Source organism: Myotis nattereri, assembly GCF_964212035.1.
Source record: "Myotis nattereri genome assembly, chromosome: 20".
Lineage (NCBI taxonomy): Eukaryota > Metazoa > Chordata > Mammalia > Chiroptera > Vespertilionidae > Myotis > Myotis nattereri.
This window is the reverse complement of record NC_138096.1, coordinates 15696256-15767198: the sequence shown is the minus strand read 5'-3', so window position 1 is coordinate 15767198 and position 70943 is coordinate 15696256. Positions and strand designations below refer to the sequence as shown.

The window sequence follows — 70943 nt, the reverse complement described above, 5'->3', positions numbered from 1 at the left end:
ACCCAGACCACCCTGTGGTGCCCGCGCAACCCGAGAGGCAGGTGAGACGAGGTGGGGAGCCTGCCAGGTGTCCCCAGATGGGAGACCTCGGGGTTAGTCACCGTCCCAGGCCCGAGACGACTGGGAATACAAGCCAACCCCCCCCCCCTCTCTCCTCACCTCCCCCCCCCCCCCCCCAGCCTCAGCAGGTCAGGGACCGGGAGTGGGGACGGATGCCGGGCCCTCGCTGGCCGCGCTGGGGACAGGAGGCTCCAACAGGGGCCAGAGAGCAAACTGGAAACCTCGGGGGCACCGGGCGGGGGTGGCACACAACAGGGCGGGGTGGCAGACAGCGGGCGGGGCTCAGCCAGGGGCCCAGCCAGGGCTCAGCATCCAGCACGCAGGCGGCCTGTGCAGAGCCGCCTCCTGACCCCGGAGGTCTGGGTCAGACCAGCCCCAGTCACCCCCGTGGAAACAGGATCTGGCCGGGCGGAGCCGCCCACCCAGGGCCGGGGATTGTGTAAGGACGCATCGCTGTGACCATGACAACTGCGGGAGTGACACACCCAGCGCCGGAGGCGGGCGTGCTGCCTCGGCCTCGGATTGAGATAGGAGAGGACGGAGCAGCTGGGCCCCTCAGGCCGCCCCGCAGGCTGGGCGGACCCGGCAATGCCATCCCTGCGGGGCCCAGGAGGCGGCTGGGGACCGGGCAGGAGACACCCCCTGCCGCTGACTCAAACCGCCACGCTGCAGATGCTGCATCTGTAATGAGATGTTTCAAAATTGAGGTAAATGTACTTTTAAAACTGACCACCAGGTGGTGCTGGGAGCCACACCAGGTCCTGGGCCTGTGGTTCCTTTCCTGCCCCACCCCCCAGCCCCCACACCCAGCCACCTCGGGGGACCTGGGCAGGGTCCCAGGGCAGGCTCCACCCCCTGAGACTAAAGAGCAAAGGCACCCACGTGGGCCCCTGGGACCTGGGACGTGGCCACGGAGGTTCAGAGGAGGGAGGGGTTCAGAGGACTGAAGACCCACGGGAAGAGGGGTCACCCAGCAAGGCCACGGCAAAGGGCTGGCCCTGGGCTCCAGAATCTCTTGGGGGACTTGAGGGCGATGAACGCCAACGCCCTCCTGGGGTGCCCCCTAGACCAGCAGATGCTGCTGAGGGGCTCAGATTGGGACTAGAAACAGGCAGGTGTCCCTTCTGCAGAGGCCAGGCCACAGAGGGGCTTAGAGGATCAGGCCTGGGGCCCACGGGCTCGGGAGGCCACATGTCCCAGGATGGAGGCCTGTGCCACCACAGCCAGCAGCACCAGGGGGTGGAGCAGGAGGGAGGGGGCTGGAGGCGAGGCACACAGGCCTCCCTGCACCTGGGCCTCCCTGCACCTGGGCCTCCCTGCACCTGGGCTCACCTGGGCCTCCCTGCACCTGGGCCTCCCTGCACCTGGGCCTCCCTGCACCTGGGCTCACCTGGGTCTCTCTGCACCTGGGCCTCCCTGCACCTGGGCTCACCTGGGTCTCTCTGCACCTGGGCCTCCCTGCACCTGGGCCTCCCTGCACCTGGGCCTCCCTGCACCTGGGCTCACCTGGGCCTCCCTGCATCTGCTCCAAGTCCTGCTGGGCAGACAGAACTGAAGCTGCATTGCAGATGGGCCGGCCTCGGGAGGGGAATCACCCAGGTCTCCCTCACCAGGATGTGCGACTCCAGGCAGGATTAGCGGGGACAGCGCCTGCCCAGGCGGAGGGGAAGGGAGATGGCCAGGGAGAGGCTAGAAGGAGGGTCCAGGTGAAGCGAGGCTGGGCCCTCCTTTCCGATGTCCCCAGGGTCAGTGAGCACAATTCAAACCCAGAGTCCCAGGGTCGGCAGCAGTGGGAGCCAATTCCCAACTGGGGATCACCCACCGGCCCCAGGAGGCCCAAAGGCCCCACAGTCACCCCTACAGAGATTGGGGGCAATTGATCAACCAGAGGCCTTCACAATGGGTTTGGATTCCAAAATGGGCCTGGACAGCAGGCTGAGGCGGCCGTGCCCTGCCAAGGAGCCTCAAGACAGAGCCGGACAGGGTCCTGTCCACCAGCCGGGCAAGGCCTCCCAGGCGCCCCAGCCCTGCACACACCCACAGACTCCCTGGGGCCTGCCTCGAGCCACGGGCCATCATGGGATTCCACGGTCCCCGGGCGGGAGGGAGAGGATGGGGGCTACGCTTACTGCTCTGGGTTTAGTTGTTACAGCCACAGTGTCACCGTGCCCATCAAAACCCCCGCTGGAGCCCCTTTCCCCAGCTGCCGGTAAGGTGCTCGGTTCTTCTGAGGAAGCTAAGGGGTGAGGCCCTCACTTCATCCGGCGACTAGCACCACTCCCGGCCGTGCTCGCCCAGGCGCGTTCGCCCAGCACTCACCCTCACCACGTCCTCCTCTCGGAGCTCAGAGCTCGTCCACATCTGCTCGGCCCTTATCCTGCACGAGGATGAAATGAGGTGCCGGAGGATAAGATCAACGCCCTCATTAAAGCAGCTGGTGCAAATGTTGAACCTTCCTGGCCAGCCTTGTTTGCAAAGGCTCGGGCCAATGTCAACATGGGGAGTCTCATCTGCCATGTGGGGGCCGGCGGACCTGCCCCTGCAGCCAGTGCTGCACCAGCAGGAGGTCCCACCCCCTCCACCACTGCTGCCCCAGCTGAGGAGAAGAAAGTGGAAGCAAAGAAAGAAGAATCTGAGGAGTCTGATCATGACATGGGCTTTGACTAAACTAGCTTTGTAACACATTCAATAAAAGCTGACCCGTTGCAAAAACAAAAAACCCCCGCTGGAGCCGAGCGGGCCCTGCCCTCTGCCCGCAGTGGCACCACCCCTGGATTTTGAATGGGGCCCCATCACCATGGGTATGGTGGTACCACAGCGGTACAGCCCAAAGCACAAACCCTCAGGGCCGCAGACACAGTGAGCACCCCCCTCAGCGTCCCCCACAGGGGCCTGTCCCGCCAGCTCCAGGGACTGTGAAACCCATGGTCCCCATGCGGACAGGCCCACCAGACACCTGGGCCAGGGCCTCCCGCAGGGCAGGGCCTCCGACCACACACAGGAGCTTTTTGCCAAGGCCCCTCCCACCGTGTGACCACAGCTACCACAGTGACAGACCTGCTACTATAAACCCAGCCACACTGCCAGGACCTCAGGCTGCCAGGGGCTGCTCCCAGGGTCCTAGCCCTGACCCTACGCCTCCAGGTCTACTTCCAGCAGCTCAGCCCATGAGCCCGGCACCCACTTGCTGCCAGGGCCTCAGGGGGGCTCTGAGTGGCTTCCCAGACCCCACAGGCAGGTGCCTGGCAAGTTCAACACCAGCAGGAAGGTCAGAGCCACACTGGGCAGACCGTCTGAGCTCAGGCTCCAACAGGCAGGGACCCAGGCACCCTCAGGGAGGCTGAGGGAGAGCTGAGCCTGCATTCGACTCTGTGGCAGGCAGCTCACCCCTGAGCCAGGAGACAGGGCTCTGGGTGGGAGCACCTCCCAGACTCTGGGATCCTGAGCAGCGGGTCTCCTCTTGGCGTGGCCTGAGGGGTCCCAGGGCCTCTCCCCCAGGAGCAGGGCTGCCTGCCAGGTTCTTGGCCTCCATGTGACTCAGGCACCAGGTTGAAGTCCAACTACAGGGACTGGCCTCCAGGGAAAGCTCTTCCCCTGGGAGGAGCTGGCCACCCCACCCAGCGGCAGGGCACCCACTGGGCCCGTCTGAGCTGGGCTGCAGGTTCCTGGTGGAGGACACCGTCCGGGGCCTGGCCGTGTCCTCAGCCCCAGGGCCGCCCCCACTCTGGCTGCACAGCTCGGGCTCCTGGCTGCCCATGCTCTCTCTGCACACTCGGACCCTGTCCACATCCAGGTTTCTGGCCCAGGGGCCGCCCACCAGTGGGCCTTCCTGGGAGGGTGGCTTTGGACAGTAAGATGTGACCAAGGGCTTATCATCATGTCCACTCCATGCCGTACAGATGTGGCAGCAGAGCTGAAGCTAAAACCTTTCAGAAGGGCAGCCTGGGTCAGACACAGCACCCCCTCGAAGGCCCAGCTGCTGGCCCCAGGGCAGCAGCTCAGGACAGGGGCCGTGGGAATAGCTCCCCCGGCCAGGCCCGTCTGGGAGCTGAGACCTTCCTGCCCAGCCTCTGCCTCCCTCCTCCCCAGCCATTGCCCCACCCTGGTCCCCTGCTCTAGACTGAAACCTGCCCTCCAGTGCTCCCCACTGGGGCAGACAGGGGCCCAGGCAAGTTCTTGGGGTAGTCTAGCTCCTCATGTAACAGGCAGAGGGTCCCCCATCCAAAGACCCACAGACCCTGGACCCTGAACCCTACACCCTGGACATCAGGGACAGACTAGATGCCCACCTGAGCCCCGAGCTCAGCCCAGAACCCCATAGGCAGGTCTCAGCAGCCAGGCCTGGTCACTAGTCACCATCCCCACCCTGGGTTAGCAGCATGAGCCTCGCCAGTGCAGCACACCCCGAATCTCCACATTTAGTCTGCCCATTTCCCCAGGATCGAGGCCTGAGTAGACCCAGGCGTCCTGAGCACTCCTCCCCCGTCCCAGCCCACCCCAGGGTCTGCAGACCTGTCCCAGTTACTGGGAACCCATCTGGGTCCCAGGGCAGCTCCCACCTCCGCAGCAGCCCTGGTGGCACCTGGCATGTTGGCCTCACCTCCGGGCCCCGGTTATTGTCACAGGGTCACAGGGTGCCAGACAGCGGACTCAACAGTTACCACTCAGCAACAACCAGGGCCAGCTCAGCGCTGCCCAGGTACCCCAGCACCCTCAGGCCCACTCTGATCCCAGGCCTGGCAGCTCACCCCTTTGAGTCTGGGGCCCTGAGGCCACGGTCCTCTGACATCTGGTCCTTGGAGGGATGGGCTCCCTCAAACCAGAGGTCTCTGCTCCAGTGGGGGACCCAGGGCTGACTCGTCTAAATGGCCCCACAGAAATCACCAGCTGCTGGGGCCAGGCACTGTCCAGTGTGGCAGAGGGGCAGTGCCGGGCGGGGCGGGGCGTACGAAACGGGGCGGGGGGCACAGACCTGGCTCACGCAGGTGAAGGCTGAGGGGCCAGCATCTGCCAGCTCAGGGCAGGGCGCAGGGTCAGCGCGGCCTGATCCTGACCACGGAGGGAGCCCAGGGATGGTGCTGGGCTCAGGCCTCTTGCAAATTAACCACTGTCCTTCTGTCAGCCCACCCTCACAGTGGAGACATGGAGGCACAGAGCAGGCCAGCAGAGGCTGGGAGCCTAGGCAGCAGCCCCAAACCCTCTGCCTGCTCAGCACCCTGCCCACCAGGCCCCAGGGACACTTTGTCTGACCAGGTACCCTGCCCACCAGGCCCCAGGGACCCTCTGTCTGCCAAGGCACCCTTGACCACCAGGCCTCGGGGACCGTCTGCCTGCCAGGCACACTGCCTACTGGGCTCCAGGGACATGCTGCCTGCCCAGAACCCTACCCATCAGGCCCCAGGGACACTTTGTCTGCCCAGACACCCTGCCCACTGGGCCCAGGGATCCTCTGTCTGCCCAGGTGCCTGCCCAGCAGGCCCCAGGGACCCACTGCCCAGCACCAAGCCCACCAGGAGCCAAAGATACTCTGTCTGCCCAGAAACCCTGCCCACCAGGATCCAGGGAACCTCTGCCTGCCCAGGCACCCTGTCCACCAGGCTCCAGAGGCACCCTGCCCACCAGGCCACAGAGACCCTCTGTCTGCCCAGCACCCTACCCACCAGGCCCCAGGGATCCTCTGCCTGCCCAGGGACCCTGCCCATCAGGCCCTAGGCACCCTATACCTGCCCAGGCACTCTGTACCCCAGGCCCCAGAGGCACCCTACCCACCAGGCCTCAGGGACCCTCTGCCTACAGAGCACCATGCCCACCAGGGCCCAGGGACCCTCTGTCTGCCCAGACACCAGGCCTACCAGGCCCAGGGACCCTTCTGTCTCCCTTGACATCCTGCACACCAGGGCCAGGGACCCTCTGTCTTCCCAGCACCCTTCCCTCCATGCTCTAGGGACACTCTCTCTGCCCAGACACCATGCCCACCAGGGCCCTTCTACCTGCCCAGGCACCATGTCCACAAGGTCCCAGAGAATTCTGCCCAACAGGCCCCAGGGACACACTGCCTGCCTGGGCACCCTGCCCACCATGCCCCAGGGACCATCTGCCTGCCCAGGCACCCTGCCCAACAGGCCTCAGGGACCCTCTGCCTATCGGACACCCTGCCCACCAAGCCCAGGGACCCTCTGTATGCCCAGGCACCCTGCCCATTAGGCCCAAGGGACACTCTGTCGGCCCAGAGCCATGCCCACCAGGCCCCAGGGAACCCCTGTCTCCACAGACGCCATGCCCACCAGCCCCAGAGACCCTCTGTCTGCCCAGCACCCTGCCCACCAGGCCCCAGGAACCCTCTGCCTGCCCCGCACTTTGCCCACCAGGCCCTAAGGACTCTCTGCCTGCCCAGGCATCCTGACCATTGGGCCCCAGGGACACTCTGTCTGCCAGGCATCTGCCCACCAGGCCCCAGGGACCCTCTGTCTGCCCAGGCACCCTGCCCACCAGGCCCCAGGGAACCTCTGTCTGTCCAGCACCCTGCCCACCAAGCCACAGCGACACTCTACCCAGGAACCCTACCCACCAGGCCTCAAGAACCCTCTGCCTGGTGGGCAGCCTGCCCACCTGGTCCCAGGGACACTCTGTCTTCCCAGGCACCCTAACCATTGGACTCTGGGACCCTCTGTCTGCCCAGGCTCTCTGTCCACCAGGCCCCAAGGACACTCTGCCTCGCTGGGCACCCTGCCTGCCAGGCCCTATGGACCCTCTGTCTGCCTAACACCCTGCCCTCCAGGCCCCAGGAAGCCTCTTCCTGCCCAGCACCATGCCCACCGTCCCAGGGACCATCTGTCTGCCCAGGCACCCTGCCCCCAGGACCCTAGGGACCTTCTTCTGAAGTTGAGTTTGCTAATGAAGCTCAGGGCCTCGGGGCACCCAGAGGCCCCTCAGCACAGCCCACCCCCAGCCCTCTCTGCAGCTCAGCTCGCAGAGGCACCGCTTACCTTGGCTTGTCCCTGGGAGGACGGCTGGAGGGGTCGTGACCTCAGCCAGAACCTGGAGGCAGCTGTGAGGTATGTGCCTCTAGCCGAGGCCCTGGGACAGGCCATATTGTCCAGGCCTCTGTCACTGTGGGTATTGGAGTAGCTCCCACAGTGACTCAGCCTGTGCTCAGAACCCACCCACCGCCCGCCGGCACACTGCCCTGCTCGGGGCCAGGCCGCCCCTCCTGCCGTCCTCCCACCTGTCATAGGAGGCTGGTGACCTCCCAGTGGGCTCTGAGCCAACACAGGGAAGCTGCAGGGAGAGAGGCCACCGCCACCTCCCTGGTGTCCAGTACCAGTGCCCTGGGCAGGCTGACCGGGCCTCAATGTGCCCACCCCTCCCAGGCCCTGCCCGGGAGGCCCCCCTCAAAGCCCACTCCCAATCCAGAGGCCAGGGCACAGGACGAAGCTCGGCCCCATGGGAGGCCCTCACGGCCCTCGGCTTCAGGCCTGGACTCATGGACAGGGAGCCCTCCCCAGAGCCCAGTCTCGCCTCCTTCCCCCCACCACCCACCCCTCCTCTTTCCACTGGACAGGGACGGGGACGTTCCAGACCCCTCAGTGGGAAGGGGGTGCAGAGGGTCTGGAGCTGAGCTGGTCCCCCAAGAGCACCATAACCTCACCCACTTTCCCACCAACCTCGGGGCACTGTCCCGGCTCTCAAGTCCCAGCTCCCTCCCGTGCAACTCCGGCAGCAGGGCAGGCTCAGTGTGGACTGTGCCCAGGTGCAGGGCAGGGGCTGGGTGCTGCAGGAGGAGGGAGCTCAGCTGACGACGCCATGCCCTGCCCTGCCCTGCCCTCCCAGAGGGAGGCAGATTCTGCAGGGGACCCTCTCATGGTGTGAATAACCCCACAGTGGCTCAGGCCAGACCTAAAAGCTCCTCAGGGGCCCCCTCCCTCCCACAGCGCCCCCAGGGACGCCCCAGCACCAGGCCTGGGCTCAGGCTGCCCCTCGGATCCAGGGCGTCTCTGCCACAGAGCTCATGTGCCATGGGGCTCCTTCCAACACGGTCTGGGCTGGAAACCCCACAAAAGCCACAAGCTCGGGGGACCCCGGGGCTCAGGAGATGCATCCAGGGAGCAAGGACCCCGCTCCACCTTCCAGGCTGAAGAGCACAGGGGTGTGCTGAACGCCCCCCCACAGGTCAGGAGGTTTCTGGCCCTGCCTGTGTCACCGTGGTACAGTAGCGGGTGGTACCACAGTGACACTCGCCCGGCCTGAAACCCTCGCCGGAACGCGGCCCACCAGCTGAGCCCTGGGGCTCTGAGGTACAGCGCCGCCCTTCAGGCCAGGAGATGCCCTTGCACTCACCCCTCCTCCCCAGGGGACGGCCACAGCCTGAGGCTTCTCCTGAGCCAGGACGTGGGCCACCGCATCCAGGCGGGGTCCCTACACCGCCCTGGGCCCTGACAGAATTTGTGCGGGCCTCAGACAGTGTGGGTATAACTACGGGGGCTCACAGTGCCACAGGCCACTCATAAAACCTGCCCATGGCTACCCGGAGCCCACCTCTGCTGGCCCAGCCCTGCCCACCAGGAGGCCCTGCCCAGAAGCCCACCCTTAGGGAATAGGCCAGGCCGGGACCGACTAGAGGATTCTGAGCAGCCCTGAGTCACTGTGGGGGTACGGGAACTACCACTGTGATACAGGCCGTGGCTGAAACTGTCCCATGGCCTCGGGGAACCAGCCTGGGTCAGAGGGCGAGCCCGACTCCAGGCCAGGCAGTCCCAGGCTCCACAGGCAGCTCCCACAGCCTGGGCACCCCTCAGTGTCCTGCTCCATGGTGAGCATGGGGGGCTGGGCCGGTCAGTGGAGGGAGGGTCCTGTCCTCACCCTCTGGACGCCGCTCAGGGGACCCTGGCCAGAGCTGACCTTTGAGGTGCCAACAGGCATGACCCCCCACCTACATCATCCAGAGCCAACAGCAGGAGCAAAGACACCCCAGGCTCAGGACTCACACACTGGAGGCCCGGAGCTCCGCTGGCCCCAGGCGCCCACCAGGACCGCAGACCTTCCCCCTCTTCAGGCTATGACCTTTCTAGTACCAACCGGGCAGGTGCTCACCGGGTCTCTGCTCTTTCAGAAAGCCAGGCCAGGTGGCCAGGGCAGAAGCTGACGGTCAGCGGTCAGCAGAGTCCACTGCCCTCCCCTCATGGGGGACAGTCACCCAGGGGCATCCTCCATGAAGCCCTCATGACACGCAGCCCTTCCCTCGAACTCACAGGGCCTCTGTCCCAGCTCTGGAACTTGGCCGCACCGGGCAGCGGTGCCCCAGCCCACAGCTGGGCCGCAGAAGCCTGTACCCATCGCTCTACAGGTGAGTCTCCTATGAGCAGTCTGTCCCCAGAGGGTCCGGGCCCCAGGCCGGAGCTCAGGGCTGCACTCACCAGTTCCTTTTTTAGCCACAGGCACCTCACGCCCAGGTCCCAGCGGGCAGCATGGGCAGCCCCAGACAGCTGTTCTCCAGCGGTGACCTGGGCACTGAGAGAGGGGTGGCCCATCAGGCAGGAAGCAGATAAGCTCCCTGCCGGCTCAGTCTCCAAACCACTAACCCTGGAGCCCCTTCCTGCCCCCACCGCTCCCCACACGCAGCCTGGGAGGTTTTCACACTCTTGTCGCATGGAGCTGCCGTTGCTCTGGGTGGATTTCTCTGCAGTTTGTTTGCATCTTCTGGTCAATAATGTTTCTTCATCCCCTCCCAATGCTGCAAAGCTTCGTTCACCCACGTACTCATTCATCAGAGGGCCTGAGCCGGGCCCTGCGTGTGACCACGTAAGGCCCTGAGGGAGCCGCAGGGCAGGCAGGTCACCTGGTTCAATCCAGTCTGGGTCAGTCAGGGTGGCTTCCTGGAGGAGGCGTCACTTTAGCTGCAGTTGGAACGAAGGAGCCCCCAGGGCTTGTGATGCCCTGGGTCTGTGGGGACCATAGACTCAGCTGGAAGAACTGAAGGTCTGAGGTGCCTGGAGACCTGCCCTGGCATGCAGGAACCAGCTGAAGCGGGTAAAGGGTGTGGCAGGGCCCTGGGTCACCAGCAAGGCAGTGAGACACAAGCCCCCCTCCAGGTCCCTAAGCTCAGCGCGTTGCACTTCAATGCCCAGTGTCACTGAGGAATCTCCTCAAGTCACAGATGCAGCAGGTCTGGGGGCATCCCAGGCCTACTGAATGGCAGGATGGGGGTGGGGGACCCCAGGGAGTCCCTCGCACAGCCCAGCACAGCCCCAGCTGGGCCTGGGCAAGGATATCGCCGCCGCCAGGACACTCTGCTCAGACAAGACAGCATGGCCGGAGGAGGCTGCATGGGCACCACTCCCCACTCCCCACCACCATCGGCCAGGCCACCTTACCATCTGCCCACGTGTCTCTTGCAGTGACCCCATAGCCACCCCGAGGGCCTCAGCGGACTTTCTGCTGCCTCTTCCCTCCCACATCAGAGCCCAGCTTCCCTGGGAGCCTCAGCCTCAGAGTGACACAGGCACACTCACACTCCTCACACTCACACTCCTCACACTCACACTCCTCACACTCACATTCCTCACATTCACACCTCTCACACTCACACTCCTCATCCTCCTCACACTCATACTCCTCACACTCACACTCCTCATTCTCCTCACACTCACACTCCTCACACTCACACTCCTCACACTCACATTCCTCACATTCACACCTCTCACACTCACACTCCTCATCCTCCTCACACTCATACTCCTCACACTCACACTCCTCATTCTCCTCACACTCATACTCCTCACACTCACACTCCTCATTCTCCTCACACTCACACTCCTAATGCTCCTCGCACTCACACTCACACTCCTCATGCTCCTCACACTCACACTCACACTCCTCATGCTCCTCACACTCACACTCACACTCCTCAGACTCCTCACACTCACACTCCTCATGCTACTAACACTCACACTCACATTCACACCCCTCACACTCACACTCCTCATCCTCCTCACACTCATACTCCTCATTCTCCTCACACTCACACTCCTCATGCTCCTCACACTCACACACCACACAGCAAGCGCCTGCCTTCCTCCCAGTCCCACCCTTATCTATGGAAGGTGCATCCTCTCCCCAATGCATGTCACCTGATGGACACCCTCAGGTCCTTGGGCCTCTCCCTCCAGCCCCTTCTCCCAGGCCAATATCTGGGCTCCTCTGCACCCACCGCTCCCCTACAAAATTGCAGTTTGCAGCATCACACCTCCGCCCACCCTCCTCTCTTCCCAGATCACTTCCTTCAGCACCCATGCCCCTTGACCTGCACCTTTGCCCTCCTCCAGCCTTTCCTCAGGCCCTCACTTCTCTCCCTGCCATTTTGAATTGGCGGCCACAGGCTGAAGTGGACTGTGGGCCCTCAAGGCCACTGTTACAGCTCCTGCTCCAACTCTCTCTAACAGGCCATCCAAGTGCCCCAGCACCCACGGTCCTCACACCCTTCACACACAGCCCAGGGTGCCCTGGGACCAACGTCTGCCCAGTGAGATGTGAGCGGGGTTAGCAGGTGGGGCGTCCAGAGTGTGGCTCACTGTTTGCTGCCTGCCCATCCTGTACCCACCTATGAAGGACAGCAGACCACACATACAGACGGGCCTTCACTGCTCATCGCTGGCCAGTCGCAGGGAGAGGCAACCAGGGACCCAGAACCAATGTTCCCAGATCTGGCTCAAAACAATATCCCAGAAATTTCTTTAAATTCCCAGGGGGGAAAAAAAAAACCCAGAGCAGTCAATAGCAAATATATTTTATTTGAGTCACTGGACTTCAAAACAAGCAGATGGGCACTTAAGCAAGGAATCCAGCCCATTTACAAGATAAGAATGAATCTGGTCTGATTCTAAAAACAAAAACAAAACCTTTACCAATGTCTATAAAACAGGGTTGAAGACAAAATGTGATTCATGCCCTGCACAGTGGCATTCAAATATACCACTCATGTGAACACGGGGATTGGCGCCATGTGCTTCCTACAGAGCCAAGGTCGATACACTCACATATATTAATATTTCATTATAAGTTTACCTTTAATAGCCTATATATACATATTGAATATTGAACATGGGTGTATATGTGTGCATGTGTATATATACATATTCAGTATAATACAAACCAATGGAAATAGAAGTACTTATTTGAATAGAGATACACGTTATGCAACAAAGATAGAAATAAAAATATTCCAACACAAAGACACACCACTTAGGATAAAACTTGGAGCCCAAACTGTGGGGAATATGAGAGTGCCTACAGACAGATGTGAGCTCGAGGCAGATGGTATCTGGGGCTGGGTTATAGGAGCTGGGGGTGGAGGCTAAGGGAGCAGGCTAAGGATGGGAGCTAAGGAAGGGGCCTGAGGATGAGGGCTAAGGATAAGGGATGGGGCTAAGGATGAGGGATGGGGCTAAGGATGAGGGATGGGAGCTAAGGATGAGGGATGGGGCTAAGGATGAGGGATGGGGCTAAGGATGAGGGATGGGGGCTAAGGATGAGGGATGGTGCTAAGGATGAGGGATGGGGATAAGGATGAGGGATGGGGCTAAGGATGAGGGATGGAAGCTAAGGATGAGGAATGGGGCGAAGGATGAGGGATGGGGGCTAAGGATGAGGGATGGGGCTAAGGATGAGGGATGGGGCTAAAGATGAGGGATGGAAGCTAAGGATGAGGAATGGGGCTAAGGATGAATGATGGGGCTAAGGATGAGGGATGGGGCTAAGGATGAGGGATGGGGCTAAGGATGAGGGATGGGGGCTAAGGATGAGGGATGGGGCTAAGGATGAGGGATGGGGGCTAAGGATGAGGGATGGGGCTAAGGATGAGGGATGGGGGCTAAGGATGAGGGATGGGGGCTAAGAATGAGGAATGGGGCTAAGGATGAGGGATGGGGCTAAGGATGAGGGATGGGGGCTAAGGATGAGGGATGGGGGCTAAGGATGAGGGATGGGGCTAAGGATGAGGGATGGGGCTAAGGATGAGGGATTGGGGCTAAGGATGAGGGATGGAAGCAAGGATGAGGGATGGGGGCTAAGGATGAGGGATGGGGCTAAGGATGAGGGATGGAAGCTAAGGATGAGGAATGGGGCTAAGGATGAGGGATGGGGATAAGGATGAGGGATGGGGGCTAAGGATGAGGGATGGGGGCTAAGGATGAGGGATGGGGATAAAGATGAGAGATAGGGGCTAAGGATGAGGGATGGGGGATAAGGATGAGGGATGGGGGCTAAGGATGAGGGATGGAAGCTAAGGATGAGGGATGGGGCTAAGGATGAGGGATGGGGGCTAAGGATGAGGGATGGGGCTAAGGATGAGGGATGGGGCTAAGGATGAGGGATGGGGGGAAGGATGAGGGATGGGGCTAAGGATGAGGGATGGGGCAAAGGATGAGGGATGGGGCTAAGGATGAGGGATTGGGGCTAAGGATGAGGGATGGGGCTAAGGATGAGGGATGGTGCTAAGGATGAGGGATGGGGGCTAAGGATGAGGGATGGGGGATAAGGATGAGGGATGAGGGCTAAGGATGAGGGATGGGGGCTAAGGATGAGGGATGGGGCTAAGGATGAGGGATGGGGGCTAAGGATGAGGGATGGGGCTAAGGATGAGGGATGGGGATAAGGATGAGGGATGGGGGCTAAGGATGAGGGATGGGGGCTAAGGATGAGGGATGGGGCTAAGGATGAGGGATGGGGCTAAGGATGAGGGATGGGGGCTAAGGATGAGGGATGGGGGATAAGGATGAGGGATGGGGGCTAAGGATGAGGGATGGGGGCTAAGGATGAGGGATGGGGCTAAGGATGAGGGATGGGGGCTAAGGATGAGGGATGGGGCTAAGGATGAGGGATGGGGCTAAGGATGAGGGATGGGAGCTAAGGATGAAGGATGGGGCTAAGGATGAGGGATGGGGGCTAAGGATGAGGGATGGTGCTAAGGATGAGGGATGGGGATAAGGATGAGGGATGGGGCTAAGGAAGAGGGATGGAAGCTAAGGATGAGGAATGGGGCTAAGGATGAGGGATGGGGGCTAAGGATGAGGGATGGAGCTAAGGATGAGGGATGGGACTAAGGATGAGGGATGGAAGCTAAGGATGAGGAATGGGGCTAAGGATGAATGATGGGGCTAAGGATGAGGGATGGGGCTAAGGATGAGGGATGGGGCTAAGGATGAGGGATGGGGGCTAAGGATGAGGGATGGATATAAGGATTAGTGATGGGGCTAAGGATGAGGGATGGGGATAAGGATGAGGGATGGGGGCTAAGGATGAGGGATGGGGGCTAAGGATAAGGGATGGGGATAAAGATGAGGGATGGGTGCTAAGGATGAGGGAAGAGGCTTAGGATGAGGGATGGGGATAAAGATGAGGGATGGGGGCTAAGGATGAGGGATGGGGGCTAAGGATGAGGGATGGGGGCTAAGGATGAGGGATGGGGCTAAGGATGAGGGATGGGGCTAAGGATGAGGGATGGGGCTAAGGATGAGGAATGGGGCTAAGGATGAGGGATGGGGCTAAGGATGAGGGATGGGGGCTAAGGATGAGGGATGGGTGCTAAGGATGAGGGGTGGGGATAAAGATGAGGGATGGGGGCTAAGGATGAGGAATGGGGGCTAAGGATGAGGGATGGGGGCTAAGGATGAGGGATGGACGCTAAGGATGAGGGATGGGCTAAGGATGAGGGTTGGGGGCTAAGGATGAGGGATGGGGGCTAAGGATGAGGGATGGGGCTAAGGATGAGGGATGGGGCAAAGGATGAGGGATGGGGCTAAGGATGAGGGATGGGGCTAAGGATGAGGGATGGGGGCTAAGGATGAGGGATGGTGCTAAGGATGAGGGATGGGGCTAAGGATGAGGGATGGGGCTAAGGATGAGGGATGGGGCGAAGGATGAGGGATGGAGCTAAGGATGAGCGATGGGGGCTAAGGATGAGGGATGGGGCTAAGGATGAGGGATGGGGCTAAGGATGAGGGATGGGGGCTAAGGATGAGGGATGGGGCTAAGGATGAGGGATGTGGCTAAGGATGAGGCATGGGGCTAAGGATGAGGGATGGGGGCTAAGGATGAGGGAGGGGGGCTAAGGATGAGGGAGGGGGGCTAAGGATGAGGGATGGGGCTAAGGATGAGGGATGGGGGCTAAGTATGAGGGATGGGGCTAAGGATGAGGGATGGGGATAAGGATGAGGGATGGGGCTAAGGATGAGGGATGGGGGCTAAGGATGAGGCATGGGGATAAGGATGAGGGATGGGGGCTAAGGATGAGGGAAGGGGATAAGGATGAGGGATGGGGGCTAAGGATGAGGGATGGGGGCTAAGGATGAGGGATGGGGATAAGGATGAGGGATGGGGGCTAAGGATGAGGGATAAGGGCTAAGGATGAGGGATGGGGCTAAGGATGAGCGATGGGGGCTAAGGATGAGGGATGGGGCTAAGGATGAGGGATGGGGGCTAAGGATGAGGGATGGGGCTAAGGATGAGGGATGGGGCTAAGGATGAGGGATGGGGCTAAGGATGAGGGATGGGGGATAAGGATGAGGGATGGGGCTAAGGATGAGGGATGGGGCTAAGGATTAGGGATGGGGCTAAGTATGAGGGATGGGGCTAAGGATGAGGGATGGAAGCTAAGGATGAGGGATGGGGCTAAGGATGAGGGATGGAGGCTAAGGATGAGGGATGGGGCTAAGGATGAGGGATGGGGATAAGGATGAGGGATGGACGCTAAGGATGAGGGATGGGGCTAAGGATGAGGGATGGGGGCTAAGGATGAGGGATGGGGACTAAGGATGAGGGATGGGGCTAAGGATGAGGGATGGGGCTAAGGATGAGGAATGGGGGCTAAGGATGAGGGATGGGGCTAAGGATGAGGGATGGGGCTAAGGATGAGTGATGGGGCTAAGGATGAGGGATGGAGATAAGGATGAGGGATGGGGCTAAGGATGAGGGATGGAAGCTAAGGATGAGGGATGGGGCTAAGGATGAGGGATGGGGGCTAAGGATGAGGGATGGGGCTAAGGATTAGTGATGGGGCTAAGGATGAGGGATGGGTCTAAGGATGAGGGATGGGGGCTAAGGATGAGGGATGCGGCTAAGGATGAGGGATGGGGCTAAGGATGAGGGATGGGGGCTAAGGATGAGGGATGGGGCTAAGAATGAGGGATGGGGCTAAGGATGAGGGATGGAAGCTAAGGATGAGGGATGGGGCTAAGGATGAGGGATTGGGGCTAAGGATGAGGGATGGGGGCTAAGGATGAGGGATGGGGCTAAGGATGAGGGATGGGGCTAAGGATGAAGAATGGGGGCTAAGGATGAGGGATGGGGCTAAGGATGAGGGATGGGGCTAAGGATGAGGGATGGGGCTAAGGATGAGGGATGGGGATAAGGATGAGGGATGGGGATAAGGATGAGGAATGGGGATAAGGATGAGGGATGGGGCTAAGCATGAGGGATGGAAGCTAAGGATGAGGATTGGGGCTAAGGATGAGGGATGGGGCTAAGGATGAGGGATGGGGGCTAAGAATGAGGGATGGGGCTAATGATGAGGGATGGGCCTAAGGATGAGGGACGGGGAAAAGGATGAGGGTTGGGGCTAAGGATGAGGGATGGAAACTAACTATGAGGGATGGGGCTACGGATGAGGGATGTGGCTGAACCTGGAGGCTAGGCCTGGGGCCTGGGCTGAGCTGGAGGAAAGAGGCCAGCAGGGCAGGGTGAGCACCTCCCCTCCCCCATCATGCACTGGAGGCCTGGGGAGCCCGACAGGTGCTTCCTGAAGGGCTGGGGAGGCCCTACCCCTTGTTCTTGAGAGGGACACAGGAGGCCCCAGAGCAGGGGCTGCAGCAGGAAGAGCCTGCAGAGAGGGGCTGAGGGGCTGAGGAAGCCTCCCGTGCACTGTGAGCCACCCTTTAGGAGCCCTGGAGGGTAGGACTCCCGCCCCCAAGGACAGCACAGGCTGTACCTCCCCTGTCACCCCCCCCCAAGGCTCAGAGACCAGAACCCACACCTCAGCCTAGTCCCCGACCCTGCCTGTGCCCCTCGTTGCATCTGCAGCCCCACCTCAAGGGCCCCTCCATCTCTCCAGACCCAGAATCCTGGGACACTGCTCTGCCTGAGTCCTGGGAGTACTGCCCACAGACCCTGCTCTCCCTGCCCCCGTGGGAGCCCCGTGGTCCTGATCACCATCCCATGAGCTCCCTAACCCTCTCTCAGCCCCAGGCCTCCTGCCCCACACACCCCAGCCCAACCCAAATCTGTTCACACTGGACCAGACTTCTAGAGCGAGACTTTAAGCAAAGCCCCTGACATGTTCAGCCCCTTCGCTGGGCCCTAAGGTCACCTGTAAATGCAGTTCATCCAGCCACCTGAGCCCTCCAGGCACAAGGCCAGTCTCTGGGCCTCCACTCGGCGTTTTTTCTGCTTGAAGTGACACACATGTAAAGTCACATACCCGCTCATGTACACAGGCACATACGCAGATGTACACACATGTACACTCACATGCCCACTCATGTACACGTGCACATATGCACACACAGGTGTACACACATGTATGCTCACATAGCCACTCAGGTACACACGCCCATATACAAGCAGGTGTACACACACGTACATTCACATACCCACACGTGCACATATGCACACACATGTACCCTTACATGCCCACTCGTGTGCACACTCACATGTGTACAAATGCATAGATGTACATGCATGTACATTTACATACTCAGGCACAAATGTACACTCATGCTCGTGCGTGCACACACACACACACACACACACACGCACGGGCTTCTCAACACACTGGGCTCTCACCTTCTCCCAGCCAGCGGTCAGGGCACCATTGCGCCCTCCCAGACCTCAGGGTTGTGAGGCTGTGAGGCTGTATCCATGCCCCTGTCTCCCCCCAGCAGAGCCTGCCCCTGAGCACACCTGCAGGCTGGCACCTGGCCCCAGGCAGCCTGTGCCCTACCTCCCCACACCTGGGCCCTCTGAGTCCTGGTACCAGCCCCAGTCTGAACAGGAGCTGATGCCATCCTTCCTCCTCTCCCTGTGGCCGGGAGTTGGGGGACAGCAGCCTGCCAGGTGTGGAAGAGGGACCCTCTCCCTGCACTACTTTCCTAAGACCCTCCCCAAGGACCAGCCGCCCCAGGGGACTGGGCAGGAACCACCTTGTGGGACACTGTGACTCAGCAGTCACCCCCAGGATCCCACACCTGTGGGAGCAGCAAACAGTTACAATTAACAAGATATGACCAGAGAGAGAAAGCAGCCTCTCCGCTGAGACACTGACAGACCCCAGGAGGCCCCCCACAGATCAGCGATGGACTAAGGGTTCCATCAGCCTCCGAGTCCCCCAGTGCTAGGCCTTTCTCCACTGAGAACAAACCAAATGCGTGTGTGGGGAGGGGGGCATGAGAGAGCCTCAGCACAGCCTTGAAACTGCTTTTATTTCTAAAGAAAAGGGAAAAGCAGGACTGGGTGCTGGGGTCTCTGCTGTATGGCCTCCCACCCCAGCCTGGCCCTCAGGGGGAGACCCACCTCCACCCACCTGCCCCAACTCCAGCCTGGAGGTTTTGGCTAAGCCAGGAACCACAGTGCCAACTGGGGCACAGTGATTGACAACTCTACAAAAACCTGGCAGCTGCCCCAGGGCTCAGGGCCAGGGGCTCTAGGGGCTGGGTAGGAGCACAAGATGGGGATGCCGTCCCAGCCAAGGGGCGCAGCTGGGCGCTGGGAGCAGCCTGGGCAGGGGTCGGCAGGGGTGAGCCAGGTGTCAGGAAGGACATCCAACCTCAGCCCTGGGGACTGGGGGCAGGAGGGAGCCTGCTGGGGGCACCAGTGGGTGTGTCTGTGAGCAGAGAGCAGCCTTTGCAGCTTCTGGGGCTCCCTGGGGATTTCTGAGGCCTCAGCTCAGGGCCCACTCACTGAGGCTTCGAGCACTGGGGCCAGGGCACCCTGGTCACCATCTCCCCAGGTGAGTCTGGCATCTACTGTCCGACCTGGGACGGGGGTCAGGTGTGCTGAAGCCAGGTGTCCTGGTCTCAGACGTGGGACAGGAGGGAGGGGTGCGTTATTGTGAAGCAGGAGGCTGCACTACTCGGCCCGTCTCCCTCCCAGCCGTGGGTCCATGTGGCCCTGGGCAGGGCAGTAGCCTGGCCGTCCGGGGGCCTGGGCAGGTTTATGTCCGGGGGGACCGGGAACTGTGTCCCTGTGCGCTGCTCTGCATGTGTGGGGCCCAGGCACCCTGGTCACCGTCTCCTCAGGTAAGCCGGCTTCCTCTCCCCTCTGTCCCGGGGTTGGGAAAGGAATTTCCAGAGATTTTTTTTTTTATGCTATATGTGGGGCCCTGTGGAGTCCCCAGGGGACTGCCCCTGAGGCCCCTGGGGTCTCCGCTCTGCAGACGGACTCTCATAGGGGACGGGGCCTTTGCAGGGGAGGCACAGTGGTCTGAGTGTCTGGAGGCGAGGAGACTTGAGGAGACGGGGTTTTCTGGGGTGGCCAGTGCCGGGAGGCGGGGGGGGGGGGTGCAGTTTCTGCACACGGCCTAAGGGAGCCCGCGGCAATGTGCTGACTTTGCTTACTGGGGCCAGGGCACCCTGGTCACCGTCTCCTCAGGTAAGCCGGCTTCCTCTCTCCTCCTCTCTCCCGGGGCGGGAAAGGACTTTCCAGAGGTTGGTTTTTGCTCTGTGTGGGGCCCGGCGGGGTCCCCAACGGGCAGCCTCTTGTGGGGGACAGGGTGGTGGAAGGCAGAGAGGGCTGCATTCTCGGGGTGCGGAGTCCTGAGGAGAGGGGTTTGCGGAGATGGCTGGTGCCAGGGGGGCCGGGTTTTTGTACGTGGCCTCAGGGAGCCCGGGGCAATGTGACTACTTTGACTACTGGGGCCAGGGCACCATGGTCACCGTCTCCTCAGGTGAGTCCTCCCAACCCCTCTCTCCTCTCTCTCCTGGAGGGTTTTTGGTGCTTTTGGGGGAAAATGAGTGTGTTTCTGGGTCTCCGATCCAGGAGGATGGGGGCAGCCTGGGGACTCAGGAAGGAGCCGGGGGCACCGTGGCTCCCTGGGTGCAGAGGATGATTCAGAGTCTCTCCTCCGGGCTCTGCAGCCAGGGTCTTTCTGGGTCTCGGCCACGCTTGGCCTCCGGGCCCTGTGGTCCCCTCTGCCCTCCTGGGCGCAACCTGAGGTGGACGTGAGGCCCGAGCTGGGCACCGGTTCTTGCCCAGAACCCAGGCGCGGTTGTCATAATGTGACAACTGGTTCGAATACTGGGGCCAGGGCACCCTGGTCACCGTCTCCTCAGGTGAGTCCTCACGCCGTCCCACTGCAGCTGCACTTGGGGAGGTTGGGGGTTGGGTCTGGATATCAGAGATGCCGAGGAATTTGGGGGATCAGGAAAGGGAGCGGGGGAGAGGGTCCCCCAAGTGGGGCTGGAGACCGACCTCCCGTCCCCAAGGACAGCGACATGAGACTGCAGGGGCAACATGACAGCCCTGCCCGGCTCCATGGGCTCCGCCGTGCCCGCTTTGGGCAGGTGGCCGGCTGTGTTGCTTGGACTTCTGAGTCCCAGTCAGGGCTGTCGGCTCATGGCCAGGGGCCCGGGCAGCCTCCAGCGATGCCGGGCCACCCCCCCCCCCTGTTTTTGTGGGGTGAGGATGGAGATTGAGCCATTGTGATTACTACGGTATGGACCACTGGGGCCAGGGGGCCCTGGTCACCGTCTCCTCAGGTAAGAACGCTGGCCCTTCTCGGGCCTTTCTTTTCTGCTCCTCCCGGTGGGTCTTTCTGGGCACCAGTGGCTGGGCCTCGGGACGTGTCCCCCAGGCCGGGGGCCGGGGCAGGCTGACCAGGGAGGACAGGGGCCGGGGCGCAGGGACTTCAGAGCCGCTTGATTTTCGGGCGCCTTTTGGAGACTGAAATAACGCAGCTTGTCTGGGAGTCACTGAGCCCCTGAAAGAGGCTGCCGGCCTGAAGGGCCCGCCGGGGCGGGAGGTCGGACCGGCTGAGGGCCAGCGGGGCCGCGGGACATTTTCGCGGTCAGAATTGAGTGTTTGCAGAACCAGGAGCAGGCAGCTCAGGGAAACACTGCCCTCAGAACGAGGAGTCAAGTCCGGGCTAGATTGGATTTCTTTTCAAGTCCATTACTTTTCTATAATTTAATTTAAAAATTGCTAGATTGTATTTAGACGGAGGGCACCGTCCCGGCAAGGAGGGGCGAGTGGCCGGGATGGGGCCGAGGCCCGAGGGCTCAGCTCAGGGAGGCAGCTTCTCCGAGGAAACGCTTTGCTTGCCGAGTTGAAAGACAGAGTTCAGAAAAGTGTGACTTTATTTTACTTTATTTTTAGGAATATATTTTTATTGATTTCAGAGAGGAAGGGAGAGGGAGAGAGAGACAAAAACATCAATGATAAGAGAGAATCATTGATCGGCTGCCTCCTGCACTCCCCCACTGGGGATCGAGCCCACAACCGGGGCCTGTGCCCTTGACCGGAATTAAACCTGGGACCCTTCAGTCCGCAGGCTGATGCTCTATCCACTGGGCCAAACAGGCCAGGGCAAGAAAAGTGTGACTTTAAATTGTGAGAAATTTTCAAGGACACTAAATTTTTAAAAATCTTATTATTTAATTAACAATCAGGAATCATGTCTTTCTGGAGTAGATAGTGGTGCCAGTTTGGCCAGAAACGGTGACAGGGAACCGCGGGCTGAGTTTTGACAAAGATTGATGATTTTTCACTGAGCTGAGGGCTGTTCGGACAGAGCGGAGCCGGTGGCGGCGGTGGCTGGGGCCGCGCACCTGCAGCCGGCGGCCGGAAGCGGGCCGGCCAGAGTCTATTTTCGGAAGCAAGAAAACACTGTTGACACATTTATAGCTTCTGGTGCTGAGACGTGGTTTCGGGGGTTTTGCCCACAAATCTAAACCTGTCGCTGGAGCAAAACAACACCTGGCGGCTGAGCTCTGAGATAAGGTGGAGGCGCGGGAACCGGGAGTTCCTCTTTTAGCATCTGGGTTTCGTTTCTCGGACTTCGCTTCCCAGCTTCTCATTTATATTCATTTTCAAAGTAACATGTGTGAGACATGAAACCGCGTCAGGGCCGTTTCCCGGGGCCCATGTACCCGTTTTCAATCTGCTGGCCCTGCCAGCGGTCATTCGCCGCACCCGCCCGTCCCCACAGCCCGGTTTCACCGGGACTGTCCTGTTTTTTTTTAAGTTAGTGTTTTCTCTCCGTGAGGAAGAGGCTCTTGGCGATTTCTGATAAAGTCACCTTTGTTTCAAGACCGATTTCCAAGTGTGCCCCTGAGGACAGACTGCAGGGGAACCGTGTGGGATGGTCCCAGCTTAGCACAGCGAGGCCTCCGTGCACTGAGAGGAAACCCGTCAGGTCTCCAGGCAGAAAGGAGCCGGGCGCGTTCGCACTTGAACTTGCCCCCGCGGCGGTGGAGGGTCTGAGAGCGGCCGAGCCCGGGTAGGAGGTGCAGCCCCGGCTTCCACCGCCAGCCGGCCGCTCTCCTGAGTCCCCAGTGACCGAGTCCGAGTCCCGAGTGAGTGAGTGAGTGAGTGAGTGAGCAGTGGAGGTGGAGGAATTGCTGCAGGACAAAGGCCTCCCCTCCCGCCACCCAGGACGTGCGAGTGACCGGCAGGTGTGGTGAGAGAAGCCACCGCTGCCAGCCCTCAGGGCAGTGGGTTTCACAGCTTTGCCTCCACTTGAAGGGGGATCTTGGACCCTTGGTGCCCAGTGGAGGCGGAGAGGCCTGTGTGTGGCCCCTTGAGCTGCCCTGTGTGGGTCCCATTTAACTTTCCCTAGAAAACCTTCCAGGGATAAGTGGCCAGGGCTGCCCCAGGGCTGCCCGGCTGCGGACGGTGTGGCTCGGACAAGCCCGCGCGTTTGTCTTTCCCTAAGTTGTGAGCACAGCTTCGGTCTTCAGGTCACTGTCGGGCATGAGAAAGTGCCCAGCCTTGTGCTACAGAGCAGGGTTTAGGTGGCGAGATGCGAAAAATGCATTTCCTGGCCATTTCGAGTGATGATTTTTCTCTGGCGGGAACGTGGTTAAAGGCAGAGGCTGACAGTGGGGCACGTGGCGGGGGAGCCACTCTCCCGATCCAGTGCTCCCCGAGCCCCACCGATGTTTACTGAATTAAAGCGGACGGGGGTGCTTTCACCAGGCTGCTGAGGGGCAGTGACTGGCACTGCTTGGGGGCCGAACACCAGAGGGAGCAGGGCCCGGGCTGGGAGCGGGTGCATCAGGGGTGAAAGGCAGGAAGAGGCCCCGGGAAGGAACTGACAGGTCCGGTGGTCTGAGCCTTTCTGACCAGAACCACGGGGCTAAGCAGGGCTGCACTGGGCTGCTCCGGGAGGCCCGAGCTGAGCCGGGTGAGCTGGGCTGAGCTGGGCTGAGCTGGGTGAGCTGAGCTGGGCTGGGCTGAGCTGAGCTGTTCTGAGCTGGGCTGAGCTGGGCTGAGCTGGGTGAGCTGAGCTGGGTGAGCTGGGCTGAGCTGGGCTGAGCAGGGTGAGCTGGGCTGAGCTGAGCTGAGCTGGGTGAGCTGAGCTGGGTGAGCTGGGCTGAGCTGGGCTGAGCAGGGTGAGCTGGGCTGAGCTGAGCTGAGCTGAGCTGGGCTGAGCTAGCTGGGTGAGCTGGGTGAGCTGGGCTGAGCTGGGTGAGCTGAGCTGGGTGAGCTGGGCTGAGCTGGGCTGAGCAGGGTGAGCTGGGCTGAGCTGGGCTGAGCAGGGTGAGCTGGGCTGAGCTGAGCTGAGCTGAGCTGGGCTGAGCTAGCTGGGTGAGCTGGGTGAGCTGGGCTGAGCTGAGCTGAGCTGGGTGAGCTGAGCTGGGTGAGCTGAGCTGAGCTGGGTGAGCTGGACTGAGCTAGGCTGAGCTGAGCTGAGCTGAGCTGGGTGAGCTGGGCTGAGCTGAGCTGAACTGGGCTCAGCTAGCTGGGTGAGCTGGGCTGAGCTGGGCTGAACTGAGCTGGGTGAGCTGAGCTGAGCTGGGTGAGCTGAGCTGGGTGAGCTGAGCTGGGCTGAGCTGAGCTGCGTGAGCTGAGCTGGGTGAGCTGAGCTGGGTGAGCTGAGCTGGGCTGAGCTGAGCTGGACTGAGCTGAGCTGGGTGAGCTGAGCTGGGCTGAGCTGAGTTGGGTGAGCTGAGCTGGGCTGAGCTGGGCTGAGCTGAGTTGGTCTGGCTGAGCTGGGTGAGCTGAGCTGAGTGAGCTGAGCTGGGTGAGCTGGGCTGAGCTGGGTGAGCTGAGCTGAGCTGGGTGAGCTGAGCTGGGTGAGCTGGGCTGAGCTGGGCTGAGCTAGCTGGGTGAGCTGGGTGAGCTGGGCTGAGCTGAGCTGAGCTGGGTGAGCTGGGCTGAGCTGAGCTGAGCTGGGCTGAGCTGAGCTGAGCTGGGTGAGCTGGGCTGAGCTGGGCTGAGCTAGCTGGGTGAGCTGGGTGAGCTGGGCTGAGCTGAGCTGAGCTGGGTGAGCTGGGCTGAGCTGAGCTGAGCTGGGTGAGCTGAGCTGAGTGAGCTGAGCTGAGCTGGGTGAGCTGGGCTGAGCTGGGCTGAGCTGAGCTGAGCTGGGGTGAGCTGAGCTGGGTGAGCTGAGCTGAGCTGGGTGAGCTGAGCTGAGCTGGGTGAGCTGAGCTGGGTGAGCTGAGCTGGGCTGAGCTGAGCTGGGTGAGCTGAGCTGAGCTGAGCTGGGCTGAACTGAGCTGGACTGAGCTGAGTTGGGTGAGCTGAGCTGGGCTGAGCTGAGTTGGGTGAGCTGAGCTGGGCTGAGCTGGGCTGAGCTGAGTTGGTCTGGCTGAGCTGGGTGAGCTGAGCTGAGTGAGCTGAGCTGGGTGAGCTGGGTGAGCTGAGCTGAGCTGGGTGAGCTGAGCTGGGTGAGCTGGGCTGAGCTGGGCTGAGCTAGCTGGGTGAGCTGAGCTGGGTGAGCTGAGCTGGGTGAGCTGAGCTGGGCTGAGCTGAGCTGGGTAAGCTGAGCTGAGTGAGCTGAGCTGGGTGAGCTGAGCTGAGCTGGGCTGGGTGAGCTGAGCTGGGTGAGCTGTTCTGAGCTGGGTGAGCTGAGCTGGGTGAGCTGGGCTGAACTGGGCTGAGCTGGGTGAGCTGGGCTGAGCTGAGCTGAGCTGGGCTGAGCTAGCTGGGTGAGCTGGGTGAGCTGGGCTGAGCTGAGCTGAGCTGGGTGAGCTGGGCTGAGCTGAGCTGAGCTGGGCTGAGCTAGCTGGGTGAGCTGGGTGAGCTGGGCTGAGCTGAGCTGAGCTGGGTGAGCTGGGCTGAGCTGAGCTGAGCTGGGTGAGCTGAGCTGAGTGAGCTGAGCTGGGTGAGCTGAGCTAAGCTGGGCTGAACTGAGTTGGGTGAGCTGGGTGGGTTGAGCTGAGCTGAGCTGGGTGAGCTGAGCTGAGCTGGGCTGAGCTGAGTTGGATGAGCTGGGTGGGTTGAGCTGAGCTGAGCGGGTGAGCTGAGCTGAGCTGGGCTAAGCTGAGTTGGGTGAGCTGAGCTGGGCTAAGCTGAGTTGGGTGAGCTGAGCTGGGTGAGCTGAGCTGATCTGGGTGAGCTGAGCTGGGCTGAGCTGAGCTGGGCTGAGCTGAGCTGGGTGAGCTGAGCTGGGTGAGCTGAGCTTGGTGAGCTGGGTGGGTTGAGCTGGGCTGAGCTGGGCTGAGCTGAGCTCGGTTAGCTGGGCTGAGCTGGGCTGAGCTGGGCTAAGCTGAGCTGAGTGAGCTGAGCTGGGTGAGCTGAGCTGGGCTGAGCTGAGCTGGGCTGAGCTGAGCTGGGTGAGCTGAGCTGGGCTGAGCTGAGCTGGGCTGAGCTGAGCTGGGGGAGCTGAGCTCAGTGAGCTGGGCTGAGCTGGGCTGAGCTGAGCTGGGTAGCTGAGTTGGCGTAGCTGAGTTGGCGTAGCTGAGCTGGGCTGAGCTGTGCTCAGTGAGCCGGGTGGGCTGAGCTGGATTGGGAAGAGCTGGGCTAAGCTGTGTTCAGCAAAAATGGCTCAGGTAAGCTGGCTTATCTCAGAGGACTTTGCTAGTTGCTTTGGCTGCATTAACCGGCTGGTCCACGTGGGAATCATGGGCTGAGTTGACCGTGCAGGACTGAGCTGCTGACCCTGGGCTGACCCCGTGACCTGGTTGTGCTCAGGATGTGTTGAGTTGAGTCTGTATTCGTACTCCCATCACACACACCGTCCTTTGGAACCCAGGCACCCAGGCCTGGGCTCCATGTGGCAGAGCCACAACAGTGAGGGCTGGGCTTGCAGGGGCCCCTCTTTTGCTGACCGCTGCCTGGGGATCCCCAGGTGCTGGGACTGAGCGTGCAGCTTCAGTGGTCAGAAGGAAGGCTGCACTGGTCTGGGCCTGGGCCGTGTGAGCCGGGAGCCAGGGTGCACGTGCTCCTGCGTCTGGGGACAGCACTGCCGGGGGAGGAAGGGCCAGTCCTGCCGCTCCAGCAAGAGCAGCCCTTGTCCTCCCAGGCTCAGAGCCGGCTCCTGTGGGGTGGGGGCCATGGCAGCCTCCCCAGACCCAAGCCTTGGCCAGGGCTCCGGCCTGTCACACTGCCTGCCCCACAGGTGGCGAGGCCTGGGGGGCCCATCGAGGGGCAGCCTTGGGGTGACAGGGCCTGGCCCCTGACCTGCTGAGTCTGGGAAGTCATCCTCTCACGCCCCTTTCTCTTTTGTCCCACTCGGGTCCTCAGAGAGCGTGTCTGCCCCCAACGTCTTCCCCCTCGTCTCCTGTGAGAACTCCCTGTACGATGAGCGCCTGGTGGCCATGGGCTGCCTGGCCAAGGACTTCCTGCCCATGCCCGTCACCTTCTCCTGGAAATTTAAGAACACCAGCGACATCATCAACCAGAACATCCAGAACTTCCCATCGGTCCTGAGGGGGGGCAAGTACGAGGCCAGCTCGCAGCTGCTCCTGCCCAGCGACGACATCCTCCAGGGCACGGACGAGTTCGTGACGTGCAAAGTCAAACACTCCAATGGCGAAAAAGAGGTGCAAGTGCCCATCCCAGGTGAGCGAGGCTTCCCCCCTGGCGGGCGGGTGGGTGGGGGGGGCGGGCGGCCTGGCTGACGCTGTCCCCTCCCTGCAGGCGGCCAACCGCTGCCCCCCCACGTGAACGTCTTCATCCCGCCCCGTGACTCCTTCACCGGCCCCGGCCCCCGCACGTCCACGCTCATCTGCCAGGCCACGGGCTTCAGCCCCAGGAAGATCGCGGTGTCCTGGCTGAAGGAGGGGAAGAAGCTGAACTCCGGCTTCGTCACGGACAAACCAGAGGTCGAGCGCAAAGCCCGCCCCGTGACCTACAGGGTCACCAGCAGGCTGACCATCACCGAGAGCGACTGGCTCAGCCAGAGCGTGTTCACCTGCCAAGTGGAGCACCAGGAGCTAATCTACCAGAAGAACGTGTCGTCCATGTGTGGCCCCAGTGAGTGGTCCTGCCCCGAGGGCCCAGGGCAGAGACCCCCAACACGCAGGTGTCCACTCGGGTCGGCAGACCCTGCCCCTGACGAGGCCGGCAGCTCCCCGAGCCTTGGCTTCCCAGAGAGGTCAGGGGCGGGGAGGGGGCCCCAAGGGGCTGCTCGGGGCCTCTTGTCCCCTCCCTGCAGGTGGCGAGTCCCAGGGTCCCCTCCGGCAGGACCCCAGGGCCCAGGAGCGGCTCGGCTAAGTTGACCCCTTGTCCTGATTCCACCCCCTCTCCTGTCCCAGGTTCGTCCACCATCCGAGTCTTCACCATTCCCCCAACCTTCGCCAGCATCTTCCTCACCAAAGAGGCCACTCTGTCCTGCCTGGTCACGGACCTGGCCACCTATGACAGCCTGAGCATCTCCTGGACCCGCAAGAATGGCGAGGAGGTGAAAACCCACATCAACATCTCTGAGAGCCACCCCAACGCCACCTTCAGTGCCATAGGCAAGGCCACGGTGTGCGTGGAGGACTGGGAGTCGGGCCAGGAGTTCACCTGCACAGTGACCCACACGGACCTGCCCTCGCCGCTGAAGCACAGCATCTTCAAGCCCAAGGGTAGGCCTTCCCTTGCCCTTCCCGCCACCCAGACCCTCCCACACACGGCATCCAGGGCCTGGACCCCATGGCAGGCCCGGGAGCAGAGGCACACATGCACATGGACACAGGCACGTGCACACGGACACACAGATACCTGCACATTCATACACTAAGACACACAGACACACATGCCCTCTGCTCCCCCTGTTGTCAGGGAAGAACCCCCTTGCCCCTGACCTGAGCTCACCCCATCCCTCTTCCCACAGAAACCACCAAGCACATGCCCGCGGTGTACGTGCAGCCACCCAGCCGGGAGCAGCTGAGCCTGCGGGAGTCGGCCTCGGTCACCTGCCTGGTGAAGAGCTTCTCGCCCCCAGACGTGTTTGTGCAGTGGCTGCACAGAGGGCAGCCCGTGTCCCCCGACATGTATGTGACCAGCGCCCCAATGCCTGAGCCCCAGGCCTCCGGCTTGTACTTCGCCCACAGCATCCTGACCGTGAGTGAGGAGGACTGGAGTGCCGGGGAGACCTACACCTGCGTCGTGGCCCACGAGGCCCTGCCGTACTCGGTGACCGAGAGGACCGTGGACAAGTCCACCGGTAAACCCACCCTGTACAACGTGTCCCTGGTCATGTCTGACATGGCCAGCACCTGCCACTGACCCCCAGGCTGCCCCTCAAGGGCGGTCCCGGAGGCTCTGGCTGACCTGTTGCTGTGTGTGCATGTATGCAAACTGACTGTGTCAATGGGGTGGGGTGTTGCATTCTATAAAAACTAGAAATAAAAAGATCCATTCAAAAGATGCTGGTCCGAGTGAGCAATGCTCTTGCCTGCTGGGGCCACGGCTGTGCTGCCCCCACCCCCCACCCCACAGACCACTTGCCACCACTGCCCCCACCCCTGCCTCACCCACTGGCCTCCCACCTGCCTCTCAAAGCCCTGAGCCCCTACAGCAAGCATGTCAAACTCAAAGGCTAACACGGGCCAAATAAACAAGGCATGTAGCCCGTGGGCCATGAGTTTGACATGCTTGCCCTTCAGAGTGCTCCCAGCAGACAGCACCAATGCTCACTGCTTCTCCACTGCTGCTATGGGCTCATGGGGGCCTGGGTGTACAACATGCACAGACGTGCACACAGAGACACATGCATGTGTGCGCACAGACATGCAATGCATGGATGTAGATACACATGCAGTAGACATGGGCACACATACACATAGACACATGCCCAGATATGGACACACATGGACATGGACACAGAGACATACACACATGGACATGGACATACGCACACATGCTATGGACATTGGCAAACAGACACATGCACAAATGAAGACACATGCATGCATGCATGCAGACATATGTCCAAATATGGACACACACAAAGAAATGCATGCCCAGAGACAGAGGCACACACATGGACATAAACACAGACATGCTGTGGACATGGGCACACAAACACATGCCCATGTGCACCTGTATGCAAAGATACAGACATGCAGTACACACTCATGCACATGTGCACATGTGCACAGGTGTTTACACAGAGACTCGCATGTATGCATTGAAACACATGCAAAGATATGGACACATCCACACAGAGGCAAACATGCACATGGACACAGGCACACATGCACAGACATACACACATGAATATAGACACAGGGACACATACCATGGATATGGACACACAGAGACATGCAAAGACATGTACACATGCACACAGATACACAAATACCTACATATTCATATACACAAACCCACAGATGCATGCACATTCACACATGCACATACATGGACACATACACACAGAGGCACACATGCACATGGATGTAGAGATACACATGCAGTGGACATGGGCATACATGCGCATATACACATACACACATGCAAAGACATAGACACATGCACACAGAGATACCTGCACACACATGCACTCACACAGTTAATGCAAGCTCATACACATCCACACAGAGACACACATGAGCACTCGCACACAGAGACGAGTCATATGCACAGATGTACACTGACACATGGACACACATTGGCACAGACACATGCACATGCAGACACACACATGCATGTGCATGCAGAGATACACACACACACACGGATGTCCACCCTGTGCGCCCTGGTCACTCGGTTCCCTTGCACACTCCTGCCTCTGCACCGCGCTTGCTACAGGGCTTCCTGCCCAGTCTGCTTGTCCTCTGTCTCTGCTTGGAGGTGCATCCACGGGCCAGCCCAGCCAGGACTCTGACCAGGGCACCATCCCGGGCTCAGAGGGCCACCTGGCGGGCGGCTGCAGCTCCTTGGGGCCACCCCAGCCCTGTCCAGGCTGTTGGAACAGCAGGACCTGCACCTGCCTGTGAACAGAAGCAGTCCGCTCCATTCCCAGCAGACAGCACTGCCCCCCTTCGGACCACCCCCTAGACCAGGGATGGCGAACCTATGACACGCGTGTCAGAGGTGACACAGGAACTCATTTTTTTTGGTTGATTTTTCTTTGTTAAATGGCATTTAAATATATAAAATAAATATCAAAAATATACATCTTTGTTTTACTATGGTTGCAAATATCAAAAAATTTCTATATGTGACACGGCACCAGAGTAAGTTAGGGTTTTTCAAAATGCTGACACGCCGAGCTCAAAAGGTTCGCCATCACTTCCCTAGACACCTCATGTTCTTGGTCCTTTGGAGACCTGGGCTCCAGACGCTGCCTCAAAGACCCATCTGTGTTGGGGCTCCAGACCCCACTGTATGTGTCCATCTGTCCATCCCAGCCTCACTCTGTCTGGAGCCTCGGGTATCTGTCAGACCCCTTGATCCCAGAGATATGATTCCTAGTAGGGCAGACAAGCCAGCCAGGGCCCCCCATGGCTTCCCACACTCGCCCTCCACTCTGAGAAGGAGAGAGTGAGAGTCCCACTGAGGAAGCAAGGAGAGTCCCTCGGGCCCAGACCTGTGCCTGCCCCCACTGCCACCCCCAACCACAGGGGACAGGAGATCCCACTCCCAGCTTCGTCACCCCAAATGGCCCTGGCTGAAGCACCTCTAGGAGAGCCCAGGACCCTGAAAGCACTTCACTGGGGTCCCAGCCCTGCTGCACCCCGAGTGCTTCAGGGCCCCTGCCTGCTGCCCTCCGCTTCTGCCGCCGCCCCGCCCCACCCTGTCCTCCTGGGGCAGCACCGCCAGGACCCCCAGAAATGGGAGATGGGTGGCCTGGGAGGGGGTTTTGGGGTGCAGCACTGAGCCCCGTGTTGTGTCCCTGCAGGGGGTGAGGTGAGCGCCGATGAGGAGGGCTTCGAGAACCTCAACACCATGGCCTCCACCTTCATCGTCCTGTTCCTGCTCAGCCTCTTCTACAGCACGACAGTTACCCTGTTCAAGGTGAGCGGGCGGGCTGGAGGGCCGGGGCTCAGGGGCACCCAGCCCCGCCCTGAGCAGTGCCTCACGCTGCCTCTGTCGTCCGCAGGTGAAGTGATCAGCCGGGCAGGAGCGTGGACATAAGGAGGGGGTGCCTGCCGCCTTGCACTCTGGCCCGGCCCGCGTGCTGGGCCCCTTGTACATAAACCCCCCTGAGCCGCCTCCAGCTTCCAGCGCGAGGAAGCCGCTTTCCTGGACGCCCCGCAGCCGAGCGCTCGGCCGGGGTCGCTGCGCAGTGCGTGCCCTGTCGCCTTGAAATAAATATGTACATGTTACCTTGTGACACTGCGTCCTGTGAGCCTAATTCTGACGGGTATGTGGGAAAGGGGGGTGCCCTCTGCCCAGGCCTGGGGCGGGGGCAGGTCAGCATGAAGGACGAGGCTGAGCTGGGGGGACACAGGCCTGGGCTCCCCAGCACCACCTCCGCAAAGCTGGGCTCTGCCTCCCAGTGGTGAGCAGGGCCTGGCCTGCGGCACCCGCAGGACGTGCCTCACTGCCTGCCGCCGTTCCTGGAAAGCCCAGCCACTCGTCTGTCCCAACCTCGCCGAGTGTCTGGGGTGTGTCCATGGGACCTGGTGACCAGTCTAGAGCATGCCTGACTGGGAGGCAGGACAGCAGAGGGAGGCGCCATCCACCCTGGGGCCAAAACAAGGCAGGTGGCAGCCGGGCCAGGAACCATGGCAGGGCGTGAGGTGCTGGGAGGCAGGAGCCATGCGCAGGGGACGTGGGGCGTGTGTTGGGGGCTCACGGGGTCAGGGGCTCACAGCCGGGCAGCCACAGGCCATGCAGCATCCAGGCCTGCTATGGTGGCCAGGGCCTGGGCAAAGGCCGCCTGGGGGCAGGCAGGGCAGACCTGGCAGGGCCTGGGTCCCAGGAGGGGCCAGGGCAGGAGCCGCTGAGCCCGGCTCTGGGAGGAGGCACTTCCAGGAGCGGAGGCACTGCCTGGGCTCGCAGGGCCGCCGACGCGGGGTGTTCAGGCCTGAGCGTTAGCCTGGCCCTGCAGGGTGACTGCCCACAACAGAACTGGAAAAGGACACGGGTCCAGGGGAAGTCTGTCCCCTGGCCTGGGCTCCACGTGCACAGCTTCCAGGCTCCAGCTTTGTTTCCGCTAAGTGGATCCCATCCGGGCCCAGCCCGTGGGCTGGGGGACCCGAGCAGGGCCCCAGGCAGTGTGAGCAGTGTGAGGCTCACGCAGCATGCGGCTCTCAGGCAGCACCAGTGAGTGTCTGAAGGCCGGCATGGGAAAGAAGCACAGGTCCGACGGCTTAACCACACAAGCGTATCCTGCCGTCGGGCTCTGGGGTCAGATCAAGGCAAGGGCAGGGGCAGGCGGCCCCTGTGGCTGACCATGGCCTCCTTTCCCGCCTCCACAGCCTTGAGCTCGCTCTGCACTTCCACCACTGTGGCCTTGTCCTGTGTGTGTGTGTCCCCAAGTCCCCTTCTCATAAATTCGCAGTCAATCCAGGGAACCCTCTCCTTAACTCACTGATCACACCACCCCCCCAACATCATCCCAATGCAGTTGCCTTCTGCAGGACCAGGGAAGAGGGTAGGATGTCAGTGTATAAATTGGGGCACACAACTCAAGCCGCAACAGTCTACCTGCTGACTCCCCAAATTCACATCTTTCTCACACGCAGAATACCCCACCCCAACACCCCCGCAGGTCTAACCCATTCAGCATCCCCTCTCAGTCCCAAATCTCAGCTAAACTAGGCAGAGGAGTCACGAAAGTGAGGGGTCCTGGGACTGAGGGCTCCCAGCCACGGACTGTGGAGCAGACTCGGGGTCTGCAGGCCGGGCAGCTCCATGGCTGGGATTTCCATGCCAGAGGGAGGAGAGGGAAGGAAGAGGAAGGGGAGGCCATGGGCCCCAAGCAAGTTCAAGCCTGAAGGGCAAGCACCATTAGATGTTTTGTCATTGATTTAAGAGGGAAATAGAGAAACTTCGATTTGTTGTTCCACTTACTGATATGTCCATTGGTTGCTTTTAGTATGTGCCCTGACCAGGATGGAACCCGTAACCTTTGGTGTATGGTGGCGATGCTCTAACCAGCTGAGCTACCCAGCCAGGGCCCAAACCCCATTAGATTTCGAGGCCCCAGAAGGTCCTTCAGTCCATGCTCTGTCCTCGGGGTCCATGTGGCAGCCAACCCTCCAAGCGGGGCCTGAGTCCTCGGGCCCTGGTGGCAGTGGTGCCCCGCCGGTCGCAGACGGCCTTCAGTCCAGGCAAGCTGCTCCTGCTCCTGCTCCTCCTCCTCTTGTTAATCCTCCTCCACCTGCTCCTGCTGCTCCTCCTCCTTCTCCTGCTCCTCCTCCTCCTCCTGCTCCTCCTGCTCCTGCTCCACCTGCTCCTGCTGCTCCTCCTCCTTCTCCTGCTCCTCCTCCTCCTCCTGCTCCTCCTGCTCCTGCTCCACCTGCTCCTGCTGCTCCTCCTCCTTCTCCTGCTCCTCCTCCTACTCCTGCCCCTCCTGCTCCTGCTCCACCTGCTCCTGCTGCTCCTCCTCCTTCTCCTGCTCCTCCTCTGCTCCTCCTCCTCTTCCTAATCCTCCTCCTCCTGCTCCTCCTCTGCTCCTCCTGCTCCTGCTCCTCCTCCTACTCTTCCTCCTCCTCTTTCTCCTGCTCCTCCTCTTCCTGCTCCTCCTCCTATTCCTGATCCTCCTCCTTCTGCTCCTCCTGCTGCTCCTTCTCCTTCTCCTGCTTCTCCTCCTGTTCCTGCTCCTCATTCTGTTCCTGCTCCGGCTCCTGCTCCAGCAAGACTCCCACATGGTCTTCCTGGCTGGTGCTGATCTGGCTGCTAGAACTGGGGAGTCAGGGGCATGACCCCTGAACCACCCCTGTGCCCTGTCTTAGGAGCCTGCTCTTCCAACAGGCTGAGAACCTCCCAGACCCACCTGGCCTGGTCCCTCCATACGTCTCCTTCAGCTTCTCTCTCCTCCCATCCCCATGGGGCAGCAAGGAGAGGCTGTCAGCACTTTGCCCATGATCCCTACTTTGCAAAAAACAGTAGAACAGAATTCAGCCACATCCGTGACCCCTTCACAAGGTCCTCCAGTCTCCAGTGCCCAGGTCCTGCTCCAGTTTGAGGCCTCACCCCAATGCACTCAGAGCATCGGCATTCCTGACCACAGGGACAGGCCTTCTCCCTAGCTCCCCTCCCCTTCCGGGGCCCACACAGAATCACCTTCAATGCCCACTTTCTACTGGCCTCTCCACCCAGTTTGGGTTTTTCTTTTTTAAATGCTTTTCTACAAAATTTATTTTTAGTGTTAAGAATATTACAGATGTCCCCGATTTCTCCCCACTTGCACCCCTCCACCCGGCTCCTGCCCCATCCCCAGCCTTCACCTCACTACTGTCTGTGCCCATGGGTTACGTAGATGTGCATATAAGTTCTTCAGTTAATCTCTTCCCAAACTTCCCTCCCCAACTGCCTCTGAGATTTGTCAGTCATTCCATGCTTCCATGTCTCTGGATTTATTTTATTCAGCAGTTTATGTTGTTCATTAGATTCCACATATAAGTGAGATCATGTGATATTTGTCTTTCTCTGACTAGCTTATTTTGATTAGCATAATACTCTCCAGGGCCCTCCATGCTGTCTTAAAGGGTATTAACTGCTTCTTTTTTATAGCGGCATAGTAACACATGGTGTAAATGTACCACACATTTTTTTTTTATCCACACTTGGGCACATGGGCTGTTTCCAGATCTTGGCTATTGTTAGCACTACTGTGAACATGGAGTGCATATATAATTTCTGAATGGTGTTTTGGGTTTCATAGGGTATATTCCCAGAAGGGGGGTTGCTGAGTCATAAGGCAGTTTAATTTTTAGTTTTTTGAGGAAACTCTAAATTGTCAAATATTCATTGAGCGTGATGGCTTGGGCCGATTTCTGGGGTCTCTGTTCTGTTCCATGGATCTATATGCCTGTTTTTGTGCCAGTATCAGGCTGTTTTGATTACAATGGCCTTGTAGCAAAGTTTGATGTCCGGTATTGTGATCCCTCCAACTTTGTTCTTCACTCTCAAGATTGCTGCAGATATTCAAGGTCTTTTTGTTGTTGTTCCATATAAATTTTTTGAATATTTTTTCTAGATCTGTGAATTATGCTGATTCCAGCATTATCATAATTCCAAAACCAGATAAAGACACTACAGAGAAAGAAAATTATGGGCCAATATCCCTGATGAATATAGATGCTAAAATCCTCAACAATATATTAGCAAATCAGATCCAGCAATACATTAAAAAGATCATACACCATCACCAAGTGGGATTTATTTCAGGGATGCAAGTTTGGTACAATATTTGCAAGTCAATAAATACGATACACCACATAAACAAAATGAAGGATAAAAATCACATGATCATATCAATAGACACAGAAAATGCATGTTCATAGTGATTGCATTGACTCTGTAGATTGCTTTGGGTAGTATGAACATTTTTAATGATGTTAGTTCTTCCAATCCATGAACATGGTATGTGCTTCCATTAGCTTGTACCTTCCTCTATTTCTTCTTTCAACGCCCTATAGTTTTCTGAGTACAGGTCTTGTACCTCCTTGATTATGTTTATTCCTAGATACCTTATTTGTTTGTTGCAATGTTATATGGGATTGTCAAACTCTCTTTCTGAGAATTCATTATTGGTGTATAAAAATGCCATTGATTTATGGATGTTAATTTTGTATCTGCTTATTTACTGAATTTATTTAATAAATCTAGTAGGTTGTTGGTGGAGTCTTTGGTTTTTTAATGTATAATATCATATCATCTTTGAATAATAGGAATTTTACTTCCTCCTTTCAAAATTGCATGCTTTTTATTTTTTTCTTGTCTAATTGCCATGGCTAGGACTTCCAATACTGTCCTATCTAATAAAGAGGAGATATGCTAATTGGCCCTCATGCCATCACAACGATGGCGGCGCCCACAGCCAATACAGAAGAAATATGCTAATGGACTGCCCCGCCCTCAAAGATGGCAGCACCCACAGCCACAAGATGGCTGGCAGGGGAGGGCAGTTAGGGGCGGCCAGGCCAGCAGGGGAGGGCAGTTGGGGGTGACCGGACCGGCAGGGGAGCAGTTAGGGTTCTATCAGGCTGGCAGGGGAGCAGTTAGGGGGTAATCAGGCAGGCAGGCAGGCGAGCAGTTGGGAGCCAGCAGTCCTGGATTGTGAAAGGGATGTCTGACATCCCCCGAGGGGTCCCAGATTGGAGAGGGTGCAGGCTGGGCTGAGGGACACCCCGCCTCCAGTGCATGAATTTCGTGCACCAGGCCTCTAGTGTTGAATAAGTGTGGTGAAAGCAGATATCCTTGTCTTGTTCTTGATTTTAAAGAAAATGCTTTTAGATTTTGCCTATTGAGTATGAGGTTGGCTGTAGGTGTCTCATATATGGCCTTTATTATGTTGAGGTATTTTTCCTCTGTTCCCACTTTCCTGAAAGTTTTTATGAAAAAACTTTCAGTAAAGTGGCTACTTGGTTGAGCACCGACCCATGAAACAAGAGGTCACCAGATCAATTCCTGGTCAGGGCACATGCAGGTTGGGGGCTCAAACCCCAGTCGGGGCATGCAGGAGGCAGCCAATCCATGTTTGTCTCTCATTGGTGTTTCCATTTCTCTATTCCTCTCCCTTCGTCTCTCTCTAAAATAAATAAAAACATATATTTTTTTAAATGGGTTCTGGATTTAGTCAAATGCTTTTTCTGTGTCTATTGATATGATCATGTGATTTTTATCCTTCATTTTGTTTATGTGATGTATCATATTTATTGACTTGAAAATATTGTACCAAACTTGCATCCCTGGAATAATCCCACTTGGTGATGGTGTATGATCTTTTTAATGTATTGCTGGATCTGATTTGCTAATATATTGTTGAGGATTTTAGCATCTATATTCATCAGGGATATTGGCCCATAATTTTCTTTCTCTGTAGTGTCTTTATCTGGTTTTGAATTAGGATAATGCTGGCCTCATAAAAAGAGTTTGGAAGTCTTCCATCCTCTTGAATTTTTTGGAATAGTTTGAGGAAGATGGGTGTTCTTTGAATGTTTGGTAAAATTCTCCTGTAAATCCATCTGGTCCAGAACTTTTGTTTGCTGGGAGTTTTTATTATTACTACTTTAATTTCATTAGTTGTTATTAGTCTATTCAGATTTTCTGATTCCTCCTGATTGAGTGTTGGAAGATTGTATGTTTCCAGGAATTTGTCTGTTTCACTCAGGTTGTCAAGTTTGTTGGCATTGAGGTGTTCATAGTATTTTCTTATAATCTTTTATATTTCTGTGCTTTTTCTGTGTCTACTGTGGTGTCAGTTATTAATTTGCCTTTTTCATTTCTGATTTTATTTAGTTGGGTCCTCTCTCCTTAGTCTGGCTAAATGGTCATCAATCTTATTTCTATTTTTGAAGAAGCAGCTCTTGGTTTCATAGGTCTTTTGTACTGATGTTTTTAGTCTCTATGTCATTTATATCCACTCTGATTTTTATTTCCTTCCTTCTGCTTACTCTGGGCTATTCTTTCTTTTTTAAAAGATATTTTTATTGATTTCAAATAAGAAGGGATTGAGCCTGCAACCTGGACATGTGCCCTTAGCGGGAATTGAACCATGACCTCCTAGTTCATAGGTCGATGCTCAACCACTGAGTCATTCTGGCTGGGCTTTTTGTTCTCTTTCTAATTCTTTTAGTTGTGGAGTTAGATTGTTTATTTGATATTTTTTCTTGTTTCTTCGGGTAGGCCTGGAATGCTATGAACTCCTCTCTCAGGGTTGCTTTTACTGTGTCCCATAGATTTGGAGTTGTTGTGTGTTCATTTTTATTTGTTTCCAGGAAGTTTTTTAGTTCCTCCATGATCTCATTGGTAACCCATTCATTGTTTAATAGCATTCTATTTAGTCTCCAGGTATTTGAATGTTTTTAGTTTTTTTATTGTAGTTGATGTTTAGTGTCATGCTATTGTGATCTGAGAAGATTATTGATATAATTTCAATCTTCTTAAACTTGTAAAGACATATTTGTGTTCTAATATGTGACCTATCTTTGAGAATGTTTCATGTGCACTTACGAAGAATGTATATTCTGCTGCACTGGTATTAAATGTTCTGTAAATGTCAATTAAATCCATCTGATACAGTGTTTCATTTAAAGTCACTGTTTCCTTATTGATTTTTTGATCTGGAAAACATATTAAGTGAAGTCAGCAAGGTGTTAATGTCCCCTACTATGACTGTATTGCTGTCAATCTCTCCCTTAAAGTCCTCTAGCAGTTGTTTAATATTTTTAGCTGCTCCTATATTGGGGGCATATACGTCTACCAAGGTTATATCCTCTTGTTGGATTGATCCCTTTCTATTATGTAGTGACCTTCATTGTCCCTTATGAAGTCTATTTTGTAATATATCAGTATTGCTACCTCCACTTATTTATTTTTCATTTCCATTTGCTTGGCTAATTCTTATAATTCTTTTCCATCCCTTCACTTTCAATCTGTATGAATCTTTTGTTCAGAGGTGGGTCTCTTATAGACAGTGTATATATGGGTCATGTTTTCTTACCCATTAGCTAACCTATGTCTTTTGATTGGAGCATTTCATCCATTTATATTTAAGGTTATCATTTATAAGTATTTATTTATTGACATTTTTATTTTTATGCATATATATATATATATTGTTCTTCTTACAACAGTCCCTTTAGCATTTCTTGAAATACTGGTTTATTGGTAATAAACTTCTTTAGTCTTTTTTTTTTTTGTCTGGGAAGCTCTTTATTTCACTTTCAATTTTGAATGATTGCCTTGCTGAATAGAGTAGTCTTTGTTTCAGATCCTTGCTTTTCATTACTTTGAATACTGTCCCTTCTGTCCTATAGCTTTTCTGCTGATAAATAAGGTGACAGACTTATGGGAGCTCCCTTGTAGGTATCTGACTGTCTTTTTCTTGCTGCCCTTAAAATTCTCTCTTTGTCTTTAATGTTTTCCATTTTAATTATGATGTGTCTGGTGTCAGTCATTTTGTGTTCATCTCAATTAGGACTCTCTGTGTTTCCTGAACCTGTGTGGCTTTTTCCTTCACTACGTTAGGGAAGTTTTCTGTCATTGTTTCTTCAAACAGGTTCTTTATCCCTTGCTCACTTTCTTCTCTCTCTAATGCCCCTATGATGCAGATGTTATTCCATTTCATGTTGACCTAAAGTTCCCTTAAACTCTCCTCATGTGTTTTAAGTTCTTTTTTCTTTTTGCTGCTCTAACTGAATGTTTTCTCCTACCTTGTCTTCCAAATCACTGATTCGATCCTCTGCTTCATCAAGCCTGCTTTTAATTCCTTCCAGTGTATTCGCTATGTCAGATATAGTATTCTTTACTTCTGGCTGGTTCTTGTTCATGGTTTCTATGTCCTTTGTCATGTTGATGTAATTTCCACTAAGTTCCTTGTAGTTCTTACTAAATTCCTTAAGCATCTTTATAATCATTACTCTGATCTCTATGTCTGATTAGTTACTTACCTCATTTAGGTCTTTTTCTGGCAATTCCTCATTTTATTCCATTTGGAGGTAGTTTCTTTGTCTCCCCATTTTAGTTGTCTCTTTGTGTTTGTTTCTATGTATTAGCTATACTTGCTATGACTCCCAGTCTTTGTGGTATAGCCTTTTGTAGTAAATATCCCATGGGACCGACTTGGTGCTGTCTCTTTGAACTCCTGAGCTGGATACTCTAGGAGTGGCCCTTTTGTGTGTTATTTGGGCCCTCCTTTTATAATTGGATCTTGATTATTGTTGTCCCATTCATGGTTGGGATCTCCTCTCAGGCTGGCTAACTGTGAGGCTCAACCCCACCCACATTGTCTGAGCTGCTGTACAGGTGCAGTCTGGAGGTAGTTTCTGCCCTTCTTTGTTTAAAGTCTCCTCTCCAGCCAGTCTTCATCTGGTCTTTCAGGGAGAATATTCTCCAATTTAGTTTAAATTCCAGTTAAATTCTGGAAGGTGATGGGAGACAGATCCCCTACCAGACCACCATCTTCTAATCCCTCCTCTGTAGAGAATTTTTCTAAGAATTTGTTTGAACCCAAATGACAACAATACTAGGAAGCAAGATCTCAAGTGCTCCCCAGTTTGGGTTTGCTAACCCTCACCTCAGACCTTCCAGGCCTCCACTCACCACCCAGTTCTAAAGCCACAACCACACTCCTAGGTGTTGATGACATCACACCCCACTCCTGGTACTAAAGTCCACATTTATTTCCTACATCAGTTGTACCATAGCCCACAGACCCGGTGGGCTTAAACAACAGAAATTCACTGTCGTAGACCTGGATTCTGGGATTCGAGGTCAAGGGTCACAGGGCTGGTGACCGAAGGCTATAGGGGGATGGCCAGGCCCTCCCCACTGCTGCTCTGGGAGCTGCTGACATCCTCTGCTTGTAGAGCTCCTCTGTGCATGACCTCTCCCTGTGCCTGTCTCTGTGTCCAAGTCCCCCTCCTGTAAAGACAAAGTCCTATGGGGTTTGGAGCCACCTGACTCCAGCAGGACCTCGTTACCTTATGGGAAAGGGAGATGGCCCTGCTGAGAAAGTGCAGGAAAAGATGAGAGCAGGGTCATGGGCTCTGCCGCCAGAGGACCTGTAGAGAGCGCATGGTGCCACTGCCCAGCCAGACGGCTTGCGTGCCAGCTGAATCACAGGACCTGTGGCCCTGTTCCAGCACCGACAGGCAGTATGAGGGCAGGGACATGGGAAGAGGTAGGGGCTTGGAGCAGAGGTGCCATGAGACTAAGATAGAGCAGTGCTCTTAGGGACCCCATGTGGGCTCATCCACCTTGATCACCCAGGTCCCCACAGAAAGGATGAGGAAGCTGTGAGCCAACCCACCAGGGAGTTGCCAGTCCCAGAGCCCATCCAGGCCTGAAGTACTTGCAGGGTGTCACCTGTCTGGACATTGGCTGATGGAGCTGTGTGCCCCCAGATTCCCCCAGGACAGGACTGAACAACCCCTCTGAGACCAAAGTCACTAACAGGCTGGTCCCGAGCACAGAGCCCTTGGGAGCAGGAGTTGGGGATAGGAAGGGCTGACCTCACTGCTGCTCAGGTGACGACACACAAGTCCAGCCATGCTCTGCCTCACCTGCCAGGCAGACCCATCACCCAGGGCACACCTTGAACTGGGGATCCCTCCACCCCTCACGGCTTCATGGGAGGGGTTAGAACAGGAGATGCATAGAGCAAGGAGACTGGGCCTCCCCTCCAGGGCTCTGCCAGGCCCCCCAGGACCGGGGCCTCTCCTCCCACACTGCCCTGTGCCCTGGGGAGTGCCCAGCCTCAGAAGCACCACCTGTCTGTCTTCCAGGTGTGGCTGTGCTCCCCATGGTCCCAGAGTGCAAGGCCCCCAAAGAAGGCGTCTCCATGACCCTGGCCTGCTTGGTGACGGGGTCTGACTCAGCCACCTGGCACATAGGAGCAGAGAAGCTGCCCGCAAATGACGTTCTGATTGGGCACTTGAAGCAGAGGGTCACCTACCTCTTCTACCAAACCATCGTCTGGAAGCCTGGCTCACACAGCTGCAGAGCCGATCACACGTCCAAGACCTTCCAGTGGCCAGGTGGGTGGCCCCCAGCATGTCCCAGCATCTTCCAAGGCCTGACCTCCAGGACCAAAGCAGGGACTGGGCCCCAATGGGCACCCAGCCGCCCCTCAGAGCAGCTCCTCCCTACCCCCCACTCTGCCCTCAGGCGCTCTAGCTCCAGCATTCGAACCCAGTCCCTTCCACCCCTGTCCCCAGAGTGCTGGAGGCAGCAGCCCAAACCCGGCCCCTCCCCTGCCCTACCCATGTCTTCCCATCCACCTGGAAGCCTGTCCCCCTCTTCCTCCATGATGCCCTCTGACCTCGGCTGCCCACTGCCACTTCTAAGATTTCAGCATCTTGGAAAACCCAGGCCATCTCAGTGATCCACGCGCCACCTCTCTCAGAGAAACTCACCCCAGCCCCCACCCCGGCCAGAGACCCAGGTGAGGAAGCCCTCTGCCAGCATACCCCTACCCACCTGTCCATGCCTTAGGCTGCCTCCTTCAGGCAGCCCTCCATGACTTCTGGGAGTCTTCAGTCACATTCTGGCCAGGAAGGACGGGGCCCTGAACTTATGGCTACTGAGCACCTACCGTATGCCAGGCCCTGTGTTGAGTGCCACTGAGGCCTTCAGGTGCCAGAGTCTGGCGTAGGTCACACTGCAGGGGGCACAGTGGATGAGGAGGGCCTTGGGCCAGCACTGGGATGCACCTGCCCTGTGGGCCTGGCTGAGACATGAGCTTGTTCTGAAAGCTTTTCTGGGGACTCATTGCCAGTGCAGCCAGGAGTGCGGAACCTGACCCCTGACCCTCACAGAAACACAGGCGCCCCCTGAAGGCTGGGTTGTGGTGGTGCACCCAGGGTCTGCCAGCCAGAAGACGGTGCTCATGCTCTGAGCGGGCTGCCAGTGTCGGCAGGGGTGTGCTGGGCAGACACAGGGAGACCCGACCAGCGGTGGCCCCACCAGGTTGCTGGTCCAGACGCCCACACCCCCAGCTGCAGTTGGTGCCTGCTGTCGTGTCCAGAGCACCCTGGGGATGGGCCCTCCCGTGTCAGACAGACGGACACACATTTCCTATGTGTCCTTTCATTTTATGAGTTTTCTGTTTTGTTAATCCTCACCTGAGGATTGTTTCCATTGATTTTTAGAGAAAGTGAAAGGGAGAGGGAGAGACAGAGAGAAACATTGATGTGACAGAGACACGTCGGTTGGTTCCTCCCCCACACTCCCAAACCAGTGCCGAGGATGGAGCCTGCAACCGAGGTACATGCCCTTTACTGGAATCGAACCCGGGACCCTTCAGTCTGTGGGCCAATGCTCTATCCACTGAGACACACCAGCCAGGGCGTGTCCCTTTACAAGCACACTGCTCCTGGCCTGCTGTCAGTCTGTGGCCCATTCACCTGCTGGCTGTCCACGCCCTAAACCAGTGATGGCGAACCTATGACACGTGTGTCAGAGGTGACAGGCGAACTCATTTTTTTGGTTGTTTTTCTTTGTTAAATGGCATTTAAATATATAAAGTAAATATCAAAAATATAAGTCTTTGTTTTACTATGGTTGCAAATATCAAAACATTTCTATATGTGACACAGCACCAGAGTTAAGTTAGGGTTTTTCAAAATGCTGACACGCCGAGCTCAAAAGGTTCGCCATCACTGTCCTAAACCATCGGAGGAGTTGTCATACGGATGGTCCCTGAGCACCTGGCAGTCGGTCACAGCAACCAGGCCAGCAGGGTCCCGCCAGAACCGGAGGCGCACTCCGGGGCACCGATGCAGGGACGATGTGGCTGGGGTGGGGCTCAGACATGCACCTCACAGCTGGGGGCATGGAGAGGCCACAGCCCCGACCATGGGCAGAGCAGGAGGCGACCCTCCCCACCCATCCACTTCCCTCTCAGGGCCCCAAGGTCCCCTGAACTCAGGGGTCACGAGGGATCCAGCCACCATGCCCCAGACCCCGGCCCGGGTCCCAGCCAGAAGCTGGGATGCTGGACCCTTTCTCCGAGGCCAGTCCCTGGGGGCACGGAGCAGGGGGAGCAGGGAAGGAATGGGCCAGGGGCCTCACATGTCCTCTCTCCACAGCCCTCCTGGCCACCTCGCCCACAAGGACTCGCATTCTCCAGAGTCTTCCCGTGGCCCGGGCACAACCGGGCTTCTCCCCGCAGCTGCCACGGCGCCCAGCAGCCTCGCCGTCCGAGTCCTGGCCACGCCGGGTGCTCACGCCTCTGCCCGGGCGGCCTCCTGGCTCCTGTGCGAGGTGTCGGGCTTCTCGCCCCTGGAGCTGCTCCTCACCTGGCAGGAGGGCCCGCGCCAGGTGGACTCCTCTTGGTTTGCCACCGCGGCGCCCACAGCCGAGCCTAGAAACAGCACGTTCCGCACCTGGAGTGTCCTGCGGGTCCCGGCAGTCCCCGGCCCCCGCCGGCCACCTACGCGTGCGAGGTCAGGCCCCCCGCCTTGGGGAGGCTGCTCAATGCCAGCTGGAGCCTGGACACTGCAGGTTAGGCACTCCCGGCACAGGGCTGGGGGTGGGCAGTGGCACAGCGGCTGGCGGTCTGTGCCGCCCCCCGGGACAGCCCCATCAGCTGATTTGGTGTCTGGAGTTTGCACTCGCTGTTCCCACACTTGGGGATTTGGGTGACCTAACACCTGTTCGTCCCACTCATTCCTGGTGTCCCCACACTGAGCGCTGACCCAGGAGGGCGGGAGGCTGGGGCCGCCCGCCAGGTCCCAAAGAGCAGCCATTTCCTGTGAAGACACACCCGTCACTGGGCACGGAGCAGGGCCTCCTCGAGGGTGGACATCGGGTGGTCACCACAGACGTCTCCCACACACCCCCAGGCATGTCCGAGCCTCTCCAGGTCCCAAGGGCCCCAAGACTTGACACAGCACCTTGGGAACCAGGTGCATCCAGAAGGGAGGGCTGGACCCCACGCTGACTGTGGAGGGAACAGGGACCCGCAGGGTGGGGCTCACCCTCCCCTCTGAGGCTTCCTGCCAGGCCGCCCAGCACCCAGACCCTGCCCTGTCTTTGCCCTCCAGGCCCCCAGGGGACGGGATGGGCATGCTGGGCCAGGCCGCGAGCAGGACACCATCCAGGCCGCCCAGCGCTCACCTGCCAACCTGTGCTCGGTGTCCACAGCGCCACAGGCAGCGCGGGTCATGGAGATGGCCTTGCCCCCTGGGCTGGTCACGAGGGATCCGGTCACCAGGCCCCAGCCTGGATCTCAGTCTCTGTGGTGATAGACGGCTGCCCTTTATTTCTCCATTTCGCTGAGGGCCCCTGAGTTCAGAGCATGTGATTAGGAATAAATCACTAATTACTCGAAAATAAAATGACGAGAAAAGCAAAGTTGTACCCGCTTTTCATTGTTATAGCCAACAGACTGCAAAACCTTGGCACTCACTCATGTCCGGCCCACCTCCAATGCCCCACGCCACAGACAAGGGGCCCGGCGGCCTGTGCTGCATGCTGGTTCCCAGACCCACTTCCTGCCTGGCCCCGGGCACCCAGCCCAGGGCTGGGCAAGTCCCCCTCCCAATCCAGCAGGATGATGATGCCATACTCCAACCTGGCGTGTGCCCTGTCTCACAGCCCTGCCACTCCTCCTGCTGCCATCTGGGCCTGCACCCCTCCTGGGCCTGGCCTCCTGCCCCCTCCATCCTCCTGGGCCAGGCTCTCTCCCAACTCAGGGCATCCGTGCATGCTGTTCCTTCTGCTTAGAATGCTGTTCCCTCCTCTCTTTGCCTGGTTGGCAATAGCTCATCTTCCACAGCTCATCACAGCTGCCACTTCCAAGCACTGTATATACTTTTAAATATGGTTATTGATTTCAGAGAGGAAGGGAAGAGAGAGAGAGATAGAAATGTCAATGATGAGAGACTGGGGGTCGAACCTGCAACACGGGCATGTGCCCTGACCGGGAATTGAACCGGGACTTCCTGGTTCATAGGTTGATGCTCAGCCACTGAGCCACATGGCCGGGCCCAGCTGCCACTTCTGAGGGAGGCTCCCGGGGCCAGTCCCTGTGCGTCTGCATCTTCTTACTGCCGGCGCCTCCCTGGCTTTCTGGTCACACATGTGCAGACTTATGTGCGGTGTTTCGTTCTGGTTCACCTGCCCCAATCGGTGCTGTGACCTATCTGGTTCTGCTGTGCCGGGCACGGGCCTGGCCATGAGAAGGCGGGTTGCAGATGCCTGTCGGGTGGGTGACAGGGTGGGCACTGGACGGTGTGAGCTGTCACCTGGCATGCAGCTGCTGCTGTGCGCTGTGCGGCCACAGGACTGACCTCACCGGCGGCGCTTCCTCGCCAGGCCTGGCCCCGCCCCTCTGGGGCCCCCTGAGCATACAGGAGGGCTGTGATGGCTACGCCGACCTGGACGATGCCAGCCGCCTGTGACCCACCTTCGTGGCCCTCTTCCTCCTCACCCTGCTCTACAGCGGCTTCATCACCTTCGTCAACGTGAAGGGCAGGGACATCCTGGGGGCTCGCTGGAGCCGGCCAGGGACTGTGCGGAGCCGGGAAACCCGAGCAGGAGGGCAGTGGGCCGTGGGCACTGGCCCGGCCTGAGGGAGCCGCCCGGGGCCCTCGCAGGAACACTGCACGCCTGGCCGCAGAGCCGGCCCTGACCCAGGCGCCTCCTCCCGTCTGCCGCCGGCCAGCACGTAGGCAGTTCCGGCTCCGTGCACCTGCCTCCTGTTTCCTTCCCGGCCCTCAGGATCCGCCTCTGGCCCCGGCACCGGGTGCTGAGAGGCCGCTCGCAGCAGGGCTGCCACGGAGGACCAGGGGTCCGTCCACGCAGTGGACTGGGCTGGAGGCCCTATTCCACCCTGAACACACACAGGCAGGCTCACTCTGCAGGTGCACAGATGTATACGCACACACAGCTCACACGGAAGCAACACGCACAGTGCACACATGCAGCATGCCCCGTACACAGTTCACACACATGCACACGTGTGTGCACACACGCACAAGGCACACATGTGCCGGCCTACAGGCAACATACAGGCTTCACACCCACATTCCCAGAACCTGTCAGGCAGGACATTGAGATGGGAGGGCTCTTCTTGTCGCTGGGCAGTGTCATCACAGAGAGAAGCTGGCACTTATCGCTGCACGGCCAGCTGCGTGGGAACAACCACGGGGGCAGCCACTAGGGACAACCATGGGAACAGCCATGAGGACAGTCACAGGGGACAGCCATGGGGGACAGACACGAAGGACAGTCATGGGGGACAGCCATGGGGGATAGTCACAGGGGACAGGCATGGGGGACAGACAAGAGGGACAGCCATGGGGGACAGTCACAGGGAACAGCCATGGGATAGTCACAGGGAAGAGCAATAGGACAGCCATGGGGGCAGACACGAAGGACAGTCATGGGGGAGAGCCCTGGGGAAAACCACGGGGGCGATCATGGGGCATGGCCACTGGGGACAGCCATGGGGGCAGCCACAGGGCACTGCCAGGAGCCCAGGGGTGTGGGTGCTACCAGAAGCTGGAAAAGGCCAATTGGGTTCTCCCTGGAGCCTGTGGGAGGGGAGAGGGGCGGGCACAACCATACCCTGAACTCTGCCCAGTGAGGATGGACGAGGACCAGCAGGGGCATTTGCCAAAGCAGCCGAGGAAAAGGAGCACACTGCTGCCGCTCCACCCTGTCCCGTTTTGGTCAGCTCTCCACCTGGTCTCCTCACCTGGTCGTGCGGTCTCCGTGCCAGAGGCCCAGGGTTACAACCTCAGGGTCTCCCTGCCCAACCCCTGGAGCCCTGTTTCAAGATCTCAGATGAGACCCCAGCTCCCCACAGCCCCAAAGGCCCTCGTATCTTATCAGAAATCAGAATGGGGTCCTTGTGGGGCCCGGCTGCCCTGGCCTCCTATCTCTCCATCCTTTTTTCTCCCCTCATAGGCTGTCCCAGGCCATGAGGCTCCCCCATCATCCCCTTCAGGTCTGCTTGATGTCCCAACACCCTAATGCAAGGCCCGGCCCACAGACCTTCCCCTGAGCCTCCTTCCAGCACCCTCTGTGGCTCACTTTTACCTGTCGGTTATTCTCGGTTTTCACCTAGAAAGTTGCCTCTAAGAGAACAGAGCTCTTGGCTGCTTCCTCATGACCCTGAGCAGACAGGACCCTCCAGGCAGATAGGACCCTCCAGCAGGTAGAACCCTCCAGCAGGTAGGACCCTCCAGGCAGACAGGACCCTCCAGCAGGTAGGACCCTCCAGGCAGACAGGACCCTCCAGCAGGTAGGACCCTCCAGCAGGTAGAACCCTCCAGCAGGTAGGACCCTCCAGGCAGACAGGACACTCCAGCAGGTAACACCCTCCAGGCAGATAGGACGCTCCAGCAGGTAGAACCCTCCAGGCAGACAGGACCCTCCAGGCAGGTAGATCCCTCTAGGCAGGTAGAAAGCGCTCAGCAAACAGCAGGAGTGACAGCGTCAGGATGCCTTTGGCTCGGCCACAGCCTGGTGCTGCGTCCCTGCATGTTCACCTCAGCAGTCACAGAGGCAGCCACTGTCCTGCTCTCAGGTGATTCCCTCTGAGCCCGCCTAGCCCACTCTGCCATCTCACTGAATGACCACCTGCCCCATGGACCCACGGCCCTCAGTCTGCCGCTGTGTGCAGCCGGCCTCCTGCTTCACAGCAACACCTGCCGCCGCTCCAGGCTGCCCCCTTCCACCCATGGCCAGGGTGTTCTTTTGAAACCTGAATTGTCCTGGCAGCCACGGCTCAAACCCACCAGTGGGTTGGAATCAGGCCATCGCGCAGTCAGAGCTCGCCTAGCCATCCCGTTGGTCCGCCTCCGCACAGCCTCCCAAACCAGCTCTCTCAGTCCAGCAGGACCCCCCACCTGCTGTCCCCGCCCACTGCGGGAATGGTCTGCCAGAGGCCTGTGCTGGTCTCGTGGGCCCCAGTGCCCTGAGCTCCCCGTCACTACAGCCTCTGCCCGGGGTGCCCCCCCCCCCCTCAGCGCAGAAACATCTGTCCCAGCAGTTGCGACAACAGGACACGCGCCCTCCCACACCTCAATCAGGGCTTGACAAGCCTGGTCCTCAGGCCGGTGGCAGCAAGCGTGCTCCTCACCGGCCCGGCTCCCGCCTTCCAGCCCTGAGGACAGCCGCTCCATCCTGCTTTCCAAGCACCATGCGAATTCCTGTCATGACCAACCCTCCTCGAGGGCCTCCCGGGGAGAGGGTCCTGAGAAGGGTAGTGAGAGCTTAGCTCAGATGACAGACCAAACTCACCACAGCCCACCACACATGGCTCCTTGGACTGCTGTTTGCAAATAAAGGACCAAACGGCCTTCCCCTCCACAGAGTGAAATCTCTCACAGGCAGCCTGACACGTGCCAGCCGTCCTCCCCAAAGAGGAAACGAAACCCAATATTCCTTGTTCACTGTCCCTGGGTGCTGCCCTTTTCTGTCCTTGTTGGAAAATGGCCAGTCTTGGACAGCCTGCCGCTTAACCCTGAGCCATAGCAACTCACACGAACGCACCTTACGTTAAATGGCAGCAGAACAGGAGGATGGGAAAAGAAAAGAATTGGTTAATATATATACGGATTTCATATCAAAGTGAGGGACCGTGCTGGCCGGTGCGCTCAGTGGTTAGAGTGCTGACTCACACACATTCAATTCTCGGCCAAGGGCATGGACCTGCGTTGCAGGTTCATGCCCATCTCTGGCTCCCGTGGGGGCACGTGCAGGAGGCAAAGGATTGATATGTGTCTCTCACATCAGTGTTTCTCTCCCACTCTCTGCCTCCTTTCCACTTTCTCTAAAACTCAATGGAAAAATATCCTCAGGTGAGAATGAACAACAACAAAAAGCCCGGCCAGCGTAGCTCAGTGGTTGAGCACTGACCTATGAACCAGGAGGTCATGGTTCAATTCCCAGTCAGGGTACATGCTCGGGTTGCGGTTTTGCTCCCCAGTGTGGGGTGTGCAGGAGGCAGCCCATCGATGATTCTCTCTCATCATTGATGTTTCTGTCTTTCTCTCCCTGTTCCTTCTTCTCTGAAACCAATAAAAATATAATTTAACAGAAAAAGGAGGGACCATCTGAGAATTCCACCCTCCACACTGCCTGTACCAGGCCTCTCTGTGGGCACTCATGGGTGATGCCAGCATAACTCCCAGACTACACAAGGGCGTAGCCGGTGACCTTAGGGTGCATGAGGTCACGGTACAAATGCTTTCTTTCTCTGTAAACTCCTGCTGTAAGGACAGTGCTGTCCCAGGCGACTGCCCTTTCCACAGGAGACAATGGCTATGTGGTGTCTGTCCCAGCAGCCTCGGGACCGCTGTCCAAGGTGCTGCTTGGCTGCCGCCTGGACGAGGCACTGTCCATGGTGATGCCCGGCCCGCCGCCTGGACGAGCCGCTGTCCAAGGTGCTGCTTGGCCCGCCGCCTGGACGAGGCACTGTCCATGGTGATGCCCACCCGCCGCCTGGACGAGCCGCTGTCCGTGGTGATGCCCACCCGCCGCCTGGGCGAGCCGCTGTCCGTGGCGCTGTTCCTGTTTATCTGAATGGCACACTGTTTGGGGCAGGCCAGGGAGTGGTGAGGTTTACAAATGAGATAAGCAGACAGTACAGTTTCCATACTACGGTGCCCCTCAAACACCACGTCTTTACCTATTGTTTTTTGTTTGTTTGTTTTAAAAAGTATATTTGTATCCGTTTCAGAGAGGAAGGGAGAGGGAGAGAGAGATAGAAACATCAATGATGACAGAGTGGGTGCCTCCGGTTTGTCCCACACTGGGGATCAGGACCACAACGCAGACATGTGTCCTGACCGGGAATTGAACTGTGACCTCCTGGATCATAGGTAGACGCTAATCTACTGAGCCACGCCGGCCGGCACATCTTCACCTAATGTAAGTATCTTGCATCAGCGTTTAGGGCTATTTGTTATAAACAAAGAACCAATATTAAAACATTATTGCCCTGGCCGGTTTTCTCAGTGGTTACAGCGTCGCCCCTCACACCAAATGGTAGCAGTTTCCATTCCCAGTCAAGGGCATGTACTTCAATTGTACGTTTGATCCCCAGCCCCAGTCAGGGCATTTGCAGGAGGCAACCAATTGATGTGTCTCTCTCACGTCAATGTTTCTCTCTCTCTCTTGCTCTCTCTCTCTCCCTCTCTCTTCTTTCCTTCCCTTCCACTCTCTCTAAAAATCAATGAAAAAAATTTCTCAATTGAGGATTGAAAAAATAAAATAAATTTTCAAAAATTATATTAAAAATATATATTTCTTATTATTAACTAAAGTCCATGGTTAAGATTGTGGCTCATGCCATGCATTATACAACTCTATGAGTCTTTTTTTTTAGTTTTGTTTTTAATTAAACTTTATTGTTGAAAAATTGCAGATGTCCCCTTCCTCGCCCCCCCGACCATTGACCCCTCCACACCACTCCCACCCCCTCCTCAGGCCTTCACTGCACTATTGTCTGTGTCCATGGTTTGTGCCTATATGCATATAAATTCTTTTTTTAAATCGTTATTGTTGAGAGTATTACAGATGTCCTCCTTTTCTTCCCCCCATATCACCCCTCCACCTGGTTTCTACCCCACCCCAGGCCTTAATATAAAATCTACCCTCTTAACAGGTGTTCAGGTGCAGGCAGTATGGTGCATAACTAAAACTTTATACACATTGAACAATGAAGGCATCAAAAGCTATCACCACCAAAAAAAAAAAAAACATTAATGAAACACAGAGGAAGACAGCAAGAAAGAGAGGAGTGAAATAGCTACAAGACAGACAGAAATATATATTTTTAATATATAACAAAGTGGCCAGAGTAGGCCCTTGCCTATGCACAATAAAATTAAATGTGAATGGACTAAACTGACCAATCAAAATGCAATATCCCCAGGTGACGATTAACAAAAGTTAAGGATAAATACAAAAAGGAGTCACAGAGACAAAGAGGGCCATTGATGATGATGGAAGGATCGATTCCCAAGTGGGGACAGGGCCCCAGGAAAGGGCTCCTGTGAATGCCCTCCGACTCCTGCAAGGTTGGGAGTGGGTGGGGGTCACACACCAATGACATGAGGTCATAACGTATCAACAAAGATTTTATTCCAGACACCTGGGTGCAGGTGGGCTGAGTCTGAAAAAGGAGTCAGCGGAGACCAAAGGGAGAGTCAGGTTTTTATTAACCTCTGCTGCTGCATGCCGCTCTGCTGATGTGAGGGTCCGGTCGGTCCTTGGCTCCTCCCAGCGTCAGGTGGCTAATGGGCATCTGCGCTATGCGCTGCTCAAGGCGGCAAGCTTTCTGCAAGGCATCTGCTCAGCACAGTACGTTTTTCTCTGCCCCGTTTTGTTCTCTTTAACCCTTTCAAGCCTCTCTTTTCTCTTGTTCCTGAAAGCCAGGCCCAGATCCAACACTCTGGCTCATAACTCCACTCTACGCAAACTCAGCATCACTGACTTTAATATATATATATTTAAGAGAGGAATGGCGAGGGAGGGAGAGATAGAAACATCAATGATGAGAGAATCATGGACCAGCTGCCTCCTGCCTGCCCCACACTGGGGATAGAGCCCACAACCCAGGCATGTGCCCTGAGCTGGAATCAAACCATGACCTCCTGGTTCATAGGTCAATGCTCAGCCACTGAGCCACAAGCCTCACTGACTTTCTTATGTGAGAGGATCTGTCTGGAGCGAATGGGCCTCGGGAACTGGGATAGGGTACGTGCCAAGGTCCTGAGATAGCCCGGTGCGTGGATACCTGGGTCGCTTCATCACACCCTCGCCAGCCACCCTGGCCGCTCCACCTGGTCCTAATGGCTGCACCTGTGCCTGATGTCCTGTAAAGACCCCAAGAGATGGATCTTCCTGACACCACCCCCATCACTGGGACGGGCAGCTCGGCTCCCACCCCAGTGACCAGCAGCAGGTGGTCTGTGCGATTTGCCAGAAACCTGGGCATACAGGTGGGAGTAGACTCGACAGGCAAACACCAACGGCCACAACACTCTCGGGTTTCGCCAAAGGCCATGATGTGGTGAGCCGCCCAGAGATTAACTCCCATGCTGTGGGGTCAGGGCCCTCAGAGCGGTAGAGGGGTGCACACTGTGTCAGCCAGAGGGGCATTTTCAGGGTCCAGTGACCACTGTGAACTCTGTCCGTTAGAGTGCTTCTTAGGCAACCATAAGCAGTGCCCACAGCTCGCACAGCTGGGCACCGCAAGCTGGACAGGAGCTCCAGGTGGCCTGGGCGCCGCAGGGAGGAAGCCGGGTGGAGGGAGCCGAGTTTACCATCAGTTTGCCCTGGGGAGGGACCAGAGGACACGTCCTTCCCCACGGCTGTGGCTCATGACGTTTTGCACAGTGGCCATGGGCTCCTCCGGCCCCTTGCCCTGCCCCGTGCGAGGCAGGGTCACTTCCTTCCCCAGAACCCATAGCCCACAGGCCACCTGAGAACCTCTGCGGGAAGGGCTGCCGAAGGACCGTCACTGGCCTTGAGGGCAGGACCTCAGGAGACGTTGTCCAGGTACTGTGCAGCAGAGGGACCAGAAATCCGCCCAGCCCCGGCCCTGCACCCCAGTGCAACCCTCGACCCGGACCTGGGACCTGGGTGTGAGAAATTGAAGCATCTGTCTTATATAAAAATTGCTGTTTGAAATTTTAACCCTACTCTTTTGGCTTCTGTCTTAAATAATAAGGAAAATAAGACTACTCCCCTTCCAGAGAGGCTGTAAACCATGCCCCAGACAGAGCTGTCAGTGCTGACACCAGGCCAGGCCTTGAGACATGGTCTCAGGGCTCCTTCCCAGCACGCAGGGCTTCTTTCTCAGAAGGCCCGGAAGACTCATTCCAAATTTGGGAGACAAAGGACTGGAAAAAGTATAAATAGAGGAGTTTCCTCCATGTTGGTGGGCCCAGAATTTGAAAGACACATTTTTCTCTGGGCCTGCACAGAATTTAATAATAAAAAGTAACTCCCTTTCTCTAAGTGTGGCTTGGTTTTTCTCCGGTCTTCTGCAACAAAATCACAAACCGTGAGAGATGGCGAGAGGACCGGACAGCAGGACGGGCGGAGGGGCCCAGAGGGCTGTTGGCTGACACACAACAGGATGGGTGCTCCGGGGCACCTGGGCACTGGGCCCTGCAGATGCTCTGCCAGCCTGAAGGGCTCAAGTCCTGCCCACGGATGGACTCTTGAAAGAAGCAGTGCCTGGCCCCTCCCCATGGCCTTGCTGGCCCCCAGCACTTCAGGAGTGGGAGCTCTGGTGCCTCCCAGCACCCCAAGCCAAGGCCAGACCTCGGACTTGCAGGACGACTGAGCTGTGTGCAGCACGAGACACAGACACTGAGGGTCCAAGTCCCTTGCGGTGGGTCCGCGCCCTCAGAGCGGTGGAGGGCTGCATGCAGTCCCAGCCAGAGGGGCATTTTCGGGCACCAGTGCCCTCTGTGAACTCTGAGCCTGGAGGGATGCTTCCCTCTGACCATGGTCAGCATCATCCTTTGGTCAATGATCAGGCCACAGACGTAGTCAGAGAGGGAAGGAGGGCAGAGGCAAGGCCCTGAGGACGGCTGGCTCCTGGGAGCTGCCTCAGTGGGTGGACAGGGCGAGTCTGGGCTGGGCTGCAGACTGTGACTGAACGGCCTGTGCCCACACCCTCACTGGCCAGGCAGGGGGAGGTGTCAACAAGGCTGGGGAAGCCAGGGGCCTCGGGGAGAGCCTGGCCCCATGGGGCGCAAAGCGATGACAGCAGGTTCTCACTCTGTCCCCTGGGCCCTGGATGCCCGCCTCACCCCAACCCACACACCCACGTGAGGGGCCCTCTGCTGCGTCCGGACTCCCCCTGGCCCCCTGACAGAGAAACCACCCAGAAAAAAGGGAACTTCAGGAAGCGAGCCCTGCACCAGTTTCAATCCCGTTCTTAGTCTTCGCAGGGCGGGGGGCAGGGGGAGTTCACGTCTCAGGGGCCCAGCTACCAACTCCTAGGATGTGGGGATGTGGGCACAGCCACAGCCACCAGGAGCCACATGCACGGGGAGCAAGAGCAGTCAGGTCGGGGGCACTGCCTCCCCAGATCCCGCCCGTGGTGAGGGCGGTCCCCACAGAGCAGGGCCCAGGAGGGACAGGGGAACTAGCCCCAGGAGCTGAGGGGAGACCAGGCCCTCGGGGACCCACAGAGTGACGGGAGCCGCTGGGCCAGAGCCTGAGAGAAACATAGCGAGTGGGAGGGCAGGAGCCCAGGGCTGCCCGGGCCAGAGGGCAAGGCTGGGGCACCCACGGCAGGACCGTGCCTGGATGCACAGTGGTCTGAGCTGGGGACACAGGGAGGTGGCTGGCATCGTGCAGCGGAGGAAGAGGACCCCCAGGCGGCGTGAGGGGCCTGTTGGGGCCAATGGGCTGAGTCAGAGGCGAAGGCCATGGGGCCCGGGGCTGAGGGCGGCCAGTGGCGGGGAGGTGGATGTGGGCTCGGTGCCCGGAGCACAGGCAGCACAGGCTCAGCGGGCAGCTCCCTGGGTGTGGGCAGGTGACAGGGTCCTGGGCTCAGGGCCAGCGGCTGCCAGGCACAGGGAAGCAGACCAGCAACTGGAAAGAGCAAAGGTCCAGAGGGGTTGCCATTGGAGAGAATGAAGAGGGGTCACCTCTGGGGGAGGGCTGGGCGGGCACAGGCTGGAAGGAAGAGGGCGGGAGGCGGGAGGCTCCAGGGAGCAAAGCCCAGTGCCTGAGGGAAGGAATGAGACCAGGATTGGAGCTACTGGGCTGAGGGCTCTGGGCTTGGCAGGAGGCCGAGCAGAAGCTCTGGGCAGACAGGGAGCGCAGGTGGAGCTCATTGACCTGTAGGGAGGGGATCTTAGGGAAGAAGGGGCAGGGGCTACTGCAGGCCAGGAACTTTATGGACAACAACTGTAGGTGAGCAGGGAGCAGGTGGAAGGGCAGGAGATGCCCTGGAGCTGGATGAGAGCTGGCAGAGCTATGCAGGTGAGCAGGGGGCAGGTGGGGGCAGGGAGCTGGGTGGGAGCTGGCAGAGCTTTGCAGGTGTGCAGGGGGCAGGTGGAAAGGCAGGAGCTGCCCAGGAGTTTGGAGGGAGCTGGCAGAGCTATGCAGGTGAGCAGGGGGCAGGTGGAAAGGCAGGAGCTTCCCGGGAGCTTGGTGGGAGCTGGCAGAGCTATGCAGGTGAGCAGGGGGCAGGCAGGAGGGCAGGGAGCTGGGTGGGAGCTGTCAGAGCTATGCAGGTGAGCAGGGGGCAGGCGGGAGGCAGGGGAGCAAGGAGTTGCCTAGGAACTGGGTTGGAGCTGGCAGAGCTATGCAGGTGAGCAGGGGACAGGCGGGAGGGCATCAGCTTCCCAGGAGCTGGGTGGGGGCTGTCAGAGCTATGCAGGTGAGCAGGGGGCAGGCGGGAGGGCAGGAGCTTCCCAGGAGCTGGGTGGGAGCTGGCAGAGCTATGCAGGTGAGCAGGGGGCAGGCGGGAGGGCAGGAGCTTCCCAGGAGCTGGGTAGGGGCTGGCAGCGCTATGCAGGTGAGCAGGGGGCAGGCGGGAGGGCAGGGAGCTGGGTGGGGGCTGGCAGAGCTATGCAGGTGAGCAGGGGGCAGGCGGGAAGGCAGGGGAGCAAGTAGCTGCCCAGGAACTGGGTGGGAGCTGGCAGAGCTATGCAAGTGAGCAGGGGGCAGGTGGAAAGGCAGGAGCTGCCCGAGAGCTTGGTGGGAGCTGCCAGAGCTATGCAGGTGAGCAGGGGGCAGGCAAGAGGGCAGGGAGCTGGGTGAGGGCTGTCAGAGCTATGCAGGTGAGCAGGGGGCAGGCGGGAGGGCAGGGGAGCAAGTAGCTGCCCAGGAACTGGGTGGGAGCTGGCAGAGCTATGCAAGTGAGCAGGGGGCAGGTGGAAAGGCAGGAGCTGCCCACGAGCTTGGTGGGAGCTGGCAGAGCTATGCAGGTGAGCAGGGGGAAGGCAGGGGGGCAGGGAGCTGGGTGGGACCTGCCAGAGCTATGCAGGTGAGCAGGGGGCAGTCGGGAGGGCAGGGGAGCAAGGAGTTGCCTAGGAACTGGGTGGGAGCTGGCAGAGCTATGCAGGTGAGCAGGGGACAGGCAGGAGGGCAGGAGCTTCCCAGGAGCTGGGTGGGGGCTGGCAGAGCTATGCAGGTGAGCAGGGGGCAGGCAGTAGGGCAGGGGAGCAAGGAGTTGTCCAGGAACTGGGTTGGGTCTGGCAGAGTTATGCAGGTGAGCAGGTGGCAGGCAGGAGGGCAGGGAGCTGGGTGGGGGCTGGCAGAGCTATGCAAGTGATCAGGGGGAAGGCAGGTGGGCAGGGAGCTGGGTGGGAGCTGGCAGAGCTTTGCAGGTGAGCATGGGGCGGGTGGGAGGGCAGGGAGCTTCCCAGGAGCCAGGGGACAAAAGGGCTGGGGTGAGCAGGTGGGTAGAGAGGGATCATAGGGCAGTAGGTGGAGGGGGCGCTGTTGGCCAGAGGCTCAGTGAAAAGAAGCAGGGTGCAGGTCAGGGGAGAACACAGCAACCCTGGGCTGAGGCCAAGGCCTGAGTGCAGGAAGCCCAGCTCCTGACAGGGTTCAGGGCTGAGGCCCAGGGCAGGGGGCTGGGCCAGAGCTGGCAGAAATGGCATTGAGATGGGCAAAGGCAGAGACTGGAGGACAGAGGCCTGAGCTCCTCTGAATGTCCAGGAAGAGGCTTGGTGGGGGCTGGGGGGCAGGGAAGGCTTGTGGGGAGGAGCTGGAGGGGTTGAACCTGCAGGGCACTGGGAGGGAGGGAGCCGCTGGGCTGGGAGCCCTGAGCAGCAGGCAGAGTTTGTCCTGCTGAGCTTGGAGGAGCTCAGGGGTAAGGCAGGGCCTGAGCTAAAAGGAGCCCAGGATGAGGTGGGGGTTGAGCAGGGAGGGGGGAGGGACAACCGAGCAGGGTCCTGGGGCTGAGCTGAGGGGGCCACACAGGGGTCCGGGGCACTGACACCATGCAGAAGGCTGCCAAGGCCTGTGCCAGGCTCCAAGCCATGCTGAGCGAGCCGGACTGAGGAAGGACCTGGCAGGAGGGCTCTGGACTAGGCAGGAGCTGGGGCAGTGAGTGGGCAGCGCTGGGGGGGCGGGGGCGGGAGCAAAGTGGGGAGAAGGGGCAAGCGTGAGAGACTGCTGGGTGCAGAGGTGCAGCTGGGCTGGGGGGCTGCAGGGAGGAGGGGAGAGGCCTCCCACAGAGGGCTCCAGGCAGGGGTGGGGACCAGGCAGTGCCTAGGCTGCAGCGCTGACCCAGAAGGGCAGGGGCTGTGGGCTGCGGACAGAGGCCCACGCACCTGAGGAAGGGCCTCCTCGCCCAGGGCAGGGCCTGGCAGGGCGACAGGACAGTGGGCTCAGGGGCCCTGGAAGCCAGGCAGAGCGAGAGCCACCAGTTAGGGCTCCGAGGCTCTGAGGACCAGGGGCTGGGGGCGGGGCTCCCGCCCAGGCAGCGCTGGCTGAGCTGCTGAGCCTGGCACCCATGGCTGCGGAGGCGGGAGGCCCTGGGTGGCAGAGCCGCACGGGACAGCAGGTCTGCAGGCTTCTGGGTCTTCGGTCTTCTGGGAGCCCATGGGCCATGGGCACGGGGCTCAGCGCTGTTCCGGGCCTGGGCTCCCGATGCCCTGCCCAGGCTACGGTAGGGTGAGACCTGGCAGTCACGTGGCCCCTCTCTTACAGCCTCCACCACGGCCCCGTCAGTCTTCCCGCTGTCCCCTAAGTGTGGCACCACGTCCGGCTCCACGGTGTCCCTGGGCTGCCTGGTCTCTGGCTACCTCCCGGAGCCCGTGACTGTGACCTGGAACTCGGGCTCCCTGACCAGCGGCGTGCACACCTTCCCATCCGTCCTCCGCTCGGGCCTCTACTCTATGAGCAGCATGGTGACGGTGCCCGCCAGCTCGTCCGGCCAGACCTTCATCTGCAACGTAGCCCACCCGGCCAGCAGCACCAAGGTGGACCAGATCGGTGAGCACATGCCACGGAGAGACATCTGCTAGGAGACAAACCACAGAGCAGGGATGGCTGCCCCAGCCCAGGGCAGTGGGAGAAGTGCAGACGGTCTCCCCAAGCTCGGGGAGGGGTCCTCTTGGTATCACCACCAGGCCCAGGGTGGGCACCGGCTCTGGAGCCACAGAGGCGGGTGCTGGCCTCAGACCTGCCAAACTCTGGCCCTGACCTAAGCCCCTGCCCAGGGCCGTGCCCCGTGAGGCCCCAGTAACCCTCAACCTGCTCTCTCTGCAGTGCCCGTAATTAAAGAACCCAAACCCACCTGTCCGCCTCATACATGCCCACGTGAGTATCCACACCAGGAGGAGGCCCACGGGGAGCGCCTGCCCAGGGAAGGCCTGCCGAGGGCTGACCCCTGGCCGCTGTCTCCCCAAGCTTGTGAGAACCCAGGAGGGCCCTCGGTCTTCATCTTCCCCCCGAAACCCAAGGACACCCTCATGATCTCCCGTACGCCCGAGGTCACGTGCATGGTGGTGGACGTGGCCCCAGATGACCTCGAAGTCGAGTTCACCTGGTACGTGGACGACCAACAGAAGAGCAAGGAGACGGTGAAGGCGCAGCAGCAGCTGTTCAACAGCACCTACCACGTGGTCCATACCCTCCCCATCATGCACCAGGACTGGCTGAAGGCCAAAGTGTTCAAGTGCAAGGTCAACAACAAGGCCATCCCCTCCCCCATCGAGAGGACCATCTCCAAGGCCATAGGTGCGGAGCAGACAGGTGGGCCTGGGCCCGGGGCTGGGGGGCCAGCCCTCCACCTGGGAGTGACCGTCTGTGCTGACCTCATCCCACAGGGCAAGTCCGGGTGCCGCAGGTGTACGTCCTGGGCCCACATTCGGACGAGTTGGCCAGGGACAAGGTCAGCGTGACCTGCCTGGTCAAAGACTTCTTCCCGCCGGACATCAGCGTGGAGTGGCAGAGCAACGGGCAACCGGAGTCCGAGACCAAGTACTCCTCGACCCCGCCCCAGAAGGACCAGGAGGGCTCCTTCTTCCTGTACAGCAAGCTCACCGTGGACAAGGCCCGGTGGCAGCGGGGGGACCCCTTCACGTGCGAGGTGATGCACGAGGCCCTGCACAACCACTACGCCCAGAAGACCGTCTCCCGGAACCCGGGTAAATGAGCTGCGCCCGGCGCCCGACGAACCCCATGTACATACCCTCGGGCACCCAGCATTCAATAAAGCACCCAGCACGGCCCTGGGACCCTGCGACACTGTCGTGGTTCTTTCCGGGGCGGAGGTCAGGCCGGCTCAGAGGCTGGTCGGCACCGCTAGGGCGCGACCCAGAGCTGGTGGGTCTGCAGGCACCAGGGGGGGACGGCTTCCCCACGACCGGCAAGGGCTCGGTCAGGAGATGTGGACAGGGGGCAGGAGATGCCACTCAGGGACAGGAGGGCCCAGGAGGGTGCCCGCCTCTGAGCAAGCCCCGCTGTGGGCAGTGCCTGGTCTCCGGGTGCCTTGTCCACTGGTCTCCAGGGCTCCTGGACATGGCTCTGGGCCCGCACAGGAGCACACTGGCCCGTGGTGTGGGACAGCCCTCCGTGCCCTCGAGACCTAGCCTCATACCCTCCCTCGGGCGAGGGACCTCTGTGGGCCATCTCCCACCTGTGGCCAGGCCTGTCTGCTCATGAGGACACGCACCTAATTGCCCCAAAGAGGCAGAGGCGGGCAGCCCTGGGGTTCTGGGGAGGGACTGCCAGAGGCCACAGGGACACTGAGCCCAACCGTGGAAAACAATGCGCTCCACAGACCAGCACCAGCTCACGTGGCCACCTTCACACACACACACACACACACACACACACACACACACACGTGCACATGCATACACAAACACGTGCACATTCATGCACATGTACACAGAGACAGGCCTTGCATTGCGGGGCCTCCCATGAGGCATCCTGCACAGGCCCAGACCAGGGAAGAGATCGGGTCCTGGGAACCCCCACCACGGACACCAGCCTGACCCCACTCTCCCCAATGCCCCAGGGGCAACTCAGCAGCTCATCCACACACTGACCAGACCGGACGCCCCTCCCCCTTCCCAGGCACCCACACCTCCCCACACACCCACTAGCCTTGGGCCCACCCACTTGTCCTGCACTTCCAACTCGGACCTGGCTCTGGCCCTCCCCCAGGCAGGGCCCTCCTGCCCTCTGACCCCGGGGGGAGCAGGTAGAGGGGCTGGTGGATGACAAAGCAGGTTGAACTGTGGGTCAAACAACCTTGTCCCCCAGGGTCCCGTGCAGGTGGCAGAGAGGGGACAGCCCGGATCAGGCTGAGAGCTGGGCCTGAGACGTAGGATGGGGGAGCTGGGCACCATGGGCCCTCCTCGGCAGGGGATCCCCATCACAGGGTGCCCCACACCAGCCCCCATGGCCCCGCACTGACCCCCCTCCCTGTGCAGAGCTGCTCCTGGACGAGAGCTGTGCCGAGGCCCAGGACGGGGAGCTGGACGGGCTGTGGACCACCATCTCCATCTTTATCACCCTCTTCCTGCTCAGCGTGTGCTACAGCGCCACCGTCACGCTCTTCAAGGTGGGCTGCCCATTCGCCCCACGCGACCCACATGCCCCACGACATCCCCACACCATCCCCACACCATCCCCACACCATTCCCACGTGCCCCACGCCATCCCCACACCATTCCCACGCCATTCCCACTCCATTCCCACGCCATCCCCACACCATTCCTACGCCATTCCCACGTGCCCCACGTCATCCCCACACCATCCCCACGCCATTCCCATGCCATTCCCACGTGCCCCACGCCATCCCCACACCATTCCCACACCATCCCCACGCCATTCCCATGCCATTCCCACGTGCCCCACGTCATCCCTCCACCATTCCCACGCCATCCCCACGCCATTCCCACAGCATTCCCACAGCATTCCCACGCCATTCCAACGTGACCCACGCCATCCCTCCACCATTCCCACGTCATCCCCACGCTATCCCCACATCCTCCCCACACCATTCCAACGTGACCCACGCCATCCCCACGCCGTCCCCACGCCATCCCCACACCATTTCCACGTGCCTCACACCATCCCCACGCCATCCCCACGCCGTGCCCACGCCATTACAACATGCCCCACGCCATCCCCACACCATTCCCACATGCCCCACGTCATCCCCACACCATTCCAACGTGCCCCACGCCATCCCCACACCATTCCAACGTGCCCCACGTCATCCCCACGCCATCCCCACACCATTCCAACATGCCCCACGTCATCCCCACGCCATCCCCACGCCACCCCACGCCATCCCCACACCATTCCAACGTGCCCCACGTCATCCCCACGCCATCCCCACACCATCACCACGCCATTCCCACGCCATCCCCACGTCATCCGCACGCCATCCCCACATCATCCCCACGCCATGCCCACGCCGTCCCCATGCTGTCCCCACACCATCACCATGTGCCCCACGCCGTCCCCATGCCGTGCACACATCATCTCCATGCGTCCCACATTGTCTCCATGTTGTCCATCACTGTCCCTCACTGTGTCCCTCACTGTCCCTCACTGCCCCTCACTGTGTCCCTCACTGTGTCCCTCACTGTCGCTCCCTGCCCCTCACTGTGTCCCTCACTGTGTCCCTCAGTGTCCCTCACTGCCCCTCACTGTGTCCCTCACTGTGTCCCTCACTGTGTCCCTCACTGTGTCCTTCACTGTGTCCCTCACTGTCGCTCCCTGCCCCTCACTGTCCCTCACTGTCCCTCACTGTGTCCCTCACTGTCCCTCACTGTCCCTCACTGCCCCTCACTGTGTCCCTCACTGTGTCCCTCACTGTGTCCCTCACTGTCCCTCACTGTCCCTCACTGCCCCTCACTGTGTCCCTCACTGTGTCCCTCACTGTGTCCCTCACTGTCCCTCACTGTCCCTCACTGTCCCTCACTGTGTCCCTCACTGTCCCTCACTGTGTCCCTCACTGTGCCCCTCAATGTGTCCCTCACTGTCCCTCACTGTCCCTCACTGTGTCCCTCACTGTCCCTCACTGCCCCTCACTGTGTCCCTCCCTGTGTCCCTCACTGTGTCCCTCACTGTCCCTCACTGCCCCTCACTGTGTCCCTCCCTGTGTCCCTCACTGTGCCCCTCACTGTGCCCCTCACTGTGTCCCTCACTGTCCCTCACTGCCCCTCACTGTGTCCCTCCCTGTGTCCCTCACTGTGTCCCTCACTGTCCCTCACTGCCCCTCACTGTGTCCCTCCCTGTGTCCCTCACTGTGCCCCTCACTGTGCCCCTCAATGTGTCCCTCACTGTGTCCCTCACTGTCCCTCACTGTGTCCTTCACTGTGTCCCTCACTGTCCCTCACTGTGTCCCTCACTGTCCCTCACTGTGTCCTTCACTGTGTCCCTCACTGTCCCTCACTGTGTCCCTCACTGTGCCCCTCACTGCCCCTCACTGTCCCTCACTGCCCCATGCCGCCCCCCTGCTGGCCCCGCCTGGCCCCGGCCCCGCAGAGGCTGACCTGGCCCGGCCCCCGCAGGTGAAGTGGATCTTCTCCTCGGTGGCTGACCTGAAGAGGACCATCGTCCCCGACTACAGGAACATGATCGGACAAGGGGCCTAGCCTCCCTCCCAGCAACCGGCCAGCTGCCCGAACCTCCCGCCGGTCCACCTGCTCCACCTGCTGCAACGCCTGCTCCTCCGCCCTCTGACCTCGCTGGCCTCTGACGCCTCCACCCTCGAAGCCCAGGCCCCCCTGAGCCAGCACCCCCGCCCTCTGGCCTCACAGCCGTCACAGGCTGCGTCCCGCCCGGGATCTGCCCCTTTGGAGAACCGAGTGGACAGCAAGTTGTGCTCCCACCTGAGCTGACAGACGCTTGCCGGCCCCTCCACGCAGCCACCAAAACACCGCCCGGGTCGTGTGGCCACCAAGGCCTCCAGGCAGCGTGTCCCTCCCCAGGACGTCACTGCCTGGGCCGCGTGCGAGTCAGTCCTGAGGGGCGGAGGCCCGGCGCCCAGTGTGTGGGCAGCAGCAGGAGGCAGGGCTCCCGGGAAGTGCTGAGTCCCCCCGGGAAGCTCCACGTGGGCCCGCATGGCCACCCGGCTGCCTCCACCGGAGCACACCTTGCTGGGGTCCAACCCCAGCGGGTCCAGGGGTCCCCAAAGGTGTGGACGGAGTCGGCGAAGACGGAATGACACGGAGATAGCATTCAGTTGATCAGCAGCCTAGCCAGGATCTCTAGCCAGGATCTGTGTCCATGTTCTCTTGCTAGGTTCTCCAGGTTCTCCAGCCAGATTCTGTCCAGGTTCTCCAGCCAGGCTCTGTCCAGGTTCTCCAGCCAGGTTCAGTCACCAGGTTCTGGTCAGGTTCTCTTGCCAATTTCTGTAGTCAGGTTCAGTCCAGGATCCTTTGCCATGTTCTCTCCAGCGAAGTTCTTCTGTCTCTAGAGAACGTTCTGTGTAGGTTCTGTGCCTCCTGGTTCTGACTTCTTAGTTCTGTCTCCGAAGGTCTGTGTTCTAAGTTCTGTCTTCTAAGTCCTGTGTTCTGCTGTCTTGTTACATCTGTATTTATACCAGTTGATTCCAATCCTATCAATCTCTATTCCAAAGGTTAGGGCGTTTCTTATCTCCATTCCAGGGAGTAAAGATTATGTAGCTTAAGCGTGATTGTTCGTAGTTAAAGTGATTAATTACCCGCCTGGCACTTAGTTAAGAGGTTTTATTCCCTCCCTAACTTCAGGGGAAAAATCCCTACCTGGGGAAACCACCTTTCTCAGAGAGGCGACCTTGGTTAAAACACATAGTGCCAAGAAGGTGAGCAAACATATTAAGAACAGTATGCCATATATGCCAGGTCCCTTGAAACAGCAAGCATGGACCAGCTCCCGGCAACACCTCAGAGCCGCCTAGGCCAGGCTGCTGCGGGCCCGGGGGCTGGGCGGTACCACTCAGGGAGGGTGGGCCTCGGCCCACAAGCCCCTGGGGCGGGGCCTGGTGACCAGGTCCCTGCAGCTGGGACCCAGCCTCCGTGGACAGAGGACGTGGGTGTGGAGGGGCAGCGCCCAGAGGGCCCTGGTGGGAGCAAAGGCCTGAGTCCTGCCCCCTCGCCCTCCCAGGTAGCCCCTGCTCTGAGAGCCCTGGACGGAGAACCCCGATCCCCAGGGAGTGCCCGTCGGCACGTCCGGACGGGAAGGAGGGAGAGGCGGACCCCGTGGTACAGGGGACGCGCAGAGAGATGATTCTAGGAAACGCCAGCTTGGGCCGCTTTCTTTTTCTGCTTAATTTTCTGGAGCCCATTCATTGTCAGTACTGGTGTGTGCGGTGTGTGTGGTGCGTGTGTTTAATGACAATAAAAGCTCCTTACACATCCCTGCCTCACGAATCTCCCTGTGCTAGTGCCTCATGAGTCCACAGCCCATGGAGGCATGCGGAGGGGGGGGGGGCACCCACTCCCAGAGCCACGACCTGCCCCCCTCCACCTTTTCCTGCCCTCCCCACTCCCCACCCCCTTCAGCCGGCATCCAGCCCAGTGGGTGAGGAAGGCGGCCCAGAAACCAAGGGGCGCGGGAGCCACACGGGCGTCCAGGGCTGGGGCAGGACTGGCCATGGCCAGAAACAAGACACTGTGTGGGGTGTCAGTCAGCACCCACAGGAAGCGGGAACAGCACCCAGAGACTCTCCCCGTCCCGGAGCCCGGGTCCCAGGGCAGGTGCTGCGGGCTGGCTCCCAGAGGCCTCTCTCCTGGGCGTGTGGACGGCCACCTTCCCCTGGGTCCTCACGTGGCCGTCCCTCCGCGTGTCCGTGTCCCATCTCCTCTTCTTTCTTTTTTCTTTAAGCTTTTTTATTATTATTATTGATTTCAGAGAGAGAGGGAGAGAGAGATAGAAACATCAATAACAAGAGAAAATCATTGATTGGCTGCATCCTCACACCCACACAGGTCCTCACACACATTCACACACACACAGGACCTCACACACACAGGTTCTCACACACACACAAACACACACAGGACCTCACACACATCTACACATACACAGGTCTTTACACACACAGGTCCTCACACACACAGGTCCTCACACACACAGGTTCTATACACACACACACAGGTCCTTACACACACAGGTCCTCACACACATGCACACACACACATAGGACCTCACACACACAGGTCCTCACACACATGCACACACACACATAGGACCTCACACACACACAGATCCTCACACACACAGGTTCTATACACACACACACAGGTCCTTACACACACAGATTCTCACACAAACACACACAGGTCATCACACACATCCACACACACACAGGTCCTTACACACACAGGTCCTCACACACATGCACACACACACAGGTCTTTACACACACAGGTCCTCACACACATGCACACACACATGTCCTTACACACACAGGTCCTCACACACATGCACACACACACATAGGTCTTTACACACACAGGTCCTCACACACATGCACACACACACACATGTCCTTACACACACAGGTCTCACACACATGCACACACACACACACAGGTCTTTACACACACAGGTCCTCACACACATGCACACACACACACAGGTCCTTACACACACAGGTCCTCACACACATGCACACACACACACAGGTCTTTATACACACAGGTCCTCACACACATGCACACACACATAGGACCTCACACACACACAGATCCTCACACACACAGGTTCTATACACACACACACAGGTTCTCACACACACAGGTCCTCGCACACACAGATTCTCAAACACACACACACAGGTCCTTACACACACAGGTCCTCATACACATGCACACACACATAGGTCCTCACACACACAGATCCTCACACACACAGGTTCTATACACACACACACAGGTCCTCACACACACAGATCCTCACACACACAGGTTCTATACACACACACACAGGTCCTCACACACACAGGTTCTATACACACACACACAGGTCCTCACACACGCGCACACACACAGGTCCTCTACACACACATACACACAGGTCCTCACATACATGCACACACACACACTCGGGCACCACCCACTGGGGCCCACCGCGCACCTTGTGCCCAAGCCTTTGCTCAGGCCCCCTTCTCCGGTGCCTGCCCTTCTCCGGTGCCTGCCCTTCTCCGGTGCCTGCCCTTCTCCGGTGCCTGCCCTTCTCCGGTGCCTGCCCTCCATGCATCCAGCAGCTCCCGCCCTCCTGCTCGGTGCCTCTCCCCTGAGCACCCAGGAGAGCATAGCACACTCCCTGTCCCACACTCACATGGCCTCCCGCTCAGGATCCCGTGCGACTGTCTCCCAGGAGCCCACAGTGACTCCGGCAGGGCCAGTCCCGCCCACACGGATGCCTGCGGACCCCACAGCGAAGGTGCTCAGGACCTGGCCTGGGGCAGTGCAGACAGCGCGGGGGGGGGGGGGGGGGTCACAGCATCAGCGTGACTGGTGGCTGCGCGACCTCCCACCTCCTATCAAAATTCCAGCTGGGTTGGTTTTGTGTGTCTGTCTGTTTTAGAGACAATTTCAAAGGGTAAGAGCAAGGGCTGCGAAGTGGTGGAAGACTCTGCCCTCGACATGAACACACACACCAAGGCCACTGAGGACAGGCGGGCGGCGCAGTTCGCTGGAGCGTCGTCCCAGGCACCAAAAGACTGCGGGTTCCATTCCGCCAGGGCACATACCCAGGTTTCAGGCTCAACCCTGGGCGGGGCGACCACGAGAGGCAACCGCTCAATGTTTCTCTCTCACATCCATGTTTCTCTCTCTCCCTCCCTCCCTCTTTCTCTAAAGTCAAAAGCACACCCTCAGGTGAGGATTAAAAGTAAAACGCATGTTGCTCGTGCGCAGACTACCAGCCCCACACACTCGACTGCTTACGGGAACTTGGTGGGCAGCACATGTGGCTTGTCAGGCGGTGGGAACGCATGGGGAGCGTGGGATGCAGGAAGGAGGCCTGTGACCGGACACCTAGCTCTCGCCCTGTGACAGTGAGCGGTGGGAGCCTGGCGGGACGACCTGCTCACATCCCGGCCAATGCTGGAGGGAGATGGAGCACAGGAGCTGATGCGCCGGCAGCCGTCTGCCTGGCTGACTCGATTGGAAATAGGATCTTTGCCAATGGACTTTGGGTCAGGATCTTGAGATCACACTCGATGTGGGGTGGGTCCCAAGTCCAAGGACTGGTGGCCTTCAAAGACAGCCCTGGCTGGCTTGGCTCCGTGGATAGAGCGCCAGCCCATGGACTGAAAGGTCCCAGGTTGGATTCCAGTAGAGGGCAGGTACCTTGGTTGCAGACTCAATCCCTGGTCTGGTCAGGGCGAGTGTGGAAACAACCATTCGATGTGTCTCTCTCACACTGATGTTTCCTCTCTCTCTGTCTCTCCCCCTCCCTTCCACTCTCTCTAAAATTCAATGAAAAAATATCGTCGGGTGAGGATTAACAGCAAACAAACAAGAAGACATGGCACCAAGACGCTGTGGAGGAGGCTGCGCACAGACAGAGGCAGGAGCTGGGGTGGTGTCCAGCCCCAGACGCCGGAGCCACACTGCCCCCTCGCTCACACCCCGGCTGACTGTGGCTTCCAGATGCGTGCAAACTCGCTCCTATGGTTTTAAGGCAGCACATTGTGACAGGAGCCACAGGGCATTCGGATGGCTGGCAGCCGAGTTCTCCAACCTCCAAAGGCACAAGCCTGAGGGGCGATAGCTCATGGACTCAACCCTGGAAACCAGGAATGTCTGTTAAATAGCAAAGATCTGGACACAGCCCCAGGGCCCATCAGCAGACGAGTGGATAAAAAGCTGTGGTACATCTACACCATGGGATACTACGCAGCAGCAAAAAAGAAGGATCTCTTACCCTCTGAGACAGCATGGAGGGACCTGGAGAGTATCATGCTAAGTGACATAAGCCAGTCAGAGAAAGACAGGTATCACATGATCGCACTCATATGTGGAATCTAAGTAACAAAATAAACTGATAAATGGAGTGAACCAGAGACATGGAAGCATGGAACAGAGTGCGGATCTCAGAGGGAAGGTGGGGAGGGAGGGTAGGTGGGTGGGGGGTGATCAACCAAAGACCTTGTGTGCATATATGCATGGCCCATGGACACAGACAGTGCGGGGTGAGGGCCGGGGACGGGGGTGGAGGTGGCTTGGGGGGGGGGTCAATGGGGGGAAAGGGACATATGTAATACTTTCAACAATAAATATTTTATAAATAAATAAATAGATAGATAAATAAATAAATGTCTGTTAAATGAAGGACGTGACAAGCAACGTGAAGGGACGGGGACTAAAGGGGAGAAGGTCGTCCCATGTTTAACAGTCACCAGGGATCAGCGTTCGGAATGACTGCCTTGCAGATTCCCAAGACCCTGCCAATGAACTCACATGTCTCTTGTGACACACCATCTTCGAAGGCCACCGGTCATTGGACTCGGGACCCATTCCAAATCGAGTGTAATCTCGAGATCCCGAACCAAATTTCACTAGCAAAGACCCTGTTTCCAAATGGTCAACGGGGCAGACGGCTGCCGGTACCATCGGCTCCCCTGCTCCATCCCCCACCAGCGCCATCAACTCCCGGGCTCCATCTCCCACCGTGTTGGTGGCCTCAGGATGTAAAATGCCAAGAACACCTTTAGGAAACGAGGTGAGGACAAGCACAGGGAGGGACCAGGGCGCCTGAGTGCCTACAGACACACAAGCTCATAGCAATGGGGGCTCATTAGCAATGGGGGCACGTTAGCAATGGGAGTGGGAGCACGTTAGCAATGGGAGCACGTTAGCAATGGGAGCGCGTTAGCAATGGGAGCATTGATATCAGGACAGGAGGCGCGCTGCGGCCTCCAAGTGACGCTTTCCAGAGATCAGGACACAGTACCCTCCTGGGAAGGCAGGGCCCATGTTCAGGGCCACCCTGGGTGCAAAGGATGGCAGGAAGCCTGGGGTGGCTTGTCAGTGCCAGGAAGGAGGTGGGCCCAGGGAGACACATGCATATGTGCATGTCACACAGCTGCAGGCACCCACATACATGTGTACACATGAATGAACACAGAAAACACATCATACAGACACATGCATCCACAGATGTGCACAGAGAGATCAGTTCATGTCACACAGGTACACACGCATACACACCTGTGTGCACACAGCGAGGCACATGCATGTCATACAGATGCTTACACATGTGCACACTGAGAGACACATGCATGCCTCATAGACACACCCACACGTGGTTATATACATGCCCGCATACAGAAAGACACATGCATCACACACACGTGTGCACTGGAGACATGTGCATTGGGTGTGCCACGCCGATTCACACACTCACATACATGTGCACAGCTGAGACACAGCTCATTTAGATGCAGGCTCTGTCCTGAGTCCTGAAGGTCAGGAGCGATGGGGTGGGGCCACAGCAGGGGGGCCGAGGAGGCTGGGGCATGTGCCTGCTGGGTAGGGGGCATCTAGGCCCAGCCCTGGAGAGGGGGCCGCTCAAGTGCGATTCCTCAGGGCTGGGCAGGGAGACAGCCCCAGGGAGGAAGGAGCAGCAGACCCGTGTGCTCAGAGCAGAGTGGGAGACATTCCCCTCCAAGTCCAAGGGCCAGCAGGGCAGCCCAGGCAGCAGATAAGATCACCTCCACAGGCCCCAGCCCACCTCCACAGGCCCCGCCCACCTACACAGGCCCCACCCGCCTCCACAGGCCCCTGCCCGGTTCCACAGGCCCCTGCCCCGCGCCAGCAGCCCCGCCATCTGGGAGGTAAGGATAAAGCCAGGTGGCTGGCTTGTCGTGGAGGCCCAGGCCCCCTGTGCCCACAGCCCAGGGAGAATGGACAGGGGTGCCGGGGACCAGGGCAGCTGTGCGGAGCCCTAGCCCCACACATCCCCACGTGTGAAGACTGCAGGGTCGGGCACCACCAGCCAAGCCC

At 58.6% G+C, this 70943-nt stretch overlaps 2 gene segments (V, D, J or C); both read left to right on the top strand.

Moving 5' to 3' along the window:
- Window positions 1–18914: 18914 nt before the first annotated feature.
- Window positions 18915–60225, top strand: LOC308535599 (immunoglobulin gamma-1 heavy chain-like). The segment is given in 5 exons: window positions 18915–19343; window positions 58687–58971; window positions 59248–59298; window positions 59389–59718; window positions 59808–60225.
- LOC308535597 (immunoglobulin heavy constant mu-like) lies at window positions 20746–31752 on the top strand. The segment is given in 7 exons: window positions 20746–20801; window positions 26731–27048; window positions 27127–27462; window positions 27744–28058; window positions 28307–28639; window positions 31319–31434; window positions 31520–31752.
- Window positions 60226–70943: the final 10718 nt, after the last annotated feature.